This window comes from Microtus pennsylvanicus, chromosome 11, assembly GCF_037038515.1.
Source record: "Microtus pennsylvanicus isolate mMicPen1 chromosome 11, mMicPen1.hap1, whole genome shotgun sequence".
Classification (NCBI taxonomy): Eukaryota; Metazoa; Chordata; class Mammalia; order Rodentia; family Cricetidae; genus Microtus; species Microtus pennsylvanicus.
Genome location: NC_134589.1, coordinates 93062473 through 93124141, shown reverse-complemented (window position 1 = coordinate 93124141; position 61669 = coordinate 93062473). Strand labels below are relative to the sequence as shown.

The following is a 61669-nucleotide window of genomic DNA, read 5'->3' as shown; positions in this document are numbered from 1 at the left end:
CGCCGGAGTGGGCCCTAATCCAGTCTTCTGGCATCCTCAGAAGAAGAGATTAGGCACAGACACACACGGGAAGACCATGTGAGGACACGGGGAGAAGGTGCAGTTTGCAAGCCAAGGACAAAAGCCTCAGAAGAAACCAATCCTGTGGATGCTTCAGTCAAAGCCTGCCAGCCTCCAGAATTATGAGACAATAAATTTCTGTGGTCGTGATTTTCTTTTATAGAAACCCTAGCAAAACAATCACTTAACTCAGTGTAACATTTACTTAGAGGTTGACACAGGTCGAAGTATGTGCTATAGCCTCATTTCTTTGTGTGGCTAATAAATATTTCATGTGTGAAAGACGGCATTTTGCTTATCGGCTCATTTGCTGGGAGGCACCTGGATTGTTCCCAGCTTTTGGCTATTGTGGACCACGCTGCTTAGAACATGGTGTGCAGTTATCTGTTTGATACTCCACGTGATACCTTCCCATCTAAGAAGTGATAAACTTACTTTAACTCTCTTAGGTTTCAGTTCTTGGGGCTTTCTTTGACACTTGTGTCTTCCCTGTATTCCTCATATCCCTCAACTCTTTTTTGTTGACATGGTGATCTTTTTTTTCTCTGATGGTGTTCACTGTGATTGACGGAAGAAGTCACAGGTTGGTAAGACAGCGGGGGTCAAAGTCATACACCACTCTTCTTGATTGAATACTACTGAACCAATCGTTTGACTTCCCTGACACTTGAACTTGTATGCTGGTAAGGGAAGAAGTAGCCTGCCTCCATTTTAGGCTTAAAAGCCATTTTACAGTGACACAAATTAGGCCAATTCCCATTTATTGTTAAACCTCTCTGTTTCTCAAGAATTAGGCTATGTCCCACCTGTAACCTCAAATACAGATGGTTCTGTACTGCCTGTCCAGGAATGGTAATCATGTCTTTGTTTCAAAAAGTTGTTTATAACCATCTTGCAACCCAACCTCTGTTTCAAAGGTTATATGAGCACCTCTGACTACCTTGTTATGCCCACCTTGCAACCATGTCGTCGTTTCAGGAGGTCATTAGGACTAACTTGTTTATCCTGATCCTATAATCTGGCCTATTTTTCCCACCAAATCCCCATTTGGAAGCCCCTACCCCTGAACTATAAAACCCTTGTCTTCTTCATATCCAATGCTGACCTCTTGAACCCTGCCTTAGGGGGAGGCAGCCTGTGTACATGAATAAAAAAACTGTCAATTAATTTGGCTGTGGTGATTTGGGTTGGCTGTCTTTCTCTTTCCATCTTTGGGATTAACAGTATTTTAAGAGAATATTTAAGAGAGTATATTTAACAGAATATTTTAAGAGAATTGTTTTTTGTTTGTTTGTTTTGGTTTTTCAGGATAGGTATTTTTCTTTACTGTGACCAACTGTTCCCTCCTCTCTTACAATGACTCCTCAGCTCTATACACAATTGTGAGACATAGTTTTGAAAGAGAGCATGGAGCTTGGGGAGATGGCTTAGTGGTTAGGAATGCTTGTTGTTTTTCCAGAGCCCCAAGTTTGGCTCCTAGCACCCACCCTTAAGTTTGGTTCACAACCTCCTGTAACTCCTGCTCTGGAGGACTCAGTGCCTTCTTCTGGTCTCTTGGTAACCTGCACGTTGCATACATGCACATGCAGCACACATGTACACGCACACAGATACAAATTAAAGAAAAAAGTTGAACATTAGCTTAGAATTTGCAGATGAAAATTCTGGCAAGAGTAGATGTCGTGGTTGTGAGTCTGAAGCCAGTTTAAGTCATAATTCCTTCTCAGGCCACTCACTGGCTTGAATGAGACATGTTCACATTGAAGAAAGTGATTTCTTTTTATCATAGTCTCTTCTTTAAAATCGGTGGTAGGGATTGAGCCAAGGTCTTTTAGCGTGCTAAGCCAATACTCCACCACTCTCCCAACCCAAGATCTTTGCTGCAAATGTTAAAAATACCTTCCTAGTAACACCCAGATTAGTGTGAGACCAAGCAACTGGCACCATAGTGTAGCCAAACAGAAACAGAATCCACCACCACAGTTAGTAACGTGGCTAGTTTCCTTCAAGTAGAGCCGCAGATTCATTATAATCCTCCTCAAAATGCAAGAATACTTTAAAAAAATTAGTAGGCTTACCTGAAAGTGCAATATGGTTGTGCAGATGGACTAGTTTTCTTTAGAATTCACAGCGATTGCTGACAGTGTTGAAAGGTGAAGTTCCCCTAGCTCTCTGACGCTTAACGGTGGGCTCCACTTGCACTGTGTATTAGCTTAATATTCCATCCCAGAGGTAGTTTTATATCCTACAATACAAAGCATAATAAATGCCAATTTGTAGTTGGTCATAATTGTGCATTTAATATATCTTGAAGATATTAAATTATTTCTAGTCCCACGTTATTTTAAGAGAATTCTTTTGTTTTGTTTTAGTTATAAACTGGTTGGCCCATAAGCTCAGGCTTCTTATTAACTCTTATAACTTATATTAGCCCATTATTCTTGCCTAAATTAGCCACGTGGCTGGGTACCTTATTCAGCGAGGCAGTCACAGCTTGTTTTTTCTGTGGCTGGGTCACAACTGCCTTTGTTTGTTTTTTTGAGACTGGGTTTCTCTGTTTAGCTTTGGAGCCTGTCCTGGAACTCGCGTTGTAGACCAGGCTGGCCTCGAACTCATGGAGATCCACCTGTCTCTGCCTCCCGAGTGCTAGGATTAAAGGGGTGCACCACCACAGTCCAGTTTAAGAACTTTCTTAAATATTTCTTCATGTGCTCTCTGTAATAGCGCTGATCATGATAATCCAGTTTTCTGATTAGTTTTGCTGATGTGCTATTTAAGATTGAAAATTTGATTTTATGTATATTGTATAGAATGTTAAATTGGGAGCCAGTGAAATGTCTGTTGTCGAAGGCACCTGGCATCTTGATTTTGTTCCCTGAGACCTGCATGATGGATGAAGAGAACTCCCTCCCATAAGCTGTCCTCTGACCTCTACACACAAGCCACAGCACACATACACATATACACAGAGACAAGCAAGCAAACAAAACCACCCTGGACTGACTGAGTGCATTGATGCCCTCTCTTAAGCTAGCGCTGGGGAGGCAGAGGCAAGTGAATGTCTGTTTTGTTTCATTTTATTATTTCTGTTTTTTTAATATATTTTTTTTTATTTGGCTAAACCCATAGAGGTCCACTTGCCTCTGCCTCCCAGTGCTAGGATTAAAAGTGTGTGCCACCATCATTCCAGGGACATTGGGAGTCCAGGGTAGCCAGGGTTACAAGTGAGAATGTGTTTCAAACAACACTGGTCTGGAGAGATGGCTCAGTGGTTAAAAACGCTGTTTTTGAAGAGGACCTGGTTTGGTTTCTAGCACCTACATGATTGTTGGGATAATCTTTTTTTTTTTTTTTTTAGGATTGAGTAATTTATTTTATTGTGATACTGGGAGTAAATACAGATATTTTATTAATAAAATGAAAATGATGGAAAACAAGCAATAATTGAAGATGACCACACTGCCCATAATACACAACCTCAAGGTCAGAGAATCCAGTTCTAAAGAACGGCTGCTGGTGTCACAGGGCTTTATTGCATCGACAGGGGAAAGGGTGATTGTGGGCTGGAAGAGGTCCAGCAGGTAGGTCCTTCCCACCCGACTGGGCATTCCTTTTGCTGCCTACTTTGGTGTAAAGGAGAAAGGGGAGCTTCTCCCTGAGGACCTTCATGGCTTATGAGACTGACTGGTCAGGCCAGCTACACAGCACTGTCCACCCCTACCCCCACCCCAGAGTGTGGAGGTCTGTCTTGGTTCCGAAGGCTCTGGGCAGAGACAAAGACAATCTATCTCATCATCTTTTTCCCCAAGACAGTCTCCTGTATCCTTGGCTGGCCTCAGCCAAGCTATGCTGCTGGGGATGACCTTGAATACCTGATCCCCCTTGCCTTCATCTCCCAGGGCTAAGATTATAGGTGTGCACCACCACACCTGGTTTACAAGGCTGGGGATGGAACCCAGAGCTTTGTACATGCTAGGCAATCACTCTACCAACTGAGTTATAATCTCCAGTGCTCAAACCCATATATATATATTTTTTTGAGTTTTCCTGAGACCATGTCTCACTCTGTAGCCCAGGCTGTCCACGCTAGCCTTGAACTCTCACTAACTCTGCCACAGCCTCCTGAGTGCTGGGTTGTACGGGCATGAGCTGCCATGCCAGAGCTCCTCTCCATTCTGAGGATATCACACACTAACTCAGCTATCTTTGGAAGGGACTGGGTGATTGAGTTATGGCTCTGACTCCTCTCTGGGGGTGGGAAGTGAAGATGACAAAGAGGCCATCTGTCCCCTGGGAGACACATTATCAGTGAAAGATGGGGCAGAAGGGAACAGAATAACAAATCCAACTAGAGAGAGTGTTTGAGAAGAGGAGACAAAGTGTGCTAGGTCCCTATGTCCAGGGACTGGGGATGCTCCCATACTCAAGATGTCTAACCTCTTGAAATTATGGAAATTCCCACATGGAGCTAGAAAGGGACCTTGGGAGTAACTGGACAGGAAGAAGGAAAACTTCAATAGGGAATGAACCTTGCACTCGGACCTGTCCGCCCAGCCTCCGATGCCTCCCCTCCGAAGGCTCCACCCCCAGAGAAGGTGCAAGGTTCCTGGAGGTGCAGCAGCAGAGGCCCCACTCCTGCCCCTAGGTTTGGGCACTGCTGGCCACGTACATGGGTACAGGTCACAGTGGGGTGGGGTGGAGGAAGAAAATGAGCAGCAGTCGGTGATGACAGGGACCATCTCCATTCTCTGTATAGTCACAAAAGTCCACTTAGGTCCTGCCTCTGTGAGGTGCCAGCCTGCTGACCACTGCCCACCTCACCTCCAGGCCAGGTTGTCCATGTGTGAATGCCTGCACCCACATCTGAAGTTTCCTGAAAGCCCTCCATTCCGGGGCCTACAGGAAGGAAGCATGCCACAAAGAGCCCTATAAAGGTATCAGCAAAATCCTGACATTCAGTTTCTTCCACACAGCAAAGTGCGTCCAGGTAGTTGCTTGAGTCACGTCCACTGTCCAGTCAGGTCCCGAGGATGGCAAACAACCCCTACCTACCCCCAGCTCCTCCTATTTCATAGAAACAAGATACTTTTCAAAGATCAAGGCACTTAGGAGAGTCACAACAACACTCTAATGAAGCAAGAGGACTTACTAGGAGCAGGGAGAGCGGGCAGGAAAGCAGATAAGGGAGAAAGGAGAGTGTATTTCTCGGGCAGGAAAAGCCTATCCGCCAAGATGGAATGATTTGGATGGAAGGAGCCTGCAGCCTGAATTTAGCAAAGAAGAGAAGGAGTAGTAGCCAAATTCAGCTCCCCCAAGACTCTCAGAACCCGCCACCTTCAACACAAAGCAGCAAATACCACGGAGTCAGGCAGGCTCTTAGGCAAAGATGTTGGCAATAAAATCCAGGAATCGCTTGACAGTTTTGGCTGCATGAGCCGCTTTCTTCTTGGCATCATACTGTGTTAGAATGTCAATAAGACCCATGAAATACACCTCCTTCTAGCACTCCGGATGGCATAGACATCGATGAAGGACTCAAACTCTCCTGGGCCCAGGGGCCGGTGGGAATGGATGTAACCTCCAATGCCCTCAGGGGAGGTGCCATAGGAGCCCACCAGAGCAGGAGGTCCAGCCAGGTTACAGTCTCCATCCCACTCTGACTCGTCATCCCATGCGGGCCCCTCCTCCTCTGGCTCAGAGCCCCGGATGATGGCGTGGATGCCCAGCAGAAGGCTGTAGTCCATGATCTTCAGCTGCACTAGAAACTCCACATCGCTCTTCAGCTTCTCCAGAAATACTTTCTTCTCTTCTTCACCAATATACACTTTCTGGTTCTTGTTGAGGAAGTCCATATCCTTAAGAGTAGGCAGTTCTTTAACCTTTTCCTTATCGCTGGCTTCCCTGGACACTAGCGAGCCCTTGAGGTCATACTTCCTGTGCACAGGAAGACGATGACTAAACATATTTCGCATGACAAGCATGTAGCTGTCCTCATTTTCTACACTGACTCGGTACATGCCCAGGAACTGGGGCAGAAGCGTGTTGCCATGACACTTCACTATGTACTGGTGGTAGTTGGACAGGTTGCTGTGCATGTCCGCGATGTCCTCGCTGGACACTTCTTTGATGACTAGCGTGCGGTCATAGGAGATCAGAAATCTACCGTCACTGCCTTCGCTTTCGCTCCGGGGGGCTGCGAGTAAGGGACACCAAGTAGTCCTGATCATCAATGCCAAATCGGTCGCGGAGGTTCCTGAAGACCTGGGGACAATATTCCTTGAACTTGAAATGACTGGGCAGATTTTCTCTGTGGAAGAGGTGATTGTTGACCTTGATCTTGGAGCTAGCCTTAAAGTCATCTGGCAATAACATCACCGGAGGAGGCACCTGGCTGAGCTCATTGATCGAGTGGGCGACGCCCCACAGGAACACGCCCACCAGCGGGTCGGCGGCCCGGAACACCTTCACTTTCTGCTGCACGAAATGCTTCTTCTTGGTTTTGGAGGCAAAGCCGAATCCTGGGCCGGGGCCTCCAGCAGCCGCGGGTGCGGTGGCGGGAGGGACGGAGGAGGACGCCAGAGCCTCCCGCGCACCCGAGCGAGTGGAAGCGGGAGCCGGCCGCGACTCCGAAGCCCGACCCGGAAGCGCTGCTCACCTGGCCGGGATAATCTTTTTTTATTGTGTGAAGATAAGTCCCTGTTTTATCTCACCAGCCTATGGCACCTTCTAATTGGTTTAATAAAGAGCTGAACAGCCAGTAGCTAGGCAAAAGAGGAAAGGCAGGACTTCTGGGAGAGATGGGAACTCTGGGAAAAAAAAATCTGAGGAGAGAGATTAACCTGCCAGACACAGAGCAAGTCAGACAAAGGTACCGAAAAGAGGTAATGAGTCATGTGGCAAAATGTAGATTAATATAAATGGGTTAATTTAGTTTTTTTATAAAGATTTATTTATTTATTATATATACAGTGTTCTGCTTGCATGTATACTTGCAGGCCAGAAGAAGGCACCAGATCTCATTACAGATGGTTGTGAGCCACCATGTGGTTGCTGGGAATTGAACTCAGGACCTCTGGAAGAGCAGTCAGCGCTCTTAACCTCTGAGCCATCTCTCCAGCCCAATTTAGGTTTTAAGAGCTAGTTGGGAACCGGGCAGTGGTGGCACATGTCTTTAATCCCAGCACCCAAGGAGGCAGAGGCAGGTGGATCTCTGTGAGTTTGAGGCCAGCCTGGTCTACAGAGTGAGTTCCAGGAAAGCCAGGACTGTTACACAGAATACCTGTCTTGGGGAAAAAAAGAGCTAGTTGGGAATAAGCCTAAGTTAAGGCCAAACTTTCATAATTAATAGAAAGTCTCTGTGTCGAAATTCAGGAGCTGACAGTCCAAAGAAAGACCTGTTACTCATGGTGGTTCACAACCGTTCCCTCTTCTAGCTTCTGTGGGCACCAGGCACACACGCAGCACACTAGCTTCTGTGGGCACCAGGCACACACGCAGCACACTAGCTTCTGTGGGCACCAGGCACACACGCAGCACACTTACATGCACGTGGGCAAAACACACATACACAAAATACAAATAAATCACTGGGCAATTGGGAAGCAGAGGCAGGCAGATCTCTGTGAGTTTATTATTATTGTTATTATTCTGATATTTATTGAGCTCTACATTTTTCTCTGCTCTTCCCCCCCCCACTTCTCCCATTCCCCTTCAACCCTCCCCCAAGATCCCCATGCTCCCAATTTACTCAGGAGATCTTGTCTTTTTCTACTTTCTGCTTCCCATGTAGATTAGATCTATGTAAGTCTTAGGGTCCTCTTTGTTGTCTAAGTTCTCTGGATTGTGGTTTGTAGGCTGGCTTTCTTTGCTTTATGTTTAAAAGCCACCTATGAGTGAGTACATGTGATAATTGTCTTTTTGTGTCTGGGTTACCCCACTCAAAATATGTTTTCTAGCTCCATCCATTTTCCTGCAAAATTCAAGCTGTCGTTATTTTTTTCTGCTGTGTAGTAATCCATTGTATGACCACATTTTCTTTATCCATTCTTCAGTCGAGGGGCATTTAGGTTGTTTCCAGGTTCTGGCTATGACAAAGCTGCTATGAACATAGTTGAGCACATGTCCTTGTGGCACGATTGAGCATCCTTTGGATGTATACCCAAAAGTGGTATTACTGGGTCTTGAGGAAGGTTGTTTCCTAATTTTCTGAGAAATCACCACACTGACATCCAAAGGGGTTGTACCAGGTTGCATTCCCACCAGCAATGCAGGAGTGTTCCCTTTTCCCCACAACCTCTCCAGCATAAGTTGTCATCAGTGTTTTTGATCTTGACCATTCTTACAGGTGTAAGATGGAATCTCAGCGTTGTTTTGATTTGCATTTCTCTGATGACTAAGGATGTTGAACGTTTCCTTAAGTGTCTTTCAGCCATTTTAGATTCCTGGATCTCTGTGAGTTTGAGGCTGGTGTAGTCTATATACAGAATTCTAGTACCCAAAGGGCTCCATATAAGGTCCTGTCTCACAGACAGAAAGAAGATATCAATGAAAAGCTGTGACTTTTGAAGCAGGGATTTTAGATAAGACACCATTTTTTAGATAGACACTTAATTCATAAGTGAAAAATTGATAAATGGCACTTGATAAAAATCAAGAATTTTTGTTCCTTGGAAGGCATTTGAGTGAGCGGAACGACAAGCTACGGTCTAGGAAAGACTGTTTACAAGCATGTTTCTGATAAAGGATTTATATCCAGCATACATGATCAAAACTGAGCAAAAGATCTCATAATAAGTGAAAAAAATTTGAACAGGCATTTCATAAAAATATATCTAAGAAATAGGTAGTGAATAAATGAAAACATTAATATTATTAGTTATTAGAGAAATACAAATTAAAAGTGCAGTGAGTGAAATGGCCCAGCAGGTAAAGGCACCTGTTGACCCGAGTGCCATTCCCAGGATCTAGGTGGTGGAGACAACTGTCTTGTCTTCTGAACTCTGTGTGCATCACACGCGCGCGCGCGCACACACACACACACACACACACACACACACACACACACACACACTAATTGTTTAAAAAATAAAACCCTGCAGCAAGCTACACCTATACATCTGAAGATTGACTGAAGGTAAGGGACGAAGGCATGGCTCAGTGGGGGGGGTTCTTGGCTAGCACATGGAAGGCCTTGATTCCATTCCCAGGACCACATAGACCAACCATATCAAGTGTTAGGCTGGGAAAGGACTGAAATTCTAGTACACTTTTGGGAACATAAAATAGTATGTTCCAAATATCACCTTGGGAATTTTATTGATTGATTGAGGTAGGGTTTCTCTGTATAACAGTCCCGACTGTCCTAGAACTTGCTTTGTAGACCAGGCTGGCCCTAAACTTACTGAGATCCGCCTGCCTCTGCTTCCCAAGTACTAGGATTAACTGCCCAGCTGCCTTGGGAAAATTTTAAGTAGATGTCATATGACCCAACTGCTTCACTCCTAGGCAGCTACCCAAGAGAAACGAAAGCTTCTGTCTGTACACTGGTATGCATGCAGGTATTCATAACAACCTTCCTTTTAATAGTCTGGTATTGGAAACAACCCAGTGTCTATCAGCGGGTGAGTAGGAGGCCAACTGTGGGAGATTACTCACTGATAAACAAGAATGAGCTATTGATACCGTGTGAATAAATCTCAAAGTGAGGTGTAAGTGAAGGAAAGGGATAAAGAGCATTGGCTTTGCTTACAGCCACAGCTGTGAAACGCAAACGAACAGCAAGGGGGTTAAAGGTTTGCCTGACTGTGAAGCGAGGAATCTGTTCATTGCCTCATCGTGCTGGTGTGGAAGACTTTGCAGACAGAGGTCAAATTTCATCAGTTTGTGCCCTCTAAATAGGTGTGGTGAACTAGGAGTGTGGTGCACACCTTTGATCCCAGCACTCAGCAGAGACAGGCCTGGTCTACAGAGCTTCTTAAAAATGTAAAGCACACACAAGGGCTAGGGATGTGCTTCTCTGGGAGAGTGTTCTGGCAGGGTCTAAGCCCTGTGTTCAGTTTCCAGTACAATGGAAACAGACTTTGGGAACTGTAAAGTCCCTGCACACAACAGATGCCTCGTTTACTGTTAGTTCATTCACTCCATGGCTGGTTGCTACCTCCTCCTTTCCTGGTGACACTGTGCCCCTAGCCACACAGGCCAGCATCTGTTGTCTCTCTGCTTCCCACACCTGGCTTTCAGGGCTACCACAGCCCAAAGGACACCGCATCAAATGGCACTTTGCAGAAGTGCCTGGACATTCTGGAGCCCCTGCCCACTGGAATTGGATCTGTCTCCCCACCTCCAACTGACATCACATCACTCGGGCGCTTCTCCGAGTCCCCTTTTTCCCTCTGCTCAGCATTCTCTATGCAGAGGCTCTGGGAGGATAAACTTGTAGTCACTGACCTCAAAGGTCAGATGCTGAGGGTTTTCCTGTTTGCTAGACTGCAGATCGGTGACGATCAAATAGGACTGGTTTTGATTTGGCTGATAATTCCTTCATTTGGAGGAATTTCAAGTCCTGGACCTGTCTGAGACTTTAGGTCAAGATAACAAATATTCAGCCGGGCGATGGTGGTGCACACCTTTAATCCCAGCACTTGGGAGGTAGAGGCAGGCGGATCTCTGTGAGTTCGAGACCAGCCTGGTCTACAGAGCTAGTTCCAGGACAGGCTCCAAAACCACAGAGAAACCCTGTCTCGAAAAAACAAAAACAAAAAACAAAAAAAACAAAACCCAAACAAACAAACAAAAAGATAACAAATATTCCAGGAAGAGGCAAATTCCTAACTCCTGAGCCTCAGCCCAAAGGCCATCTCACTTTATTCCCTTAGTCTTTACCCTGGACCAAACGATCCTGGGCAGTACTGGGCTCTGGTTTCTGGTGCTTGAGATTAGGGCAGCACCTGCAGTATCACTGAGGGTCTGGGCTTCTTCCCTGTCATGTTTGCCCAGTTGCCCTAGTGACTGTGTGACCCTTCTCCCCGCCCTCCACTGCCCGCTGTGGCTGCCTGCACCCACCATATAAATAGAGGCGAGGAGCAGCTGGGCTCTCTTGGCAGTCACCATGAGGGCGCTGCTCCTGCTCTGCTGCTGCGTGGCCTCGCTGCTGCTCTCAGGACAAGCAGGTATGCGCCCTGCACAAATGGCTCCTGCTAGACCCCTGCCGGTCCCAAGTTTTTATTGGAGTGAGGGGCTGGGGCTGACGGCAGGACTTTGCTTCTTGTTGGTATCACTGCCCTTCTCACAGAGGCCTGGGACACCGAGGATGAGATGCTAGAGGGAACTGGGGTTCGGGAGGGGCTCTAAGAAGAAATGAGAGCAGATGGTTCTGAGGTCTGGGCCAGGTTTAGAGAAAGGAGTCTGGCTGGAACATGCTGGAAAAGAGGACCCTCCAAGTCAAGCCTAGAGGGATCTCTGAGATGAATAAAAACAACATAATTTTAGAATGGAGGTTCTGAGTTACTCTCTTGGTAGGGGAAAGGACAGAGGACTCTGTTCTAGCTGGTGACCTTAGGTTTGCATGTCCACGGACAGAGTGGGACACTGGAGGCAAGGCTGGGAATCATTTTTATGAACAGCGGGGCAGGATGAGTCAGGATAGGGTCGAATTGAACATAAAGCTGAGAATTGGTGGTTGTGTTGGAAGCAACTTGACAGAATACAGAGAGGAATGGGAGAAAGCCTGCATGAGTTGCAGGGTCTTTCAAGAAGGGGGCTCGGCTCTGCACACCGTGGCTTTCCTTTGACATCTCAGCACTTTGTGTGACAGAGCGGTGGCTTGGGTTGCAGCGTGGGGGTTATTTATAGGCTGTGGAGGGGACACCCGATCATTTTGCCACTTGTCTTCTTCTTAAGACTCCCGAGGCTGGCTTCCCCTTGGGGATTCTTTGGGGGAGGTGCCCTAAGAATCCCCCCTAGGATCTAGGACTGTGCAGCTTGTCTCTGGGACTAGCACTTGGTCTTTGCACATGAGATCGTGAGGTTTGTGGGTCTGCCCTTAGGTTTTTAAGGTTCTCTCTGGAGACTCTGGAGCTACAGAGGCACAGTCCTAGTGAGAGGACAGGCCTCAGGATGGACAAAAGACAGTCTTTGAGGGTGGAAGAGATAAGGCTGGGGGCCTCTGGGCTGTTGAGCTTGCTTCTGGGCCCTGCCCTTGTCTGCCCTTGAGTTAATTTGGTCTGTGGGGCTATGGTGGCTGGAGTGGTGAGTATTCCGAGCGGCTGTCAGGTGGCTAAGTATGGAAACAGTCCTGTAATTGGATCCTGAGCCTGAAGCCACTGCCACCCTCTCCCCTTTCCCCTTCCCAGCTGCCACCTTGAAGCTTCCACACAGCAGAGTCCCAGAAATTTCTGTCCTTTTAGGGGCATCTTTTATATTCTCTCTTCATATAGAGGGAACTGGATATCCAGAATATTCTAAAATCTCTGCTCAGAGCCCTCGCTATGGGGAAAAGGGGCACGTGCTTTGTGTGAACATTTCTCCAGGCTGTTACTTTCCTGCACCCAGCAGTGTGAGCATGCCTGCTCCTGCGGGTCCATTAGTGTGCAAATTCCCCTGCCTGCTCCTTCCAGCCGAGTGACCATTACTCTGCCCAGAAGGAGATTGTATACTGTAAGGTGGCTGCTGCTTGAACGTAGTGGGAGGTTCCAAGACACCAGATTATTTCCCTGTACCCTTACGACAGCAATCTTTCCTAGCGGTGGATATTCCCCCAGAATGTGCCATCCTGGTCAAAGATCACGTCTTTGTACCTGAACTCCTCTCCCCCCTCCTCCTGTCATTTACCCCCATTTCTCTCTGCCCTGGGCTGGAAGAAGCAGATGTCTTTCTTCTCTAGCCCTACCCCAGCATCCAAGGATAGGAATCCTGGAACTCTGCCTGTTTTTTTTATCTCCTCCACATTGCATTTCCTCTAGGCTGGGTGGTTGACTCTTCTTCCTGTTAGGAGACCCAGCACCCTGCTTCCCTAGCTATGAGTCACAAGTACCTACACCAGGACTTGGAGCAGCCATGGGCTCCTGTCACCAGATACCTTGTCCTGCTGCCCTGAGTTCTTTACAATGACCTGAGTGCTTCCTGGGGTCTGCACCTGGCAGGGAGGTAGGTCTCATCAAGAACCCTAGACATGACTTATTCCACGTGTTCTTTGGACAGTGAAGGAGAGGACAACCCAGAGAAGTGAGGGGACCTTTCCGGGCAGTGACAGTTATCACTCCTCTGGCGAGCTGTGTCCCTCCTCTGACAGCGCCTGTGCGCAGACGTGGAAAGGGGCACAGATGAGGCCACCCGGAGGTTCCTGAGAATGTTGCTTTGGATCCTTTGACTCCCTGGAGGGTTGAGCAGTAGGTGATGCTAAGACAGCATTTGTTAGGGGTGAAGCCATCGGTGTGTATTGTGAAAGGCCGATTCATGACACCTTTGCTTCCTGCTCTGGATGAGGGGTCTGGGATTTTTGTGTCCATTCATCGCCCCATACCCATCTCAGCCCTGGTTTGCAGATTTCTGACTCCTCTCTGGCCCCCTCTGCCATCCCGAGGGGTTGGTTATGCTGGGAGCTCCGTCTACAGGCCTAGGACAACGTGTCCATGTCTCTCCTATACAGCTGGTATACCCAAAGGGAACTTCCCTTCCGTCTCCTCCACAGGGCGGTTCAGCTGCTGCTGTCTTCTGTAGGGAGGCTAAGAGGACTGAATTCAGAGTTCTTGGGGAGAGAACTGACCCCAGAAACCTAGCTCCCAAAGTGATGTCCCCTGATACTAGCTATGACAGGCCCAAAGCATTGTGCCTCCCATTTTGCACATGGAGTCTGTGAAGTGCTATGCCAGGATGTGCTTACTGGTTCATCTGTTTGGAACAGTGATTCCTTTCCTACTATCACGGGGAACCACAGTTTGGGAAATTCTGTTTCTGCCCCATATATGAGACAGCTAGTTCTCGGTTGGCCAGAACCGGGAGTCAGGTCTTTCCCTGTGCTTTTGTCCCCTTACCTCCTGAGGGAGGCGAAGAGGAGGCCAGTTGCAACCAGGTGCCCGCTTGTGAGTGTAGGCTGAGAAGGCCCCAACTCTTATGGACACAAAGGAGACAAGATGGCTGCTTCTGCTGCTGGCTTGGCCTGGGAGACTAGGCTGGGTGCTATGCTTCCTGGTGGGAATGAAGGTGACATCTGGGAGAGTGTGCTGCACACAACGGGGGATGGGCACATTCTCTACTCTCAACCTGGGAGAGTGTGCTGCACATATCGGGGGATGGGCACATTCTCTACTCTCAACCTGGGAGAGTGTGCTGCACATATCGGGGGATGGGCACATTCTCTACTCCAACCCAAGTCTAAGCCCATCGTGTGATGTTGCTCGAGTGTGTGAACCCATATATCCACACAGCTTGCAATACTTCATTGTTTTATAAAGTCATCCTATATTTATTGTGCCTGCTGGTTCTTCCCCCTTCCCCCCAAGACAGGGTTTCTTTTGTAGCCTTGACTGTCTTGGAACTCACTCTGTAGACCAGGCTGGTCTCGAACTCACAGAGATCTGCCTGCCTCTGACTCCCGAGTTCTGGGATTAAAGACGTGTGCCCCACCGCCTGGCTGTGTATGCTGTTTTTTAAAGTATGACACTGAAGGAATTCGGAAGACATTTTGGTATGCCTTTGGTCTAGAAGGAAGGAAAAAGATAGCTTCCTCTTTATAGTATACCTGGGCTGGTAAGATACTGTCATAATGGAGATTTGAGAAAGTAAGAGGAAGTAGGGTCATTGAGCTGAGTGGATTGAGGAATGTCTTTTTTTTTTAATGAAATAAATAACATTTACATTTACTGATTAGGGAGGGGCATACATGTGCCACAGCATGTATGCAGAGGTCAGGGGACAACTTTGGGAGACTTGGCTATCTAACTGAGGTCAGCAGGTTTCACAGCAAGCACCCTTACCTGCCGAGCCATTTGCTGACACTGAGGAGTATTTTTAGATTAAGGAAGATGAAGCTCGAGGAAGGCATGGTTTAGACGCGAGAAGACAGCAGGAAGGGGATCTATGTAAAGGGAACAGGATGAGTCAACCTCCTGCATCAGCGTGGATGGCCTTGAGTGGCGGCTGAGGGGGAGAGTGGGTGGCCATGGAGGACTTTTGTTGGTAGTGTTGACTGGAAGGAGTAGGGCTGGAAACTGATCAGCCAGTCACGTCAGGAGTATAGGTCAGAGAGCATAGACCCCAGCAAACTTGTGAGTAGGAAGAAGAGGCAGACCTAACAGAGTTAGTGTCCAAAAAGCCAGAGTTCTCCACCTGAGCGGTCTGCAGGAAGCCCTGACCAGCTTCTTTTAGGTCACTGGAGGAACTGTCAGAAAAAGACATTGCAGGCTATGTAAGAGAGAACATATCCTAAATGTTCAGTTTGGGCTGAGTGTGGTGATACATGACTTTAATTCTAGCACTCAGGAGACAGTGGCAGGTGTGTCTCTGTGAGTTCAAGACCGTCAGCTTGGTTTTCCTAGTGAGTTTCAGGCCAGCCAGGAGTGAGACCCTGTTCTACACATACACAATTCAATTTGGGCAGTTTGAGTGCCACAGACCATGGGACATCTGGATGGGGATTAAAAGCAGTTAGAAAGATGAAGTTGACAGGTATGTTGACACAGGCCCATAATCCCAGCACTTGGGAGACAGGTAGGAGGATCAGGAGTTCAAGGTCATCCTGGGCTAGGTAGTGGGTCTTTGTATTAAACAAACAAACAAACAAACAAACACAGAGGAAAGATGAGATTGGGGTTTAGGACTAGACGAAAATCAGGCCTAGAAATGTAGAGGAACCGTTCATTTATACAAAGACCAGCAAGGCTTGGAAAGGGGAGCCATCACAGAGGGAGAAAATAAGACCAGGGACTAATCTCTGAAGGACACTGGAACTGAAGATTAGGAAGAGGAAGGGGATAATAAGTAAATGAATTTCAGAAAGATGGAAAGGAATACAGCGGAAAGAGCAGCCTGGTGGCCAAGGGAAAGGGTGTCTCCTAGAGGAAGGGGCAGTCAAGGGGATTAAATGTCACAGAGTCGTGGGGACGATGAGGTGTTGATTTTGACAACCCAGAGGTCACTAGTAGATTATGAGGGATTTAAGAGTATTTAGTGATCACACGGAGGCAACATATTTAGATGTGGGGACTTAAAGATTAAGTAGGGGAATAAAAGCCAGTAACAGAATTCAGGGCCAGAAGGCATTGCAGACAGAGAAACTTTAATACTGAGCCAGAAGGGAAGGATCCTGGGCAAAGGATAAAATGGTTGAAGAGCATAGGGAAGGACTGGGGCTGTGGTTCAGTTAGGAGAGTGATTGCCTAGCAAAGGCCCTGGGTTTGAGTCCTAGCACCACATAATCCTAGGAATGGTGGCAAATACTGGCAATCTCAGCACTTGGAGAGAATTGGGAGTTCAGGGTCATTCTGGGCTACAGAGTGAGTCAGAGACAGAGTTGGACTATGAGACTCTGACTTAAAAAGAAGAAAGGACACGAACGAATGGCAAATGGCGTGTCCAAGACTCAAGGAGTGCTGTGACTTTTTTAATGTAGTCCCTCGTGTTGTGGTGACCCCAACCATAAAATTACTTTCATTGCTACTCATAACTGTAATTGTGCTGTTATGAATTGTAACGTAACTATTTTTGGAGACGGAGGTTTGTCATGACCCACAGATTGAGAACCACTACTCTAGAGGGTGTGGAAGGCCATAGAATGAGAGCCAGACAAATTTCCCAAGAGCTCTGTGTAGTTAGGGAGACTCGTTACTCTGACTTTGAGTTGAAGCCAAGCTAGTCTCCTCTGTTGAGGAAGAGCTGTGAGATGCCTGGAAGGGGCGGCTGGAGGAGAAGCAAACCCCGGCCTTTTCACGAGCGTGGATGCTGGGGGCCTGCGTAGTGACTGCAGTGGAAAACAGACTCCCCCCACTCCATCATCCAGGATGTGTACTGAGAGAATGCCTGGTGAACCTGCCGTGGGCAAAGCACTGTGTTCTGCTCCCATCTGGATTTGTTTTCTGTTTTAAGTGGAGACTGATGGAGGAGGCACATGGCCTGAGTCACCTGGATAATGGCCCTGCTCTTCTTCACTGAGGGATGAAGACAGGCGTCTAGGCCCAGGTCTCTCCACTGGTTTCGTCTTGGCTGAGAGGCCAAATTCTCTCATGGACAAGAGGCGATGAACAAGACGAGCACGGAGTACTTCGTCTCTGCTTTGAGAGCCTGAATCCTCAGAATCCCAGCTCTCCCCTCACCTGCCTTCTCGGAAAGGCAATTACAGCTGAAGCTGCCTGTCTTTAGAATGCATCCACCCTGCAGGGCCGCTGTAATTCTTCGGTGTCTCACTTCTCTGCCTCTCTGCTCGCACCTGCTCTGACCTCCACTTCTCCTACCTAGCCCAGTGCAGTCAGGAAAAGCCTCACTCACGTCAGTGGAAGACCAGGCCTCAACAGCTTGGACTCTCATTTTCTGTGATCACTCTGTTCTAGAGGATTCCAATTTTAACTCAAGAAATGTATCTCTAAGGTAGAATTTCCCATTGTTTTGGTGAGCAAGGCCTGTGGAACCCCTTAATCACAATACAGAAGCAACAGATAGTCCATGAGTTCTGAGAGCAAAGGGGCTGAGCTGCAGAGTGGTCCTTCTTCTGCCTGAGGAAGATTGGAACCACAGTGAGCTCAGCTCTAATGGGGCTTTGGATTTGTTCAGAGGCAGAACTCTCAGTCCTCTGGGGCTAGCCTGGTGTGTTCGGCAGGAGGAGAAGGTGACAAACATACTTTAGGGGACAAATAGGACTGTCAGATTAATCTGAGTTTTTGGAAACTGGTCTCTTTCCTGTTGGCCTGATTGGTGCGTTTTTGTAGGATTGAGGAGTCTTCCTTTCCTGTACCCCTCAGACAGGGTTTCTCTGTATAGCCCTGGATGTCCTGAAACTCACTCAGTAGACCAGGTGGCCTTGAACTCAGAGATTTGCCTGTCTCTGTCTTCTGAGTGCTAGGATTAAAGATGTGCACCATCACTGCCCAGCAAGGAGTCTTGATTCATCTAGTTTCTGCCTCTTTCTTTTCCACTCCTGAAGGTGGTTTTACTTACAATCAAGGTTCCAGGGCCCTTCCACCTTGGAGGGGACCTGCCTTTCACTTGTCAACTTATGTATTCACCCTCCCTTCCAGAGCAGAAATTCCTGGGCTGCTCAGTTGCAAGACAGAAAACTTGCATGGAGAAGCAGAAGTCAAGTATCAGAATTAAACGGGAAGTACAAGTAACAATATAAATTTGATTCATAATCTGAATATAATTAGTTAATAAGTATAATTTAGTCAGAATTTAATCAGAATTCAAGGACCGAGAGTTCAACCATTCACACTTCGAAGGCCAGTGCCTTATAGTGAGTTCTTCATCCCGCTTACCAGTTCTTCCTCAACAAATATGGGGGTGGGGGGCTGCTTTCAGTTGCCCTGGGGTGAGTATGCCCATGGCCAAATTCTGAGGACACCAAGAAGACATTGATGTCAGGGGGAGCCATTCCAGAAATCTGTCTTTCCTGAGATGGTGCTGTCTAGGGTGCAGGATAGCAGGGTGGCCATCAATGAGGCCACAAGTATTCTATGGGACAGTATCTTAGCAAGGGTGGGATTCCTGGCTCTCTCTAAGGGTCTTAGGGAACAGGAAAGGGCTTTTCCCTTCCTCTCCTTTCCCAAATCCCTCTTTGCACAGCCTCCTTGAGAGGTCTTGCTTCTTCCTTGGGTTTGGAGTACACTAGCTACTGTGTAAGCAGGGCTGCAGAAGGATGTGGGTGTGGCCTTCCTTAGAGAACTCCTTAGTCAAGGAGACTGAGGTGATTCTGGTCAGGATGTAGTCAGAAGTCTGTGAAGGAGCAACAAAATGACTAAACTCGCTGGGAACTTGAGTGAGGACAAGGAGTGGGGTATTTTACCTCCAAGGAGGGAGAGCTGAGGCTTTTGTGGGGTCTCTAGCTCTCAGAACTGTCAAGGTCCTGGCTGAGCCACATGGTACAGGCAGGAACGGACTGTGTCTCTGCCCTGAAGAGCTGACCTTCTATTTGGAGAGATGACTTGCACTGTAAAAAAATCTACCTAACACCCTGTCGCCTGCTCTCTGGTTGGAGTACAGAGGGTAGTTAGGAGGGAGCCAGCCACACTTGTCCGAAGGGACAGCTATCAGCTTCCAGAGGGCAGGAGGCTGTGCTTTTAGTATTCCTCTTCCATAGTAAATAAATAGTTTTTGTTGATGTTGTTTATTTGTTGAGACAGGGTTTCTCTGTGTATCCCTGGCTATCTTGGAACTTGCTCTGTAAACCAGGCTAGCCTCGAACTCAAAGATAGATCCATCTGCCTTTGCCTCCTGAGTGCTGGGATTAAAGGCGTGTGCCACTACTGCCTGGCTTTGTTGCTGTTGTTTTAAACCTATGGTTTTATTTTCAGTTACTATGACCGATCATGGTCCAAAAAGATTAAAAGAAAAATCCCAGAAATAAACAGTTCATAAAATTTAAATAACTCTTTTTTTCTTTTTAAACAGTCTCACTATATAGTTTTGGCCTGGCTGGTTTGAAACTCACAGAGATCCACCTGCTTCTGTCTCCCAGGAGTCAGGATTAAAGGCACTGCTCTACAGACCACTGTTTAAACTTCCATATGGTATATTGTTATAATTGGTCTAGGCGATTATTACTTTGTTACTCTTTTACTATGCCCCTACCCTCTCACAGGACTGGGGACGGAACCTAGGGTTTCACGCATGCTGGGTCTCATGCATGAGCTAGATCCTCAGATCACGGTGCCTAACTTAAAATTTTATTACATTTATGTATTTCTCTCTCTCTGTGTTTGCACACATGTGCATTCATGCCTTGGTGCATGTGTAAAAGTCAGATTTCAACTTGCAGGAGTCAGTCTTCTTCTGGGGCTCAAACTCAGGTTATCCAGCCTTGGCAGGCAACATCCTTTCTTACTGAGCCATCTGGCATCCCATGTCCGTCTTCCCGAGGCAGTCTCAGGGAGCTCAGCCTGGCATCACTCACTACGTAGTCTAAGATGGCCTTGAACTCCGGATTGTCCTGCCACCCCTCCCGAATGCTGAGATGACATTGTGTGCATGAGCACACCTGGCTTTACGTGATGCCAAGGATGGAATCCAGGGCTTTTGTCCATGCTGGGCAAACACCTGAACAAGTGAGCTACGTCTCCAAGCCGTCACTGTGCTTAGTCTGTAAATTAAAACTGTATGGGGCCAGTGAGATGGTTCAGCAAAGAAAGTCATTTGCTGCCAAGCTCGATAACCTGAGTTCCATCTCCAGATCTCACATGGTAGAAGGAGAGGGCTAACCCCTGCAGATTGCCTTCTGAGCTCTACACATATGCCATGGCATGTGTGCACCCTTCTCACCAACAAATAAATAATGTACAGGGAAAAAACATTCTATATAGAATCCCTGCAAGCCTAGGGGGTTGTTGTACAGCATTACTAGTCCTTAGCATGGCGTTTGCATCACTGAAGGCACTGGATAATGTCTAGTGAATGAGCAGATGATTTGTGTAAGCAGAGCTATCCACAGGACTGGGGAAAGCTCCGAGTTTTGCGCCGGCAAGAACAGGATGAGAGCCATACTGGCTAGAATGGGAAGCTCATGTTCAGGGGAGACAAGGCCACACTGATGGGTTGCAGCCAGCTGGGAAAGGCCTTGAATGCTAAGCCGAGTGGCCAGCTCCCTAGCCTGCTCTTCCTTTGACTAGACCCACCCTCTTCTCCTCCCTCTCAGATATTTTTAGATCCTTCTAGAGCAGGGACAGCACTCTTAGTTCAAACAGGTGCAGGCAAATCCTGGCCTGGAGTTCGGGGCTTACAGGAAGTGGGCTGTGCTGGGAGCTCAGCCCAGAACTGAGCCAGGGGAGAGCCCTGGAGCTTGCTTGGGAGTCCCCTCCTTCCTTCCCTCCTCCAGCAGGCCACTGCCAAATGGCAGCCCCTGGTCCACCTCCAAGCGGCCATTGGGTTAGAACCTGGTTGCCCAGTTGTCTCCAGTAGAATTTTCCCTAGATGGCAATAGGTAAAAGCTTGATGGACAAAGCCAGACCCTTGGCTCCTCCTCTTCCTCTCTTATTTCTGTTAACAGTGTCTCTCTATGTAGCTGTCCTTGAACTCATAACCCTCCTTCATTAAGCCCCTAAATGCTGGGATTATAGACACGGGCCACTACACTCATCTTGTACCTGTTTCTTTACCTACTAAGTGGGGATAATAATACTTCAACTGTTGACCACACAGGGGCTATGTGATTATGAAAGAAAAAGGGAGCTGGGGGAAAACAGCTCAGCTGGCAGAGTGCTTGTTTAACATCTTCAAAGCCCTGGGTTTTATCCCTAGCACAGCTTAAGCTGGTCATGGTGGTGTGTGCTGTAATCCCAGTACTTGGAGGTAGGTATGGGTTGGGGGGTGGGGGTGGGACAGACCAGAAGTTCAAGGTCATCCCAGTATCCTGGGATGTACAGTGAGTTTGAGGTCAGCCTGGAATATACAGACCCTGTCTCAAAAAAAAAAAAAGTCTATCAGATGCTTAAAATAGTCTTTGAGCCAGGCATGGCAGTGCATGCCTTTAATCCCATCGGTTGGAGGCAGAAGCAGGAGGATGTGGTCTACATAGTGAGTTCCAGGACAGCCAGAGCTACATAGTGAGATACTGTCTCAAAAAAAATGTTCTTTGATATTCGATTTTTTTAACGTTCACATTATCAGGGCTGTGACAGTAGCAGAGCATTCTCCCTGCGGAGCAGATGCTGTCACTTGACGTGTGCTGCCAGTTTCCTCAAATGTCATGGGACAAGAACAACCGGGGATCTCTCAGCATTTCACTGCCGCTAGGGCTGTTAATATCTTGGGGATTCTCTGTCCTCACAGAGCTCACAAACCAGGAGAGGGGTAGTCCGTACTCCTGAGATGAACAGAGGACCATATAAGGTAGATGGAATCAGGGGCTAAAAATAAGCAGCCAGAGAGCAGAGAAGGGGAAGCACTTGTCAGACAGGCTCTGTGGCTGGGAGGGGGGCGTTCAAACTGGGACTGAAGGCATGAGGATGCCAGGACTGTAGGGGTAGGGGCTGGGGCTTGGGACTAGTGAAATCTCATCTGGCTTAGTGTGGGAGAATGTTTGGCACGTTTCTGAGGGCCAGGCTTAAGTGTTGGTTCATATGTCATTTTCCTGTGGTTGCCATAACAAGTCACCCTAAACTCGATGGCTTAAAACATTAGAAATGGTTGGGTGTGGTGGCGCACATCTTAAAACCCAGCATTTAGGAGATAGAAGCCAGTGGATGTCTGTGAGTTCAAGACCAGCCTAGGCTACAGTGAGACCCTGTCACCAAACCAAACCAAACCAAACCAAACCCACAAATGTGTTCTTGCTCAATTTGGGGGGCCAGGAATCCAAAATTAAGGCATTGTTGGGGCTGTGTTTCTGAAGGCCTTTGTGGAGGAAGCCTTTGTGGCTTTTCTAGCGTCTGTGACTGCCAGGAACCTTTGGCCACCCTGGCTTTTTGCTTTACTTCTCCAGACTCAGCTCCGCCTTCCTTCGGCCTCCTCCCCATCTGCGATTCTGTGTTTTTTTCCTCATCATATAAAGATATTAAAGACATTGGCTTAGGGCTCACCCTAATTAACATGATCTCATCTTAATTAATTACATCTACAAAGATCATATTTCCAAAGAAGGTCACATTCCCAGGTCATGGTGGACCACGTGTTGAGAGCACACAGTTCAACCCACTATCGTTCCTTAGCTGTGAACCTCAAGATGTCTAGTAGTTGCTACCCCCAAATGTTTAGTTTTTATGTCCCTCGGGCAAGAGTGTTCTGCTGGGCAGAGGGGCACCTGTTGTCTTGGCCCCTACAAGGATTTGGTGGCTAATTTGGGGCTCTGCTGACACGCCCAAGGGAAACATGTTAAATGAATGTATGGACAGCTGGCTGGAGTGGAGAATTCTGGGAGCAGCTGCTCAGCTTGTAAGGGTGCGTGGAGGTGGGGTGTGACTTCTGGAGGATCCCGGGGAAGGGAGGCCTGGCTTCTGGGTGGGTGGTGACAGGGAGAGCTAGGACTCAGATGATGGGAGCCTGTGCACAGTACGCTTTCTTTGTGAGGCCCTGCATCGATTTTTCCTCTTGGTCTCAGCTCCTGGGTGTTGTGGGAGCCAAGCGAGGGATCTGTGGGATGTGGAAGCCCTCCTGATCTTTGGAAGAAGCTGCTCAGAATAAACTTCTGAAGGACCACCCTGTGAGGCCGCCATTCTCACGGACCTCCTGCCAGCTGCAGACAGTAGAGCAGGTGGGGCTCCTCACGGCGGGTAGCCTGAGTCTGGGCATCCAGGCAGTTCTAGAAGCTGGGCACTGTGGCACATCCTGGTTCCGAAGGGAGCAGGATCAAGTGATTACTTTCAACCTTTGCCCAGACCTTTTCAGAAATGTGCACGATGGGGTACCGGAGAGACTGCTCAGCAGTTAAGAGTACTTGCTGCTCTTTCAGAGGACCTGAAGTTGGGTCCCAGCACCGTATCAGGTGGCTTGTATATGCCTACAGGGTATCTGATGCTGTTTTCTGCCCTATTCAGGCGCCCACATACACATAGCACACACACACACAAGCACATAAATAAATCTTTTTTTTTTTTAAAAAGAGCAACAACAACAATAGTAAAATGTTCACCAGTGAGCACAAGGCCTACTTCAAGGCGCCCACTGGTCTCCCTCACTAGCCCGGCTTTGTGTGCTCTGCTCCCCAGCGCTCTCCTCCCCTCCTCCCCACAATCACTGCTCCCCTCACACACTTGGCTTGTCTCCTGTGGCTCTGTCCCCAAGTAACCTCCCATCTCAAGAGCAGCTATTCAGGTCCCATGTTGTCTGCAGTCCTCCTCAGGCTGATGCTGGGTGCTAGTTCTGGCTTCCTGCCCACTCACCTCGTCCTCTAATTGGATCCTAATGTCTTAAAGGGGAGGAGATTTTATTCAGTAACTCAGCTCACTTGGTCATTACACAGTCAGGTAGGAAAGCAGCTCTTCTAGGGCCCTTTAGTCACATGAGAAGTAGGCCTGTGGAGGTTAAGTCCCGGCATCAGGACACGGCTCAAAGCCATTTCTCTTTCTTATGGAACTATTCTGTTACCAAGTCGAAAAAAAAAATCTTCCATCCGGCTGTTTTCCATCCATCCATTCTGTGTCCATCCACACAAATAGCTGTTCTTGGTGCTAAGGAAGCAAATTCCAACCCACGAGAAACTAAGAAAGTTATGCGGCGTACTGGAAAACAGTAGATGCAGCGAAGGAAAATAAAACTAGGGCCAGCGAAAAAGCAAGGCTAAGTGGGAGACAGTCGGCAGTGGGGAGCCGGAGTGAGCCTTGATCACATCAGAGCAAAGTGTCCGGGAAGACAGAACACGAAGGACAGGAACAGGAGAGACACGGGGGTGGCCCAAGAGGAGCAAGAGTTCTAAAGTGGACAGGGTAGTCAAGGTGATAGAGGAGAAGAGAGAGGTCACAGGGGAAGCAGGGCAGAGGTCATAGGCCTCTGGGTCACTCTAGAGCTCTGGTTCTTCCTTTGCATAAGACAGGAACAGCTGGAAGGGTGCACTGAGGAGCGACATCACTCAGGGCTCTGGCTGATGGAACACATAGGGCCACGGGAAGGGGTGGCTGTGTGGTTCTTTTTAGAGAGCCCTGAGAAGCACTGACGGGAAAGGATGCTATTGTCACGTGTTCTCAGCAGTCATCAGATGCTCACAGTGCACGGATAGCTGCTAAGTCTCAGCTAAACATCTGCTGTCTCCCTGGGGAAAAAGGGGACAGGTACTTCAGGAATACAGAGCATACACACTGAACTAAGTTTAAGGGATGGGGAGGAAATTCCTGGGGGATGAGCCTCAGAGTTGTGCTCTGAAGTTTGAGCAGGAGTTTGCCCCGGGACAGGGATTGGCAGTGAGACAGGCATTTTGGAGGCTGGTCAGGAAGTCGTGCTGAGTGAAGGTGATTTGAATAATAACCTTTAGGCATGAATAACACGAGTCTAAAGAGGTGTTGGGCATGGCCGTTTCTCTGGAGATGTCAGTCGGAACATAAGTCACTGCCATAGAGAGCGGGGGCTGTGTCTCGTCACGTTACTCAGGGTAGTGAAGTCTGGACATGAGTGAATTGAAGCCAGAGATCCATGTGACCTCAAGTGATATGTACCAAAAGACATCATGAGGGGTGTGGTATGAGACATGGCTAGCAAGAGGGGACAGGTAAAGCTGGAACCTGTAGAAATCAGGAGGGAATTCCAGACATAAAGGCCACCATGACACCTCAAGACATGTTTAAGTCCTAAGCCAAGTACCTGTTTGCGGGATGTGGAGCTATCGTGGCTGTTGAGTGAGTTCCTAGGAGAAGGGTAGGCTCTGTGTCCAACATGGTGGCTTCCTTCTGGGGAGAGAAGAAGGAGGAGAAGGTCGTGTGAAGACAAACACTGGAAGAGGCAGCTATGAACTAGCTGTAAGTCAGGGACTGCCAGAGAAGCAAGATAGGCCCTCCCTTTTAGGGCTCCGAGGAAGCATTGCCCAGCTCATGCCTTGATTCTGACTCTGACTTTTGGAACTGTGAGAGAATCGATTTTTGTTCCCCTGCCTCTCTCTCTTAAAGATTTATTTATTTATTGTTTTTTTGAGACAGGGTTTCTCTGTAGCTTTGGAGCCTGTCCTGAAACTCACTCTGTAGACCAGGCTGGCTTTGAACTCACAGAGATCCGCCTGCCTCTGCCTCCCAAGTGCTGGAATTAAAGGATTTTTGTTCCCCTGCCTCTCTCTCTTAAATTATTTATTTATTGGTTTTTTGAGACAGGGTTTCTCTGTAGCTTTGGAGCCTGTCCTGAAACTCACTCTGTAGACCAGGCTGGCTTTGAACTCACAGAGATTCGCTTGTCTCTGCCTCCCAAGTGCTGGAATTAAAGGAATGTGCCGCCACCACCCATCAAGCAGAGGTTCTTTATTTTTTAATTAATTAATTTTTAAAAAACGATCTTTTCTCATTTTACACACCTATCCCAGTTTCCACTCCCTCCCTTCCTCCTGCTCCCCTCACCTTTCCCCCATGTCCACTCTGGGAGCAGAGGTTCTTAGCCCCTTTGAGGGGCTGAATGAGCCTTTCACAGGGGTTACCCCAGACCACTAGAAAACAGATATTATATTATGATTCCTAAGAGTAGCAAAATGACAGCTATGAAGTAGCAATCAAAATAATTTTCTGGTTGGGGGTCACCACAACACAAGGAACTGTATTAAAGGGTTGAGGTTCTAGGACGGTTGAGAGCCACTGCTCTAGAGTTCTGAGTTTGTCCTGTCCAGCAGCATCAGCATTAGGGCTGTTCCCTTTGAACTCTCCCAACAATGACTGCTGAGACACCTCTGCAATCTCCTTGTGACCTTGGGCATTTCAGAGACTTAGTAGTGAAGGCTGGTGGCTTTTCTCAGGCTCTTGATGGAACCTCCCCCCAAATCTCCAGACAAAACTGTGCCTCCAACCTACTCTAGATGTTTCTGTTTGCTGGGAAGGCAAATAGGGGAGGGAGGGAGCAAGCCAAGGTATACGGGGTCTTGCAGGTGGAAACATGGGCCTAAAAGGTTAGAATTATTAGACAGGACAAGGGGGCTGGCTGTATTTGGTTAGCAACCATGCATGAAGACAGGTTAGAAGAGTTTGTGCTTAGTCCTGGCTCGTACTCACTCTCTGGGGGACTTCTAATTCCCCTTTTCTTTCTCCTCTGGACTTGGTTTCTTCATTTGTGGAATAAGAATTGAACGAATCAATTTATACTTTTCCTTCAGGTCTAGAAGTCTCTATTGTAAAAATAACCATAAGGCTAAAAATCAAGATGTGGGGGTATGGATAGAGGGGCCAGAAGTGGAACTCGTCTGCCATGGATCTGGGGATATTCTCAGAGAGACAAAGTGGACTGCCCTGGGCAAAGAGCAGGTTTTCCATAAAGGTCTATAGGCTAGGGCATAATACCTATCCCACTGCTGACCAGCCTGCCTTTGGCTTGCCCTTCCTCCTTCATCCACTATGAACAGACACTGGAACGGGCGGCTTTTGTGGCACCTGGGAGTGAGAGCTACTAAGGCTATCCTGCTGGCAGTGGGCAGCAGGGCTGGTACGACTGGGTGCTGTTGGCCTGCTACGGTAGCTATGGCACTTCCGCTCCCCTGAACTGTTTGAGCCCAGCTGCAGGAGGTGGTGAAGAAGTAGGCTGACTGTGGTTGGTTCTACAGACTGGTGTATGAGGTGCTTTTGACTTAAGGGTCAGAAGCCTTCTCAGCCTATGAGGCATTTGGCCAGGGGAAGCCTCAGCCTGTGAGGTGTAAGTAACCAGGGAAAGCTTCAGTTCAGGCCCAGGCTGGGAAGATCCAGCTCCCAAGTGCAGACTTCTCCAGCCTCCTTAGGCTGGGAAAGAGGTGGCTCTGGTCTCACTGCTCCTTCTCCTTCATTGCTGAGCCCCAGTGACTAACCCAGGGCATCCAGAGGGAGCTGCACTCCTTTGGCTCCCACTGGGTATCTCCTTGCTGGCATCCACAAGTTAAACCATCAGTTTTCCTAGCATCCTTCCCTACAGATGCCAGGGAGATTTAGTCTCCTCAGACTGGGAGCTGAGGAGATACGGGAGTCAGACGCCTGGCTCAGTCTTTCCCAGACTCCACCCTACATTCATTCCCCCTTCCTTCCCTGGCCAGCTTAGTCCTTGCAGAGTGAGGGTGTCACTCCCAGACACTCTTGTGAGGATTTTGTGCTGATCTCTGGAAAAACAGTTTCAACGGAGCACTCCTTCTATCAGCTTACTTGGAGGCAACAGGACTTAATCCATTTTTCTTTTTTTGAGACAGAGTTTTATGTAGCCCACGCTGGCCTTAAACTCAATAACCTTGAACCTTTGATTCTCTTGTTATCACTTCCCAAGTGCTGGGATACGGGCATGTGATACCACACTCAGTCTGTGCAGTTCTGGGGATGGGACCAGGACTTCGTGTGTGCTGGGCCAGCACTCTACCATCAGCTACATTCCCAGCTCAGGACTTAATATTGTGCTTCTCCTAGAGATATTCGCCTTTCCAAACGAATAAGCAAGTCAGGTGTGGCAGCACATGCTCACAGTGCCCTCCCTCCCTCAGGCTGAGTTATATAGAACCAAGCCAGCTGGAACTATATAGCAGGACCTTGACTTAAAGCAAGCAAACAAACAAACATCTAGGCATAGTGATGCATGCCCGTCCGTGATCTCAGCACTTGGGAGGTGGAGCCAAAAGGATTAGGAGTTTAAGACTAGCCTTGGCTACCTAAGAAGTTTGAAGCCAGGCCAGGCTATAGTGCTTATGTCAAAACAAACAAACAAGCAACCAGCCTACTAACCAGCCAAAGAAATAAAACAAAAACGAACAAACATCGTCTACACTAATGATCCCCTGGCATCTAGACAAGCACCTGTAGATCTACCAATGGCCATGGGATTTATAGCAATTTCTCTCTATACCTCCCAAACCAAGTATTCACAGGAATTAGAGGTGAGGTGGAAAATAGTTATTCTGTCAATTCTCTATACTCTGTAGGTTAAAAATAAGTGTGTTAGAGACTTCGACCCTTTTCAAAAGAAGAAGAAATGGGTGGGCTAAGAAGGCCCTGTTCTAAGGCAAACAGCTCCTGTTGTTGGCTTAATGGGAGAGAGGGTGAGGTTGACTTGGCACAGGGATGATTTAGAGGTAGTAGGAGCTGGGTTCTAGAGGCAGATACTGCCAAAGGTTCCCGAGGAATCAAGGCAGGTAGTCTTAGAGTTTTAGTTAGTGAAATTTGAGTAGTTAGTCACTGAGATGGTTCTGTGATTGCTGCCTTTGCTGGTGTGTCCTGTTCCCTTGATGAATCATTTGGGGGCCAGAGTCCAGCCAGGGACGAGCTGTACTGGTGGGATTAGCCTTGACTTTAGAGACTTGGCCATGAAGTCAAAGACAGCCTCCACTGCCTCTTCTGTGGGACCCTGTCTCCCTTGTCTGGAGGAAGGGCTAAAGGCCAACGGGCTAGAGAGTGTTCCTGGATCCTGGAGGATGGAGACAGCCTTTGCTCTGGCAGACACTATTCTGCTGAAATTCCAAACGGCATCAGCCACATTGTCTGAGGAAGGCGTCACCTGCGACGCAGGAGAGGGAACTCTGGATGGTGAGCAGTCGTCGTAGAATGAGATACAGAAAGTAAACAAGTGAAAAGAACAAACAAATGGAGGACGGTTAGCAGGAAGGGTCAGCCTGCTGCTGGAAGACAGAGGGTCTCCCGAAAGGGTGAGAGTAGCGGCAGCGTCACGGGTCTGATGTTCCCCAGTCACTTTGGAGACACAACCCATGAGGTGTGGGCCAAGGGCGACTTGTGGGACTTGGAACTCCTGTGTACCTCAAGGCCAGTGTGCTCCTGATAAGGTATAGAAGCAGAAAAGACTTTCCCCTGGCATCTTTATTACTGTTGATGGCTCATTTGCATAAGTGGGTATGCGTGGTGGTCAATGTTACTTTGATCATCACAGCTTCAGATCAGATGGGTGAGGAGTTGTGCAGGAGCATGACCAGTCTATCCTTACTAAAGACTGCTAAGGAGCCAGCACTCGCCTTTAATCTCAGCCCTGAGGAGGCAGAGGCAGGTGGATCTCTGAGTTCAAAATCAGACTGATTTACAAAGTAAGTTCAGGCTCACTAGGGATACACAGTGAGACCCTGTCCCCACTCCACCCCACCCCCAAATCCTAAAGAGATAACCTGCAGCAGAATTTACATTGAGGCGTGCTCAAAACAGATTAATAAACAAGGTATTTCTTAGGTTCTGAGACTTGTTCTTTAGACCTCCACTTTCAACTTTGGGACCGAGCTCCTTGGTAGTTGGTGCTGAGGAAGACTTAGTGTTGAGGGTCTTGGGCCTTGGTATTTTCTAGAATCATCTTATAAACACAGCTGCATACTGGCCCAGAGCCGGGATTCAGTGTTTGGAAAACTTTGTAGGTATGGTCACACCATTCCCAGGCAGAACTCTGCAGGAATGAGTTGTCAGACAAATGCCTTACGTTTCCTGTGTCTGCCTCCTCATTTCAAGAGAGAGTGATAGCCCTGGCCTTTTCTGCTGGAGAGGGCTGTGAGGAGGATCAAAGAATAAGGACTCCAAAATGTCTCAGAGCACTGAGGGCAAGACTGGATCTAGTGCAGAGTTTTGTACCTGTACAGGAATAGAAAGGAAGGGGGCTGAGGTTGTCAGGCCTCTCCCATTCTCACCCTGTAGACGGTGGGGCAGATAGACTCAGGGAGGTACGGGCTATGAAGGAGGCCCTGTCTCCACGCTACTGCATCTTCCCTTTCCCCTGAGGAACTTCTGAAACACAAGCTGGTGAACCACTGAGGTACAGTGAGAGCCCCAGACCACAGTCAAGGGTTCTGTCCCAGCCTGACCTTGTCCTCTGGGCAGCCTTAGCCAGAGATTCCTCCTCTCCAGCGGGATTCACGGGCTTTGGAAACTCATCCATCTCCACAGAAAGTGCTAAGGGATATGACAGAAGTAGAGGAACAAAGCCAATGTGCTTGACGGTGGGGAGAGAAGGAGGAGCCACTCCTGGGGTGTGAGGTCCAGAGAGCAACAAAAAGCCTAGATTCCCCAAGAGGGCTGATGGTGGAGGGGGTGCCAGGAGAGGTAGTGCTGGCTTGTGCCAGGCTGAGCCTGAGTGTGAGTGATCCAGGGATTCAGCCTGTCAGGTGCTTAGGCCTCCCGTGGGCCTCTTGGGATGAACTGGGGGCTTGCTATTCATGTGCCTTGACGTCAGTGGCCAGGCCCGGCCAGCGCTGAGCTGGCTGTGTTGGCGGTAGTTCATACAGTAGGATACTTCATGGCCTGATATGGAACCACGCTCATTTCACCAGAACTCAGCCCACCGCTCCCTTCTGCTCTGGGCACAAATGGGGGTTCTGGCAGAGTCAGAAAAGGAGGGGAGGAAAGACCCTGGCCTTGGATCTCAGGGAAATGAGCATTAGATGTGCCTCCCACAACAGATTTGGGTCCAAAGCTTCCTGAGGTTGAGCTCTGGGAGCCCCAGCAGGACAGCTGGTTTCAGTGGAAGACTTTCTGCCAGAGCAGTTGGTTTTAGCTTGAGAAGGAAGGCCATGGTGCAAACTGCTTAGCAGACAGCCAGGGGTGGGTGCTTTGGCTGTAAGGTGTAAAAACCAAAGCTGGGAGGTGTTAATGTATATATGCACATGGCCCAGTAACTGGAAGCGGAAACACAGCAGCGTGAAAGTCAGGCATCCCTTCACTATCTGGTCCTCACACTCTTTTGGGTGATGCTGGCATCTCATTCCCACTGGAGACAGAGATTTTTTTGCTTCTGCTGTTATGATTCTCTGTGTAGCCCTGGCTGTCTTGGAACTCACTCTGTAGACCAGATTGGCCTTGAACTCACAGAGATCCTCCTGCCCCTGCCTCCTGAGTGCTGGGATTAAGGGTGTGCGCCACCACTGCCCTGCAGAGGTTCTTTTGAGAATATCAGAAATAAAAGAAGAAGCCAGACCGGATCTCTTTAGCTGAGTGTCATCACCGCAGCCACCATCATCCCCACCTTTGTCATCACAGAGCAACAAGAACCTGTGGGAAGGATTAGATACAGCGAGGAAATGCTGTAACTACTGCTGTTTCGAGGGAAGGCGCCAGGTTCCAGAGGCCCAACCAAAACTGAAAGCCCCAGTGGGGATCCTTCCAGTGTGGAGGGCTGGGAGCAGAAGCCTTGGGGTCAAACTGTTTGTCTTAGACACTGCAGTGGTTTTGGCTTTGTGTGCTGGGATTACTGAAGATATGTTTTTATTGTTGTTGCTAGGGTTGCCTCATGGATAGTTTAAATGTGACCAGAAGGGGAGGAAATCAAGAATCAGGAACAAGGTGACTCCATGTGTCACAGGAAAGGAGAGGAGAGGAAGTGGTGGAGACCAGAGCCTCTCGAACCATAGCAATGTGTGAATTAGTCATCTGGGGCATCTTGCTAAATAAGTATTCTGATCCATGCATCTCCAGAAAGCTCTGGGGTGATGCCAAGGAAGAAGCTGGTCTCTGGTTCACACTAGGGGTAGTGATAACCCTGCTCAGAGTCAGGCAGTCTCCTTTCCAGGTCCTCAGCCTGTTACTAGCCACGGGACATATGCAGGGCCCTGAATTTCAGTCTTCTCACCTGTAAAAGGGATGGAAGTAGCTGGGCAGCTGTGGCGCACACCTTTAATCCCGGGCAGGAGGGAGAGGCAGGTGGATCTCTGAGTTCCAGGACAGCCAGGGCTACACAGAGAAACCCTGTCTCAAACAAAACAAAAGAGGGAGGGGGGAGGGAGGGAGGAAGGGAGGGAGAGAGAGAAAATACTTGTTTTTCAGAAGCAGGTAAGTCTTCGTAAATATTTTCCATTGCCTAGCTTAGTAAATAATTATATGAATGCATTTCATATTTTATACATCTTACTGCTCAGAGGACTGTCAGTTTCTTTAGGTTAAAACAAATTCCTACCACAGATTCTTCTCAGAGACTAGGAAGATAGAACGGCAGGCGAAGGAATTGGGGCAAGTAATATTCAGTTCCCTCATCCTGCTGAGACTAAGGAACCAGGAATTCTTACTGGTTTCCTCATGTAAATGTAGACTTCTTCTAGAACTTTCCGTAGGGCAGGCAAGGGTCTTGATTGCTGAGAACACACAATTAAGATCCATTTTGCTACCCAGGATCCAGAAGCATGATCCTGGAAAGAGGGTGCATGCAGTCAGGGACTGGGATCCCCACGAAGGTTCTGGTGTCTCCTGACTACCTTGTGAGCTAGGAGTCGGCAGTTCTGTGTATCATTCACCTCTTAGCCACATGGTGGTCGTGCGTCTGTGGTAAACCAAAGACCATCACTAATTTGGGTATACAATCTGCCAGGCAGGACAAGCAAGCTTACAAACAGCTGTGCATACTAGTGTGCTTGGGGTGAAGTTTTACACATTTGTATACAGGGGTCCTCTAGAATTGGTGACCCGCAGCTCCCCATCCTTCAGGAGCTGACACAGGTTGACTAACTGTGGGAGCTAGTGAGAAAACACCCATTCCTAATGGCTGGAGACTGCCCCCGCCTTTTGAGAACCGGCGAGGGGTGGGATGCCTGGAGACAGGAAGGCTTCTTACTTCGATGAGGGAAGCACCAGGCTTTCCCTTAGAGGGGCTGTCTTCCTTCCCTTCCCGTGGGCTTGCAGCTTTTCCTGCAGGCCTCCTCTTTAAGGAGCTCCCAGTTTGTGAGGGAAGGTCAGAAGGGATAGGTCTAAGCTTCGCTTCCACCCCATTTTCCAAAAATACCCAGCTTGACCCTTGGTGGCAGTCTCTGGCACAGACTGGGACCATGTTTGTTCTGTTCTCCCCGTGCCCTCTGCTCTGTGGGTACAGCCGCAGGACCTTAGAAGGGGATCCCCTCAGAAGGGGTTGGCTGAGGCCAATGGGAAGCCCAGGCCCTACCCATTTTGGATGTCTCCTCCTCAGGCCCTGTTCCCTCTAATCTGAGGTAGAGAGGCCAGCGAACGCCTGCCCTTAAGGGGACAGGCTTAGATGTGTGACTTAATAAAGCTGAGAGCCACAAGTAATCCCCTAAGTACTTTGCCTTGTAACCTAAGATTATCTGGCCTGCAAACACCTGTTCTCGCTCCTTTGCTGATAGCAGTATAAAGAGCTTGCTGGTTAATGACTCTAGGAACTGACAGGGAGAGGAATGCACGAGCATTTGTCCCATCTTGGAACATCTCCTCAGGAGCCAGGTGGCACGTGCCACGCCCGTTGCAAGGTTGAGGAAGGACTGGAAGAGCTCACAAAAGTTTCTATCCATATATAGTCATCAGGACCTGGGGGAAGGCTTGAAGGTCAGGGTCAGGCTTTGGGGGTTCTTGAGTTACTACAGCAGCTGACTCCCTTCGCGGACAGAAAGTCAGTCCTCTAACTCCTGTAGACCCCCAGAGGCTCGGAGGGAGGCGTGGTCCAGAGGACCCAAGTTGGGAGGCATAACTTGGACGCCAGGCACATATGGTGCTCTCTGCCGTGGGAGCTAGCCTAACATAGACTCTAGAGAAGCAGGGCAAGTGCCAACCCTGTGAACTGACCAATCATGTTCTAATCATTTAGAACTGCAAGTCTCTGCTGCGGGTGGCACAGAAGATGTTGGCAATTTGTTGGAGAATCATTTCTCTGCTGGAGATGCAAGTCTAGAGGAGAAAGAAAGGGCGCTTTATGCAGATGCGGCCCCTGGAGACAAGAACCTGCTCCTTCACTACCCAGACGGCAGGGAGGCTGAGAGCTTGGAGCAGACACCAGCAGGGGCCCCTTCCACTGCCAACGGCCAGGGCTCCGAATCCGAAGCTAGCCTGTCTAATACCTCAGCTGCAGAGTCAGCTCCATCTGGGGATACCGAAGGGCATGGGGAGGAAGAGAAGGGCCCCGCAGCAGCAGACACCCTTCCTCCAGGAGGGGTGGAGGGGCCAGAAGAAGAGAGGCCAGAGATTGGTTCCGGAGGGCAACCAGGACAGGAGGGGACTGCCAGTGTGGGGGCAGAAGTACAAGAAGGGAGTAGTGGGATCCCTGGGGAATTCCAGGGACTCTTAGGTGGTAGCCCCGTGGAAGAGGCAGCAGCAGGGACAACAGCCACCCAGGTTTCCCCTAGCGTAGAGGGCGAAGAGGTCTATACAGTGGAGGCAAGGGACAAGGGCAACACAGGGTCTGGTCACCACTCCGCAGAACTGAATGGAGTCCAGGATGCCACAGTTGCTGGAGATGAATCAGAGGCTGATATGGCTGCAGAAGCCAGGGAGGGGGCAGAGGACCAGCCCCCGGGCCACAGCTTGCGGTCAGAAGAGGAAGCCACTGACCTAGATGCAGTCTCTGACAACACGTCTTCTGGAGGAGAGGCAGGAGAAGCTGCAGAAGGAGCAGCTGACCAGAGCCAAGTCCTTTCCTCTCAAAAAGAAGTCGAGGCTAGCCCAGGGTCTGGTCACCAGCCTACAGAGCTAGTTACAGCCCTGGATGCCACATCTGCTGGAGAAGAATTAAAAGCTGAGGTGGATACAGAAGCTGGGGAGAAGGTTGAGGACCAAGGGGAGCCTAGACCTAGCCAGGAGGCTGGCTCGGCTATAGAAGCCAGTGAACAGTCTGGGGACACCCAGGGTTCCAAGGACAGGGAGACAGAGAACTACTCTCCTGAGGCCCAGGTATCAGGGACGCCTGAGGAGGGCCTGGCTCAGGCCTCCTCTGAGGAAGAGGGTGATGAAGAAGGAGGGGCTCCATCTAAGGAGGAGTCTGAAGAAGACAGCGGTGATGGAGCTAGCTCAGAAGAAGAGGGAAACGGCTCTGGGGAGGCTGGGGAGCCCCAGGAAGCAGCAGGAACCACAGAACATGAGGAGGAAGGCATCCAACTTGATGTGGAAGATTTGGACGCAGGGTCTGAGGGTGGCAAGACCCAGGATACAGAGGCGGAGGCATCCAAAGAAAGACAACAGGGCAGAGGGAATCCTGTAATTGCTCACCAGGGTAGGAATTCATTCCTCAAGGCAATCCCAGATGCATTCTTTACATTCTTACACATTCTTGTACATTGTGGGACAAATACGGGGTGTGTGATAGCCCTCGGTTAGTTCTGGGTGTGATAGGCAGGGCCCTGTCCCTCTGATCAGCACAGAGAGCCCACGTAGGCAGTTCCTTAGCCACCCAACCTTTAGTGTAGATGGATCTAGCAGGAGGCTTCGGAGGGACCTGACCATTTCTGACCTGTATGTGACTACCAGCACAGACAGGAGCCCTCTTTAGAACTGGTAGATGTGGGTCAGCCTTAAGGACAAGGGAACTGATGTCAGGTTTGCAGTCCTGAGACTGGCTGGCGGAAGGAGGTGCAGGGAGTTGGCGGGGCAGGTTAGGAAGCACAGGCACTCTTCTTCCATTGAGTCTGCTGGCGAAGACTTCCGGCATAAGGTGTGAACGTCAGGAATCGGGGTCAGGATGATGGTGTGAGAGCCGAGGCTGAATGCTCTCAGATGCCCCTTTAGAGTAGGATAGCCCTCAAAGGACAGGGAAGGAGGAGGGCTGGGGCTGATGGGGGTGCCATGGTCAGGACTGGCAGACCTCATGCTGTATGTGTGGATAGAACAGAAGGTGCCTTGTAGGGCACAGGCTGGGTCCTGCTATGACTATCACGTTTCCAGGTGCCCTTCTTACAGATTTCCTTAAGCCATTTCCCCCTTTGAGACAGGAGTTTATGTATTCCAGGCCAGGCATGAACTCATTGTGTAATAGTCAAGGCGGCTTTGAGTTCCTGATTCTCCTGCCTCAGCCTCGAGGTTACAGCCACGCACCACATGCCTGACTTCTTGTGGAACTTAGTGGACTTTTTGTGCTCTTTATGTACTTACGCTTTCTGTAAGGAGCAGTAAGCTCTTCCCCTTCTCTCTTTCCTAATCTGACCTGGGAGCAGAAACTGCAAGAGACGCTGCGTAAGACATGCAGATACTGGCCTCCCTCTACCCCACAAGCCTAAGCTACACCCTCCTAATCTAAGGTCCCTGAATAGGCAGCTTTGCTAGAAATGAGTGACCTCAGAGACCAGGGAGCATGAACAACATCCTTCCCAGGACTCATCAGGTATGGGTGTCTCTTGTTTGCTCAGTCATCGGGACAGCTGACCTGTGTGTGACTGCCAGCACAGACAGGTACAGTCACACACCTGCTTCCTTCCATTTCCCATCAACACTATTCTGATGAGATGTTCCCTCAATTGGCCAATGGCTTTCTATGCCCTGGGGATAAAATGCGAGCCCCTGTGGCGGTCTTTAAGTCAGCTCCTGGAGCACCTGGGCCACTCCTTGCCAAGCACCCTGTGTGGCCCAGCACAGAAAACTACTTCCTTTTCTTTACTATCTCCGGCGCATCAGCAGAAGTCAGGAAGTCAGGAAGGGTTTTCTGCCCCCTCCCACCTCACCCCCCAAATCTGCAGACATTCTTAGGCCCTCAGAGCTGCTCTAGCTTCCTTGCTGCTCAGAATTACCACATTTTAAAGACAGCTCGTCAGCTCGTTCCATTAGGCTGTAGGATGACTCGCTAAGGACAGGAGCCATGCCTGTGTAGGTGTCCCTGGAGTGCCAGCAGGACATTTGGCACCTGACATGTGATATGTGTTCAATGCATTTATTTTATTTTTTGAAATAAGGTCTTGCTATACAGCCTGGACTGGCTTAGACCTTGAGAGTCACTTGTCTTGGCCTCTTGGTTGCTAAGATCATTCATAGGTATGTGTCACCGTCACCACACTCTAGGCTCAGCGCAGTTGAACAGATGACTACAGTCAACGGGGTGGGGTGATAGTGTCCCAGTGTCCTCGTTTGTTTTCTGTTGTGACAAAACACTGACCAAAACAACTAGGAGAAGAGAACGTATTTGGCTTATAGGTTACAGTCCATCTCCTTGAGGGAAACTGAGGCGGGAACTGATGCTAAGGTCATGGAGGAACACTGCTTACTGACTCGTTCCCTCTGCTTTGCTCAGCTAGCTTTCCTACAGTAATTGAGGCAATCAGGACAGTTCTTCGAAGGAGGCTCCCTGCTCAGGCGACACTAATGTGTGGCCAGCTGACACGGAAACCAGCCATCGCAGTCACTGAAACGCTCACTGCCCAGCTGTGAGGACCAGAGTTTGATCTCCACCTCCTGTGTAAAAAGATAGGGGTGGTGCTGGGCTCTTGTAAGTCCAACACTGTGAGCAGAGACACACAGATCCTTGGGGATCAACAGGCCAGTCGAGCCTAGTTGGTGAGTAATGACAGACCTCGTTAAAAATAAAGACAGGGAAATAAATCAACAAGGTGGATAGATCTGGAAGAATGACATCAGAGATTGACCTCTGACCTCCATGTAGTCCCCCACACACGTGCTCATGCATGCTCCTGTACACTTCTACATACATGAACACACACATAGATCATGGGTCTTGAAAGTTGTATTTACATTTCAAATTCATCCAACTTGGCAACTTTGCTGTGTCTACCTGAGGCCCAGCTCTGCTCCATCTCTGTGAGGCTTACAAGTCTACTGGTTTAGATTTGCTCTGACCCTGCACTGTCTGCTTTTCTTTCCAGAAGAGACGGAGGATGTGAGTGAAGAGGCTCCCATGAGGGACCGCTCCCACATTGAGAAAACCCTGATGCTGAATGAAGACAAGCCAGCTGACGATTACACAGGTGCCTGGGGAAGGGGCTGGGCTGGGATCCAGGGCACCAGAGCTCTGTAGTGCTGAGGCAAGAGGGCACCACAGAGAAGAGGAGAACCCTGGGCAAGGGGGGTATGTGAGGTAACTCTGTGAACAAGGCCAAGGATGGGGGACAAAGAAGATAACCAAGCAGAGGGCACAGTGTCAGAACAGAGGGTGAACTCTAGAGCATTCATCTGTAGGGTGCACCCCACCACCCCACCACCCCACCACCTTACCACCCCACCACCCCACCACCCCACCACCCCACCACCTTACAACCGCACCACCCCACCACCCCACCACCCCACCACCCCACCACCTTACCACCCCACTACCCCACCACCCCACCATCCCACCACCTTACCACCCCACCACCCCACCACCCCACCACCCCACCACCTTACCACCCCACCACCCCACCACCCACCACCTTACCACCCCACCAACCCACCACCCCACCACCCCACCACCTTACCACCCCACCACCCCACCACCCCACCACCCCACCACCCCACCCCACTACCCCACCACCCCACCACCCCACCACCCCACCACCTTACCACCCCACCACCCCACCACCCCACCACCCCACCACCTTACCACCCCACCACCCCACCACCCCACCACCCCACCACCTTACCACCCCACTACCCCACCACCCCACCACCCCACCACCTTACCACCCCACCACCCCACCACCCCACCACCCCACCACCCACCACCCAACCACCTTACCACCCCACTACCCCACCACCCCACCATCCCACCACCTTACCACCCCACCACCCCACTACCCCACCACCCCACCACCCCACCACCTTACCACCCCACCACCCCACCACCTTACCACCCCACCACCCCACCACCCCACCACTCCACCACCCCACCACCCACTACCCCACCACCCCACCACCCACTACCCCACCACCCCACTACCCCACCACCCCACCACCCCACCACCTTACCACCCCACCACCCCATCACCCCACTACCCCACCACCCCAACACCTTACCACCCCACCACCCCAACACCCCACCACCTTACCACCCCACCACCCCACCACCTTACCACCCCACCACCCCACCACCCCACCACTCCACCACCCCACCACCCACTACCCCACCACCCCACCACCCACTACCCCACCACCCCACTACCCCACCACCCCGACACCCCACCACCTTACCACCCCACCACCCCACCACCCCACCACCTTACCACCCCACCACCCCACCACCTTACCACCCCACCACCCCACCACCTTACCACCACACCACCCCACCACCCCACCACCTTACCACCCCACCACCCCACCACCCCACCACCCCACCACCTTACCACCCCACTACCCCACCACCCCACTACCCCACTACCCCACCACCCCACCACCCCACCACCTTACCACCCCACCACCCCACCACCCACCACCCCACCACCCCACCACCCACTACCCCACCACCCACCACCCCACCACCCCACCACCCACTACCCCACCACCCCACTACCCCACCACCCCACCACCCCACCACCCCACCACCCCACCACCTTACCACCCCACCACCCCACCACCTTACCACCCCACCACCCCACCACCCCACCACCCCACCACCCCACCACCCCACCACCTTACCACCCCACCACCCCACCACCCCACCACCCCACCACCCCACCACCCCACCACCCACCACCTTACCACCCCAACACCCCACCACCCCACCACCCCACCACCCACCACCCCACCACCCACCACCCCACCACCCACCACCCCACCACCTTACCACCCCACCACCCCACCACCTCACCACCCCACCACCCCACCACCTCACAACCCCACCACCCCACCACCCCACAACCCACCACCCCACCACCCACCACCCCACCACCTTACCACCCCACCACCCCACCACCCCACCACCCCACCACCCCACCACCCACCACCCCACCACCCACTACCCCACCACCTTACCACCCCACCACCCCACCACCCACCACCCCACCACCCACTACCCCACCACCTTACCACCCCACCACCCCACCACCCCACCACCCCACCACCCACTACCCCACCACCTTACCACCCCACCACCCCACCACCCACCACCCCACCACCCACTACCCCACCACCTTACCACCCCACCACCCCACCACCCACCACCCCACCACCCACTACCCCACCACCCCACCACCCCACCACCCCACCACCCCACCACCCACTACCCCACCACCTTACCACCCCACCACCCCACCACCCACCACCCCACCACCCACTACCCCACCACCTTACCACCCCACCACCCCACCACCCCACCACCCCACCACCCCACCACCCCACCACCCCACCACCTTACCACCCCACCACCCCACCACCCCACCACCCCACTACCCCACCACCCCACCACCTTACCACCCCACCACCCCACCACCCCACCACCCCACCACCTTACCACCCCACCACCCCACCACCCCACCACCCCACCACCTTACCACTCCACCACCCCACCACCCCACCACCCCACTACCCCACCACCTTACCACCCCACCACCTTACCACCCCACCACCCCACCACCCCACCACCCCACCACCCCACCACCTTACCACCCCACCACCCCACCACCCCACCACCCCACCACCCCACCACCCCACCACCCCACTACCCCACCACCTTACCACCCCACCACCTTACCACCCCACCACCCCACCACCCCACCACCCCACCACCCCACCACCCCACCACCTTACCACCCCACCACCCCACCACCCCACCACCTTACCACCCCACCACGCCACCACCCCACCACCTTACCATCCCACCACCCCACCACCCCACCACCCCACCACCCCACCACCCCACCACCCCACCACCTTACCACCCCACCACCCCACCACCCCACCACCCCACCACCTTACCACCCTACCACCCCACCACCTTACCACCCCACCACCCCACCACCCCACCACCCCACCACCCCACCACCCCACCACCCCACCACCTTACCACCCCACCACCCCACCACCCCACCACCCCACCACCCACCACCCCACCACCCACCACCTTACCACCCCACCACCCCACCACCCCACCACCCCACCACCCACCACCCACCACCCCACCACCCACCACCCCACCACCCACCACCCCACCACCTTACCACCCCACCAACCCACCACCTCACCACCCCACCACCCCACCACCCCACCACCCACCACCCTACCACCCTACCACCCCACCACCCACCACCTCACCACCCCACCACCCCACCACCCCACCACCCACCACCCCACCACCTTACCACCCCACCACCCCACCGCCCCACCACCCCACCACCTCACCACCCCACCACCCCACCACCCCACCACCCACCACCCCACCACCTTACCACCCCACCACCCCACCGCCCCACCACCCACCACCCCACCACCCACTACCCCACCACCTTACCACCCCACCACCCCACCACCCCACCACCCCACCACCCCACCACCCACCACCCCACCACCCACCACCCTACCACCCTACCACCCCACCACCCACCACCCTACCACCCTACCACCCCACCACCCCACCACCCACCACCCCACCACCCCACCACCCCACCACCCACCACCCACCACCCCACCACCCACCACCCCACCACCCCACCACCCCACCACCCACCACCCCACCACCCTACCACCCCACCACCCCACCACCCCACCACCCCACCACCCCACCACCCCACTACCCCACCACCTTACCACCCCACCACCCCACCACCCCACCACCCCACCACCCCACCACCCCACCACCTTACCACCCTACCACCCCACCACCTTACCACCCCACCACCCCACCACCCCACCACCCCACCACCCCACCACCCCACCACCCCACCACCTTACCACCCCACCACCCCACCACCCCACCACCCCACCACCCACCACCCCACCACCCACCACCTTACCACCCCACCACCCCACCACCCCACCACCCCACCACCCCACCACCCACCACCCACCACCCCACCACCCACCACCCCACCACCTTACCACCCCACCACCCCACCACCTCACCACCCCACCACCCCACCACCTCACCACCCCACCACCCCACCACCCCACCACCCACCACCCCACCACCCCACCACCCCACCACCCCACCACCCCACCACCCCACCACTGTCCTTGTGGAGGGAGGATGGTTAATAAGAATCCATCCTATCTGCTTGGATTTTAGTTTACAAACTCTTTCATATTTATGTTTTACTTCGCCCCCACAATGACTCAAGGATTCAATGATGGTTTGTTATCTTTTCTTGATTGATTAACCAGCCAGGCACAGATTAATACAGCAATTTGCTCTTGGCAGAGCCAGAGAATGGCAGTGCAAGGACTAGAACCTTACTGTTCCGATTCTTGCTCCCCATCCTGTCCTCTTGTGCTACACACACCCCACAAAGTTCTCAGTTGCATCCTAGGTTTCTGCTCCCCCAGAACATAGGGCATGGCTAAATCCCCCAGGAAGCATTGTGCCACAGGCCTGCTGGGCATCCGGCTTCCTTATGCTCTAGACCTTGACAGCACAAACAGAGCACAGACGTGAGATTCTCATCTCCCAAGGACAGAGTTTTCAGCCAGGCTGAAAGCACCCTAGCTTTTCTGGATGCACCATTGAAGTGAGGAAGGAAGAGAGTATTAGGTTTCGATTTAATTATTCTTGAGACAGTGTCTCATGTAGCTCAGGTTGGCCTCAAACTCCCTGCAGCAGAGGATAACCTTGAACCCCTGATCTTCCTGCTATCACCCCTTAGTAGATATTGTAGGTGTGTGCCTACACACCTGTTTTTTTTTTCTTTCTGTTTTTATGGGACTAGGGATTGAACTCAGGTTTCTGTGCTCGTGCATGACAGGTAAGCACTTTACCAACTGAGCCATATACCTGCCCAAGAATAAGTCTTCTATTATTATTATTATTATTGAGACAATGTCCCACTATGTAACCTGGTTGCTTGGAACTTGCTGTGTAGACCAAGATGCTACGGGAATCACAGAAATCCAGTCACTCTGTCTCTTGAATGCTAGGATTAAAAGTGTATAACATAGTGCTCGGCCAAGAATTAGTTTTTGCTTTGTTTCTTAAATACATCAGGAGGTTTTGCAGATTGGGTAGGAAAATGTTTTTTTGTTGAGGATTTATGAGGGTGGGATGGGGACCAATTCCTTCCTAAACACAATCCTGTCACGATCTTGGACTGCAGTGACTCTCCTCACAGGCAGAGAGAGACTCTTTCAGGGTGTGAGATGGCCCTAGAGTAAGGAGCAGCAGCAGTGTGTGTGTGTGTGTGTATGTGCGTGTGTGTGTGTGTGTGGCCTGCCTGATGCTCACTCCCTCCTCCTTCCTCCCAGCGGTACTGCAGCGGCTTCGGAAGATCTACCATACGTCCATCAAGCCCCTGGAGCAGTCTTACAAGTACAATGAGCTGCGACAGCATGAGATCACAGGTACAAACAACATCGCGACCCTGAACTGGGCTCTGGCCCACGTAGGCTCACGAGATTCATGTGTGGTCTGTGCTAGGACTCCAGGAGGAGCGGAGGACAGGAACTCAGGCTTCGGAAGTGGTCTTTCCTAGAGCAGTGAGTGCTCAGTACTCTAAGAGGGTGACAGGTTTCATTGTCAAGCACTTTGTCTCAGCAGTAGGCATTTTAATTTCCAGGTGTAAGGCCTGTTAGATCCCTCCTGGGCTCACACACTCACACATACACATATACACTCACACACATACACTCACACACACATACACATATACACTCACACACTCATACAGACATACACTCACACACACATACACATGCGCATAGACACAAACACAGTTTCTTTCTTGATCTTCAATCTAATTCTACTCCAGGAAACACTCACTCAGTTTCTTGTTAAATTGCTCAAGACTACAGGAAGTAATAGAATCTTCCAGACAATTACTCCGTATCTATGAGCATAGAAATGCCTTTTTCTTCTTACATACACGGAATCATATTATACCAACTGTGCATACATGTGTGTTTATACATATACATGTATGTGCATGCATGCATGACTCTCCATTATTCTTTATTGAGGAATTTTGGCCCTGTCTTCTAAGAACACACCAGGCTCTGTACAACCAGTATCTAATTTCCGAGGGACAATAGGTGCTTACCCTGTTCTATTTTTTTTTAAAAATGGGGCTAGTAGCTGTGAGTGGTGGCTCACACCTTTAGTCCCAGCACTCAGGAGGCAGAGGCAGGCGGATCTCTGTGAGTTTGAGGTCAGTCTGGTCTACAGAGTGAGAGCAGGAGCTTAAAAAGTTATCCCTCCCCACACATGTGGGGCTAGTGAGGCGGCTCAGCAGGCAAAGGTACTTGCCTCCAAGTTCCTGAACTCCACATGGTAGAAGGAGAGAATCAGCCCCTGAAAGTTGTCTCTGACCTCGTACACACACCACACTGTGCACACTTACACACATGCAAACATCATTATGTACACATCAGATAAATTAAAAAATGTAGTGCTCCAGGACTGGGCATGGTGGCTATGCCTGGACTTCCAGCACTGGCCAGGCGGAGGCAAGAGGATCGCTGAGCATTTAAAGCCAGTCTGGGCTACAGGTGAATTCAGACCACCCTCAGCTTTAGAGTGAGAAGCTGTCTGGGAAAAAATGAAATTAAAACATTTCAAACACTAGTATAATTACTGTATGTTTTGTGCATAGATATTTGTAGGGCATGTTTTGTTTGCTTGCTCGCTTGTATTTAAAATACTACAGTAGAGGGGCCAACAAGATGGCTCAGGAGGTAAAAGCACCTTCTTCCAGCCCTGATAACCTACAAGGTGGAAGGAGAGAACCAACTCCCACAATTTATCCTCTGGAACATCCCAGCTCCATAAATAAATGTTTAAAAAATTAATATGGAACATTATAATTGATTATTGTTGCAAATTCTCCTTGAAATAGTCTAATCTGCACTCACAGAACGTACCAGACAATTTGTGCTCCACCACAGTTTGCCAGTTTTGAAAGTGTTACTCATTTTTGCCATGCTGGGGCTACACCTCAGACTCCAGACACGCTAAGGTGCCCCGTCACTGTGACTCCAGACACGCTAAGGTGCCCCGTCACTGTGACTCCAGACACGCTAAGGTGCCCCGTCACTGTGACTCCAGACACGCTAAGGTGCCCCGTCACTGTGACTCCAGACACGCTAAGGTGCCCCGTCACTGTGACTCCAGACACGCTAAGGTGCCCCGTCACTGTGACTCCAGACACGCTAAGGTGCCCCGTCACGGTGACTCCAGACACGCTAAGGTGCCCCGTCACGGTGACTCCAGACACGCTAAGGTGCCCCGTCACTGTGACTCCAGACACGCTACGGTGCCCCATCACTGTGACTCCAGACACGCTAAGGTGCCCCGTCACTGTGACTCCAGACACGCTAAGGTGCCCCGTCACTGTGACTCCAGACACGCTAAGGTGCCCCGTCACGGTGACTCCAGACACGCTAAGGTGCCCCGTCACTGTGACTCCAGACACGCTAAGGTGCCCCGTCACGGTGACTCCAGACACGCTAAGGTGCCCCGTCACTGTGACTCCAGACACGCTAAGGTGCCCCGTCACTGTGACTCCAGACACGCTACGGTGCCCCGTCACTGTGACTCCAGACACGCTAAGGTGCCCCGTCACTGTGACTCCAGACACGCTAAGGTGCCCCGTCACTGTGACTCCAGACACGCTAAGGTGCCCTGTCACTCTCCTATAGCCACAGCTAATCTCACCCCTGTTTTAAAGCTTTCATAATTATTTTTTTCTTTTCGGTTCTGGGGGTGGAACCCAGGGCCTTGAGCACCCTAGGCAAGTGTTCTACCACTGAGCCATAACCCCAACCCTTGTTTTAATTGTGAATGATATCACAAATCTCTCCCTGTGTCACTCGGCAATTTCCATAATATCCTAATGCCTATTGAGTAGCTGTGGTATCTGAGGGCATAGATAGCCCCGCTTTACAGAAAGGCACCTAACGCCAGGTAGTGCTGGTTGCCCCGGCCGTGACGCTGCCGTCAGGACTGTGATTCTCTTTCTTTCCTCGGGGATACTCTGTTCCGTCACTTCCCCCATTCTCACAAGCCTGCGAGCCAGCGGTCCTCTTCTGCTTCTCAGAGGACATGCGGACCCTGGTATGAGGTCACGGAATCTCCCAGTGGCTTTCTTTTGTCCTCTGCATTTGCCTTCTCTCCCTGCTCTGACAGCAAGAACGGCATGGCCCTCCTGGGGAAACTCCAGACTTAAAGCCTCAGTGGCCAAGAGGTTGCCAACTGCCCCAGGACCGGTTCTCAGCAAAGGCCAATTGGCTCTTTTATGGCTTCCCTTTCTGAACTTGGCTTCTCCGCCCTAATCTCTTGCCAGCTTCCTGCATGACCCCTAGCCTTCAAGCTTATTACTGGCCTCCCACATACGTCCACGATGCCCCCTGCTGTGCAGAGTTGGAACAGCAGCACCCGGAAGCCCTGTCTGAGAACTCACTGGCTTTTTGAAAGTCTCTGTTACTGGACGTACCCCTATGGACCTGCTCATCATCTTGTCCCCAGGCTGGAGGGCCTCTCATGTTTATTTGCAGGCAGGAGGGAAGCGGCCAGGCCATGGATACGTGCTCACCATGCACGAGACACCATCTTCCAGGACTTTATTTACCTCAGAGAAACAAAAGCCATGCACCCAAAAGACAGGCACAGAAGGGCAATCATACTATATACTGTAACAAACGATGACCTGGGATATCTAAAATATTGATTATACACACCAAGACAGTTGGGAAAATGCCAGCAATTAGCAATGCTGCTCAGTGCAGCGGCAAAAGAGTCCAGGTGCTCTGGAGGCTGAGGTAGGAGAATTCCCGGATTCTTGAGCCCAGGACTTTGAGATCATACTGGACAATATAACATAACCTTGTCTCAAAATAAAAAAAAAATAGAAAAAAAAAGCCCCTAGCATTAGTTACATACTAGAGAGGGTGTTAGGGCCCAGACAGAGTGGGCCATTTTTACTTCAGACTTTGGAATCAAAACACTATACAGAATTACAGGAAATAAATGAAAAAGAAGTTTAAAAAGGAGGCCGGCATTTTGAGGACTATCTGCAGATTCAGGAAGGCCAAAGTCTGGAGAACGTAGGTGTGCAGTAGACACCATTCAGAAAAGAACTGAGAGGAGCAGAGTCAACAATAAGACAGATCATTTCTCTGTCCAAAGGCTCTCACCCTCTATTTAGCCCCCATTTATTTTTATTTTACGTTTGCAGTACTAGGGATTGAACCCGGGCCTCACACATGCTATGAAAATGCTCTGCCCCTGAGCTCCCTCCAAGCCCCCATCCCTATTTTTGAAAACACTAAAGAATTCCGTTTTCTCCCAGCTGAGTAGCCTTGGTAGGGTGTGCTTCCCAGCATGGCGTCAGGGAGGACCTTGGTCTCAGTGCCCAAGTATTTAAGGATCCTAGTTTTTAGTGCTTGGTTTCAGACCCTGGAAGGCTTTTCGTGAACTTTGGAGCAGGATATCTGAGACTAGAATGTTTGAGCTTGAGGTGGGGATTTGGGGAGCCACAGTGGAGAGGAGGGGGAGCTGCAGAGCCTGGAGCGTGGATGGATCTCACTGTGCATGCCTCTTCCATGTCCTTTCTCCTCTTGTTCTTGGTCTGCAGAGCAAAATCCAGTCTTTCTCAGTGTGAAGATCCGCCCTTTGCATGACCCATTCGTCTCTAGATTTAGGCAGGAGACTGCGCCCAGCGCTAGCACTGAGCCAGTATGTATTAATCCGCTTGGCTCTTCCTTCTGGTGCAGGCAGATGTGCCAAGGATCTGGAAAAGGTCAAAATGCTCCTGGTGTCTTTTGAGCGAATGTTCTCGTAAAGCAAGAAAGTCACTGACCGCTGCCCAGCTTGATCCACAGGGAAGACAGTGGGGGTGCAGGGTGCTTTGGGGAGCAGGGCTGCTCCTACAGTAAGGACTGATGCTAGCTCACTTCCGTTTCTAACTCTTGCTGTTGAAGATGGAGAGATCACCTCCAAGCCAATGGTGCTGTTCCTGGGACCGTGGAGCGTTGGCAAATCCACCATGATAAACTACCTCCTTGGGTTAGAAGAAACTCGCTACCAGCTTTATACAGGTGAGAATCTGGGGGGGGGGGAGTGATTAAATTGTTAAAGCAGATGAATAATCAAAGCACTTGTATGCCCTTAATAATATAAATGAAAATGACCTGCAAGAACCAGCAGTTCTTCCGCCTCCATGGCAGCATTATTCATAAAAGTCCCAAAGTAGAAACAACTCCGGTCCACTGCTGGACGAAGGAATAACCAGACTGTAGCCTGTGCAGCCAGGGGAGCGCTAGCTGAGAGAGGGATGCTGCATGGCCGGGGACACGGCACAGTGGGTAAAGCGCTTTCTGTGCAAGCCTGATGATTTGAAGTCAGGTCCCTAGGATTCAAGAAAAAGTCAGGTAGAGGCCGGGCGGGATGGCACTCGTGAGGCAGAGGCAGTTTGAGGTCAGCCTGGTCTACAAAGGCTCCAAAGCTACAGAGAAACCCTGTCTCAGAACAAAAAAAGGGGGGGGGCAGCTGAGTAGCAGATGTGTCTGTGATTGCAGTACTTCTACAGGGAGATTGGAATAGGAGATAGGAGAACCCTAAAAGCCTGGAGGCCAGCTAACCTGGCCTGTGTAGCAGTGATAAGGTAGAAGAAGGTGAGAGTACCCACAGTTGTCTGCCTTCTGACCTCCACCCTTGTGCCATGGCAAGTGCATGCAACACACACACACACACATGCACACACAGACACATGAGCACACACACATGAGCACACACACACATGAGCACCCATGCACACATGTGTGCACGCACACACGCATGTGCACACAATACACACAAACACAGACAGAAAGGAGTGAAGCATGCATCATGCTGTCAGAACACATAGGATACATCCTTGCCACAATATGAATAAATCTTGAAAATGTGCTAATAAAACAAGCCAGGCACAACAGCACAGATATTGTATGATTCTACTCACATGAGGTGCCACAACAGGACAAACTCAGAGGCAGAGAAAGAATAGAGGTTGCCAAGGAAGGAGAAAGGAGTTACTACCTAATGTAAACAAGAGTTTCAGCGTGGGAAGATGATAACTGTTTTTGGAAAGTGAGGACAACTAACTGTTTGCATGATAATGTAAATATTTTAATGCTATAGGTTTAAAGATTAAAATGTAAACGTTATGATCTGTATATTTTGGCACAATCAGTCCTTTCCAAGACGTCTTCCTGTACACCCCCCTTCCGGAAGTCTGTTTCTCACTGGTTGCTTTCCCACCTCTCACTGTGGATGCAGGCGCTGAACCTACCACCTCCGAGTTCACCGTCCTTATGCATGGGCCCAAGCTGAAAACCATTGAGGGCATCGTCATGGCTGCTGACAGCGCCCGATCCTTCTCACCTCTTGAAAAGTTTGGCCAGAATTTTCTGGAGAAGTTGATTGGCATTGAGGTTCCCCACAAACTTCTAGAACGAGTCACTTTTGTAGATACACCAGGCATCATTGAGAACCGCAAACAACAGGAAAGAGGTAATTTATGGGCCTGGAGATGTGCTCAGAGCGAGAGCACGGGACCTGAATTCACACCCTTACCACCCATGTAAAAAGTGAGGCATGGCTGTGGTGGCGCACACCTTTAATCCCAGCACTTGGGAGGCAGATGCAGGTTGGATCTCTGTGAGTTCCAGCCCAGCCTGGACTACAAAGTGAGTTCCAGGCCAGTCAGAGCTGTTACACAGAGAAACCCTGACTCAGAAAAACCAAACATGTAAGGCATGGTTACCTGTGCCTTCAACGCCAGTGTTGCAGGGTGGGCATAGTTGGATCCCTGAATCCTGGAGCTCTGTGGCCAAGCCAGCCTAGCCAAAATGAGAGGCCTTGTCTTAAAGAAATAGGACAGAAAGTAGTCCTCCTCCTCTCAATGTATACACACTTGTGGGCACACTCACCTTCACACACACACACACACACACACACACATACACACACACACACACTTCTGGACAGCAAGAGCTCTGTCTTTGGACACTGAGCAGCAGAGGGTGGCAGGCCAGCAGAGGAACAGGGTGGTGAATGTTTGAGATGAAAAGATGCTCTTCACCTCCACCCCTTCTCACTGTTGCTGTGGTAACCACTTGGGAACTCAAGTGTCATGTTCTCTGCCTCCTAAAGGGCTGCCTGATTTGGAGATGGTCAGTAGCTTCCTAGGGGGAGTACTAGTCTTCCCTGTAAGGTTCTGGAGATGTCCAAGCTGGGGACTAGCTGTCTTTGGGTTCCCAGTCTACCCTGAATAGTGGAAGGCCTAGACTAATTGTATCCCAGTGATTTATACTTGAATTTGCTAACCTGGGTCTTGGGCATGGGCTTATTCTGTTGAACATGATCTACATCTTTTCTTACTCCCAACACCTGCTTTGTTGGGCTTGCTTTAATCTAAACTTTATTATCTAAACCCAGCCCCTGCCTGCCTCGGACGCAGGGCATTGCTATTTGGGCCTGGTAAGCATTAGGCTGTATCATAGGGCATTGGATACTGCCATAGCACAGGGCTATCTGCACTCATGTGTCCTAACCAGGGCAGTCATAGTAATAAGTGATCAAATGGCAAATCTCAGTTTATGGTTATGACGCATTTGGGTTATAACTGTGTAGGTGGAGTTTTTTGTAGGGACTTCTGACTCCCCAATAAATGCTCAGAGACTTATCATTAATTATAAATGCTCAGCTGATAGCTTAGGTGTGTTACTAACTCGTAACTTAAATTAACCCATATTTCTTATCTATGCTCTACCGTGTGGCGGTATCTTTTTCAGCATGGCATATTCATCTGGCTTCTTCCACCTCTGTCCGGTGACTTTGCTCCCTTTTTCCTTGCACTCTCTTTTTGTCTGCAAGTCCCACCTACCCTTTCCTTGCCTAGCTATTGGGCAGTTAGCTTTCCATTAACCAATGAGAGGAATTAGTATTCACAGAGAACAAAAAGATTGTTCCACAGCATAACTGAACCCTGATTTATTGACAATAATATAATTTAGTTATGATAATCATATTAGGCCCTACTATAAATCAGATAGCTTTATATATTGGCACCAACTCCCATGGTGTAATGGTTAACGCTCTGGACTCTAAATCCAGTGACCTGAGTTTGTATCTCAGTGGAACCTGTTCCTTTAGGAAGAGACCTGGTCCGTTGTTCTCATCAACTCAGACCATGAAACCCAATATAAGTGGGCTGCCCATGCTGCTTCAGCACTGCTGGGGGCATGTTACACTTCACTTAGCTCTATACATTATTTTATTGGTTAAAAAAAAATCAGTGTTTTTGAAACTCTTTGTATTAGTCATGGTTCTTTGGAGAAACAGAACTTACAGAATGAATCTAATAATCTATCTATCTATCTATCTATCTATCTATCTATCTATCTATCTATCTATCTATCTATCATCTCTCACCTCTATATACGATAGATATGTCATATTGCTCTCTATCTATCTCTACATATAGATATAAAGGAAATTTATTAGAATGGATTATAAGTAACTGTTGTCTACTAACAGAAAATCCAAGAATCCAGTAGTTTTTCAGTCTGCTAGGCTGAATGTCTCAGCTGGTCTTCAGTACCGCTGGACTCCTGAAGAAGTTGGCTCTAATGCCAGTGAAGGCATGAACTTGGCAGTGAACTGGAGGGCAAGCAGGCAAAGAGAGAAAGCTTACTTCTTCCGTGTCCTTTTTATAGGCTACCAGCAGAAGGTGTGGTCAGATTAGAGGTGGCTATTCCCATCTCAAAAGATCAGATTAAAAGTGGGTCTTCCTACCTCAAATGATGCAATTAAGAAAAGTCCCTCACAGGTGAATCCAGCCACTCAGGTTTTAGTTCATTCCCTATGTAGTCAAGTTGACAACCAAGAAGAGCCACCGCAGTGGTGTTCCTTGTCGTCTTGTTTTGTAAATAAGAACACAGCCGGTAAGAAGAATTACTATAGAGCGAACCCCTGTGTGGCTGCAGATTTAAGCTGCGTCTTTCCTGTCTGAAGCACAGTAGTTTTTCCATCCTGTCTGTCTCCCTTATTATTTTTATTTGTTTTTGAGACAGCTCTGGCTGTTCTGGAGCTTGCTATGACAACCAGGCTGGCCTTACAGAGATCCTCTTGCTTCTGCCTCCTGAGTGCTGGGACTAAATGCATGTGCCACCACATCCAGCCTAACACGGTAGTCTTTAAGTTAGCTTTAGTATTACTGTTCTTTTTGTAATTTTTATAGCTTATGACCTAGAATTTAAGAGCAGTGAGCATCCAGCTGGTCGGTCACTAGCCCAGGTCTAAGGCAGACACTCAACCCTCAACCCACATTTTTTCTCCTGAAGTCACACATCCCCTTTCCTTCTGACTTCTGGATAGTTCTTTCAACATCTTTGCCATTGTCCTAGATCCTTTTCGACATTTGGAAAACCACTTGCTTTTTTCTTTTAAAATTTTTATTACTTTTTAGCTGGACGATGGTGGAGCACACCTTTAATCTCAGCCTTCAGGAGGCAGAGGCAGGCAAATCTCTGAGTTCAAGGCCAGCCTTGTCTACAGTATGAGTTCCAGGACAGCCAGGGCTATACAGAAAAACTCTGTCTCAAAAAACCATTACCAAAAATAAAATAAAACAATTGTCTTATGTGTATGGGTGTTTTACCTGTATGTATGTCTGGACCATACGCATGCCTGGTACCCACGGAGGCCAGAAGAGGAAGTTGGCTCCTCTGAGACTCAAGTTACAGACAGTAGTGAGTGGCGTGTGGGTGCTAGTGACAGAACCTGGGTCCTCAGAAAGGGCAGCCAGTACTCTTAACCAATGAGACATCTCTCTAGCTCTGTATTTTTCTTTTTGTTGCTGCTTTTGTTTTTGAAACAGTGTCTCAGCCTGGCCTTGAACTGAAGATCCTCCTGCCTCTGCTTCTCAGAATGATGGGATTGCAGGAGTGCACTACCACACACTGCATTAAAAAGCTCCACTTTGGACAAATACTTCACTTCACCAGGGATTCAGAGCCACTGTATTTTAAAGCATGGGTCAGACTGCTCTTGATTAAAGGTTGACAAAAAGCACGAGACAATACTCACTGGTCTCTAGAAATCCAGGAGATTGCCAGTGCTTGACTCTGCTCAGGGAGGTGCAAAGGGCTTTGTGTGTCCCACTTAGGTTGACTTCTCATTCCTGTCCTCCAAGGCTACCCCTTCAACGACGTGTGTCAGTGGTTCATCGACAGAGCCGACCTCATCTTTGTTGTCTTTGATCCCACCAAGCTGGACGTGGGCCTGGAGCTGGAGACACTCTTCCGCCAGCTGAAGGGACGGGAGTCCCAGATAAGGATCATTCTGAACAAGGCCGACAACCTGGCCACACAAATGCTCATGCGGGTGTACGGAGCTCTCTTCTGGAGCCTGGCCCCACTCATCAACGTCACAGAGCCTCCACGGGTTTATGTCAGCTCCTTCTGGCCACAGGACTATAAGCCCGACACCCACCGGGAGCTGTTCCTCAAAGAGGAGATCTCTCTGCTGGAAGACCTGAACCAGGTGATTGAGAACAGGTTAGAGAACAAGATTGCTTTTATTCGCCAGCATGCCATCCGTGTCCGCATCCACGCCCTTCTAGTTGACCGCTATCTACAGACTTACAAGGACAAAATGACCTTCTTCAGTGATGGGGAACTGGTTTTTAAGGACATTGTGGAAGATCCTGATAAATTCTACATTTTCAAGACCATCCTGGCAAAGACCAACGTCAGCAAGTTTGACCTTCCCAACCGTGAGGCCTACAAGGACTTCTTTGGCATCAACCCCATTTCCAATTTCAAACTCCTCTCTCAGCAGTGCTCTTACATGGGGGGTTGCTTCCTGGAGAAGATTGAACGGGCCATCACCCAGGAGCTCCCTGGCCTTCTGGGGAGCTTGGGGCTTGGGAAGAACCCAGGTGCTTCTAACTGTGACAAAACAGGTTGCGGTGAGGCCCCAAAGAATCGCTATAAGAAGCACTAGGTCATGTTCAGCCATTCTCGGGGCCCCATGGGTGAATGAGCTTGTGTCCTAATCGTCTGAGAAGTCCCGGTTTTTAGCCCTTTGAGCCATACTGGTGACAATCAGTCTGAATTGGAGATTTGGGAGTTCATTGAGGCTGGTGAATCAGGGAAGGAACAAGGGAGGAGAGTGGAAACTGTGAATTATAGTCTGCTTGTCTTATTGCTTCAGTTAGAAGGCCTGACACAGGCTAGTCAGGCTTCCCTTGTTTTTCCTGGGTCATGTCTTGGAGGGACAGAGAGCAGCTAACTCCTAATGAATACTAAGATAATGAGGGTCAAATAAGCTAAACTCAGTTGAAGTTTCCCAAGCAATAGAGGGTTCTCAGGTCAGTGTCAACTCCTTTCACACAAATCTTTTGTCCGTTCCCTATCTCTCCTCAGCTCCCTCCTAAGTTTGGGTGGATTTCCAGCAGTGGACAGTCTCTTGAGTCTGGTCTTCATGAACTTGGAACCCAGCTTTGGAATCTTCTTCCTGTCTTCCCAATGGGTAGGGCATCCAGGACACTAAAAGCTTTCAGATTAGTGTTGGCCGGCCTCTCCAGGTATCATTTCATTGATGTCTCAGTTGGAGAGCTCAGCTCAGTTGGCCCCAGAACGAGGGTGACTGAGTGACGAACTCAAGTACTCTTCCTCCTGGAAGTGACTTACATGAATGTACTGGAAGGGCTCAGGGCTTAGTTGGTTTGCAGTGTGTCTTTGTCTGTTGCATGTCTTGGAAAACTCAGATCACAAAGGTGTTGATTTCAGAAAGGACATGGGGACCTTGCTCCTTCCTGGTCCTTGGAGGTTTCTCTGGACAGTTCCCTCTCCCAAGTTTCAGGGAAAACTGTTTCTACAACTTCTTTGTGGGAGCACTTGACAGAGGACATGTCTCCTCTGGTTCCCAGAAGTGTGGCTTCTCCTTCCCCTTCTCCATTCCCTGATGCACCAATATTTCCCTTTGAGAGAAATTCCCTAGACTCAGAACCAGCCCCAGCCCCAGCCCCATGGCATTGGTGGCAGACAAGGCCTGAGGTTCAGATCCAACCTGAACTTCTGCAGATGTCCACTGAGTGCAGTCAGGACCGTCACATACCAGTGAGTGTGCATTTGTGTGTCCACTGTACAAGAGAGAGCTAGGACAATGACAGACTCGAGGGCACAGAGAGAGGACTCCTGAGAGTCGTGCATGGCAGAATACGCTGCCACCTTGGAGCGCATGGGGGCATGAAGCCTTGGGAGGATGAAGAGCTTTTGGATAGAGCAGGTCAGGTGAAGGTCAGACTGTCTTGAGGGCTTCCTTTGAGCACAGCTGGCTGGGTTTTTTTTTTTTGTTTTTTGTTTTGTTTTTTTTTTTTGGGAGCAAGCTGTCTTTGCTTTTGCCTTGATTTTGAGGCATGGGTTGGGATCCACCAGTACCAGTGAGTCATCTGGAGCAGAAGGAAGGTTGAGCCAGAGCTGTTCCTTCTGAGGATCAGGTAGGGAGTAGAAGCAGATGGGTACGCGGTAGGGCTACATAGAGAACTTCAGTTTAGGAGTTCATGTCTTTGAGCACTTAGTCTGGTGCCGGCTGGGAGGGAGGGGAGCTGCTGCCTTGGCTTCCCACAAGTCACACGCCCCAAAGCTGCCAGGACACTGTTCCTTCCATAGGGTCATGCATGGAGCCTAGTAGCTCGGGCAGATGAGCTGCAGTCTACCTTTTCCCGTTAAAATACGCATCAAGCCCAAAGCTCCTCTCATCTCTCCAGTACTTATTCTCTGGAGAGACTGTCCCTCCCACCTTTCCCCTTCATGCTGCTCATGCCTGAGGGCTTTGTGTAGCAACTCTGCTTTCCCTCAGTGCAGTCGGGGAGCTGTCCTAGCTGTCAGGGCCTGCATGCTTGGTGGGGAGCAGGTGAGCCGAGGCAAACACAGTCATCCAGTATTGGTGTTGGGGGAGGGGCACTTTATCAGGGTCACTGTCCTTCTGGGTTTTCCTCCATCTTTTTCTTCTCTGTCTCCATTTTGCTCCTCTCCTCACTGCCCGCGCCCACCCAATTCACTTTCCTCTCCTGCCCACGGGCTGCTGACAAGCCAGCACAGGGGTTAGCACCCATCTTTGCCCAGCTCTGCAGAGATGGGTTCTGAGCAGGATTCTGACTCCAGGGGGAGATTCTGAGTGGAATATCCGTGTAGGTGCTGGGACAGTGGCTGACCTTTCCTGTCTTCTTTCCATCCTGGCTTCGTCAGGGAGGGCGTCTCAATAAAGTTCCAATCTCTCTTCAACACCTTGTCCCTCTCAATTGTGTCCAGCCAGGTGAATCTCTTAGCTTCCTTTTACCCAGCAGAGTAGACTCATTTTCAAGTTTCTGGGGGATAGCTTGGAAATTTGTAAACGTCTGCCCTTGTTTTGCATGTGTGCTGGTACCTCTTTTGGTGGTTTCTCTAGCACCAAGCCTCCTGGTGCGGAAGATAACTCATTCACAGCAGGCAGTGAAGACGTCAAAGCCCACTGCTGTATGGTAGGAAACACAAAGAACCTTCCCCTCTGCAGCACCTCACTTCATTATTTCTGACACCCAGAGTAGTGTCCCATTTGAAAAGGGATCACTGGAAGTTTCCATCCTCAGGTCCTTCACCGAGCAGCTCAGATAGTGTATAGCAGTAGGGTGCATTTCCTCTACCTGACAGCTACCTCATGATCTCTACAGCCGTGATGGAGTACGGCCTGTCAGAATGGTAAGGGTGGCCGCCTTCCTCTAGCTCTCCCAGAAATTGGCCATCCCTCTACGTGTGTGGACATGTGTATTTTGAACATGTCCCAACTTCCTGAGCCAGTAATCACCCCATATTTCACTGTTTTCGGTGTCCTGATCAGATCAGAGTTCCTTTAATTTGGAAGCGTTCTGCTCTGGGGTCCTCCCAGGAGGTTTCATGCCATGGTGTAAGGCGAGCTTGAAAGGGAAAGATGGGGGCCCTGGGGAAGAGGTGGAAGGTTGGAAAGAATCCAAAAGGGAGATCAGGGCCACAAACCTAGGCCACACCCATAGTTATGCCAGGAAAGGTGCCAGTCAGTGGCCAAGGCCAATGTTTCTGGGTTCTCTGGCTTAGGAGGGGTTAATCCTCGGGCTAGAAAGTGGGCCATATTCTCCCATCCTCATGTGATCTTGGACATCTTTGAACAAGTGAGCACCCTGACCTGCTCACCCGCTGCAGCCCGACCACCCTGACCTGCTCACCCGCTGCAGCCTGAGCACCCTGACCTGCTCACCCGCTGCAGCCGGAGCACCCTGACCCCTGACCTGCTCACCTGCTGCAGCCCAACCACCCGACCTGCTCACCCGCTGCAGCCTGAGCATCCTGACCTGCTCACCCGCTGCAGCCTGAGCATCCTGACCTGCTCACCCGCTGCAGCCTGAGCACCCTGACCTGCTCACCCGCTGCAGCCTGAGCACCCTGACCTGCTCACCCGCTGCAGCCTGAGCACCCTGACCTGCTCACCCGCTGCAGCCTGAGCATCCTGACCTGCTCACCCGCTGCAGCCTGAGCACCCTGACCTGCTCACCCGCTGCAGCCGGAGCATCCTGACCTGCTCACCCGCTGCAGCCGGAGCACCCTGACCCCTGACCTGCTCACCTGCTGCAGCCCGACCACCCGACCTGCTCACCCGCTGCAGCCTGAGCATCCTGACCTGCTCACCAGCTGCAGCCGGAGCATCCTGACCTGCTCACCTGCTGCAGCCGGAGCACCCTGACCCCTGACCTGCTCACCCGCTGCAGCCTGGATCCTTTCTTGCCTAGGCCAGAAATACGAGCTTTGCCCTGGAAAAGGGAGGGCAAGTAGAAATACATGTTCTGCCTCACATTTTGCTGTTCCACAGCTCAGTGTTGCCATTATATGGGAGTTGAGAAAGAAACAGAAAGCAGAGAAGGCAGAACCAAAGGCCATTCAAAACACAGCCAGGAAAAGTGAGGGATGGGATGGAAAGAGTATTTGTAAGGACACATGCAGATGTTTTCTAACGTGCGCTTACATATATCAGGGACATAAAAACATTCACGTGAAATCTGAGGGAGTAGAGGACAGGTGGAGATGTGTGCTTTTGTGGCCAAAAGACACCCAAGTATCCAGGACAGTGTTGGAAACACTTCACTTTTATGCTACTGGAATGAATAAAGAGATGCTGGAGGAGAAGGTGACTCGTGTGTGTGTGTGTGTGTGTGTGTGTGTGTGTGTGTGTGTGAACGTGCATGTGTGCATGAACCTTGATGGTTCACCCAGGAAGAGGCATTCAAGGGACAGCACCCTGTCAGCCCCTGGCTTTGCAGGAGTGTCTTAGCCTTAGAAACCTCATAGGAACTGACAGTACTTGATGCCAATTCCCCCTCGGTGACATGAAGCTTGGGCTTTCCTAATACAAAGAAATTGTTCTCTAGAAGATTATAAAGGCAATAAGGAGGAGGCAACTGAAAAATAAATTGCCTAGTGGCTGGCACTGTATACAGGAAAGTTGTGTCCAGCAGGTTGTGCCCACCTCCTGTCCTAAGGATAAACTCTCAAGCACAAAGGAACTTTTCCACACCTGCTTGAACTCTGGGACGTGGGTTGTTTACCTACAATGTGTAGAGAATCCAAAGTGAGGACTGATGACTAGGAAAAGGATGTTTCTAGAGTATTTCCTTTGTGCCAGGAACTGGGCTTCAGCCCTATGGGCAAAGCACCCTCACGTCTAACAAAGGCGGGCTAATCACACTATCTGTGCTGGGGCTATGCCTCGTCTTTCTGTGCACTGTTTAATTTAATCCTCACAACCCTGTAGTGAGGTCGCTGCTAGCGGAGTTCAGAACACGGAGAGTTCAGAACACTCCAGAGTCCCAGTGCCTGGAATTGACCCCGGGCTTGCTACAAGGTGGCCTTGGGCAAATGACTAAAGTGTATTTTAGTTCCCTTACTCATAAAATGGAGACAGTTCCTCCCTTATGGGGTTGTGGTAGGGAGTGAACGGCTCAGTACAAGCAATGTGCTGGACTTGACATATGACAACTCACAGACAGTGCTCAGCAAACCTCAGCCACTATTGCTAACATCAGTCATTCTACTGATGAGACTGACAGTCAGAGTGGCCAGGGTGGAGGCATGTGGACATGGGAGAGCTGGAATGCCACCCAGTACCCAGTTCCCTGCATGGGCAGGCTAGGTTATTTGCTCAGGGCCACGTTATGTAACGCCGACTTTCTTCTTCTTCTTCTTTTTTTTTTTTTTTGGATTTTTTGAGACAGGGTTTCTCTGGTTCCTGTTCTGGAACTAGCTCTTGTGGACCAGGCTGGTTTCAAACTCACAGAGATCCACCTGCCTCTGCCTCCCGAGTGCGGGGATTAAAGGCGTGCGCCACCACCACCCGGCCAGTAATGCAACTTTCTGAGAAGATTTGCTTGAGTCTTTGAGTGCTCATTCAGTACTTTAAGTCTTTTTATTTTTAAATTTATTTATTTATTTATTTGGTGTGTGTGTGTATGTGTGTATGCATGTGTGTATGTATATGCATGTTCATGCATGCATGTGGCAGTCAGAGGAAAAGTTTTGAGAGTCTGTTCTTTTCTCCCACCATCTGGGTTCCAAGGACTGACTCAGGGTAGCAGGCCAGCATACAGATATCCCTACTGGCTGAACCAGCTTGACATACCAACTATATTCTTTACTTCTTTTAAATTATTACTGAAAACAGATTTTTATACAATGTATTGATGACAGTTCCCCTCCCCCAACTCTTCCTAGATCTTCCCCACCCACCCAAATACACACCCTTTCATTGCTCTATCTCATTAGAAACAGACAAGCACCTAAAAAATGATAAGGTAAAATAAAAACAAAAAAACAGAACAGGAGAGAACAAGGAAACAGAAATCAAGAAACATTTATTAGAAAAAGAGCTGGGTGTGGTAGCCCATGCCTTTAGCCACAGCACTTGGGAGACAGAGAGGCAGTCGGATCTCTGTGAGTTCGAGGCTAGGATAGCCAGAGCTATTTGAGTTCCAGAACAGCCAGTGCTGTTACACAGAGAGACCCTGACTCAAAACAAAAACAAGACAAAACAAGACATACACAAACACACACACACAAGGAAAGAAAGAAAAGGATCTTTTTGAGACAGAATCTCACTGTGTAGCCCAGGCTGACCTTGAACTTGTTATGTAGCCTAGTCTGTCCTCAAACTCGAGGTCCTCCTGCCTCAGCTTCCCAAGTGGTGGGATTATAGGTGTGTGCCACCAGGTTCAACTCTATTATTGCCTTATCAACACTGATTTGTGCTGACCTGGATCCCAAACCCGTGGAATACAGTGTATATTTTTCAAATACTAATAAAGTTGATTTTGAGCTGGGTGTGATGGTTTGTGCCCAGAAGCCCAGCATCCAGGAAATTATAGTTCGAGACTTTCAAAAACAAACATACCATAAGCAAAACCAAAACAGATGATGGATTTTTGGAGCATGAAAACATTTGTTATATTTCCACTTATTTTAGTGCTAGTAATTTTCTCAGCACTATTTCAAACAATCTGGAAGTTTTTCAGAATTATAAGGTATAATTTCTGTCCTGGGGAAGTGGCTACCTAGTGGGGGATCAGAGGCACAGGAGGGGCAGTGATTAGGGAACTCTTCATGAATAAGACGACATTTTCCAAATCGCTTTATCAGGACACAAAGTCTGACCCAAGATTTTCTTACCTGTTTGTTTCAAGATGAGGCCTTGCTATGTTATCAGGCTGGGCTGGGACACCTGGATTAAAGTAGTTTTCCTGTCTTAATTTTCAAATGCTTTTCCTTCTTCTCATTTGTGAAGAATCAATGAATTGAAACTGTTAAATGTTTGAACAGTAGTATAATCAGGATTCTTCAGAGATGGCCAGAACACCAGAAAGGGTGATCGAGCTTGAGATAGTGCAATTGTAGCTACTCTTTGAAGGCTGGACAGGATTGGCAGGTCAGCAATGAGGGAGAGAGATGTGGGGAGATGAGGGATTACACTCACAGGTGAGTCCTTGTGTGGCAAAGACGACAGGAATCAAGGACAGAATCAAGATGAGGGGTCTAGGCTACCTCAGTTGCTGAGTGGAAAACAG

The 61669-nt window shown here is 49.9% G+C and overlaps 1 protein-coding gene and 1 pseudogene across 2 annotated transcripts; one reads left to right on the top strand and one right to left on the bottom strand.

The window, feature by feature from the left end:
- Positions 1-5436: 5436 nt before the first annotated feature.
- On the bottom strand, positions 5437-6692 carry LOC142831651 (phosphatidylinositol 5-phosphate 4-kinase type-2 gamma pseudogene; annotated as a pseudogene).
- Positions 6693-11143: 4451 nt separating this feature from the next.
- Srl (sarcalumenin) lies at positions 11144-56834 on the top strand. Of its 2 annotated transcripts, XM_075941840.1 has the most exons (7): positions 11149-11228; positions 34327-35724; positions 38318-38419; positions 43815-43910; positions 48483-48599; positions 49819-50052; positions 53738-56834. In XM_075941840.1, the coding sequence occupies exons 1-7, from the start codon at positions 11168-11170 to the stop codon at positions 54547-54549; spliced, it is 2820 nt and encodes a 939-aa protein (XP_075797955.1). In that variant the 5' UTR covers positions 11149-11167; the 3' UTR covers positions 54550-56834. The 2 variants fall into 2 exon arrangements, with proteins under 2 accessions (XP_075797956.1, XP_075797955.1); XM_075941841.1 differs by lacking the exon at positions 34327-35724 and having other exon boundaries at positions 11144-11228.
- The last annotated feature ends 4835 nt before the right edge of the window (positions 56835-61669 follow it).

Coding starts and splice junctions, on each gene's coding strand:
- Srl (XM_075941840.1), top strand. CDS start 11,168: ATGAGGGCGCTGCTCCTGCTCTGCTGCTGCGTGGCCTCGCTGCTGCTC. Junction 35,725..38,317: donor TCCTGTAATTGCTCACCAGG/GTAGGAATTCAT, acceptor TTTTCTTTCCAG/AAGAGACGGAGGATGTGAGT. Junction 43,911..48,482: donor GCGACAGCATGAGATCACAG/GTACAAACAACA, acceptor TTGCTGTTGAAG/ATGGAGAGATCACCTCCAAG.